Genomic DNA, 72,089 nt, shown 5'->3' on the forward strand with positions numbered 1-72,089 from the left:
ATAAGGAGATTTGGAATACTCTTAAACCTGTTAATTTAGCGGAAGAGGCGAGTTCAAAGAAATTTCTTGTTTTAAGTTATATGGAGTTCAAAATAGTTGATGAAAAGTCAATCATTGAACAAGTATAAACGTTTCAACTTATAGCTAATAAAATCGTTATATCTGGAATTGCTCTTGATGAAAATTTTCATATTGCTGCTATTGTCTCAAAACTTCCTCCATCTTGGAAGGAGTATAGAAGAAAACTCTTACACAAGAAGGAAGATTTGACTCTTGAACAATTATTGTAACACTTGCAAATTGAACAAGAGACACGATACCATGACAATAACCTCTTCAAGGAATCCATCATAAAGCTCATGTTGTTGAAGAAAAGATCAAGAAGAAACCTACCAATAATAAATTTTTGAAGGCAAAGAAGACTAAAAAATTAAAGCGTACTAATTCCAATTCTAAGTCGAATGAACATTATCATTCTCATAAAATTGGTCACTATGCACGTGATTGTAAAAGTCTTAATGCTGAAAAGAAGAAAGAAAAGGCAAATAACAATACAAAAAATGAACTGGTGGCAATGGTCACAGAAGCATTTGTAGCGGGAGATCAAGTGGAATGGTAGATAGACATTGGCAACTCGTCATATATCAGGTAATCGAAATTCTTTCACGACCTGTGAATTAGTGGGCGGCGATAAAGTTTTGCATATGGAAAACTCATACTCTTCTAAGCTTGTGGGGAAAAGGAACTGTTGAACTGAAATTCACTTCCATAAAGATGGTCACATTGATAGACGTATTACATATTCCTAAGATTCGAAAGAACTTGGTGTCAAGTATTCTTCTTTCGAAGCATGATTTTAAAATGATTTTTGAGGTAGATAAATGTATCTTTATAAACAAGACATATCTTTTGGAAAAGGTTATGCTACAAATGGAATGTTTAAACTCAATATTGAAAATGAAAGTATTTTTGCTTATGTTATGGAGTCTTTAGATTTATGGCATGAACGTCTCGGTCATGTGAATTTTAGATTCATTCAACTTATGGTGAAAAATACATTAATTAAAGATTGTGGAAAGGATCATGTTGCTAAGTGTATTACTTTAGTGAATGTAAAATAACAAAGAAACCTTTTAAGTGTGTTGAAAGGATATCCACACTTTTGAAGTTAATCCACGCTGATATTTGTGAGATGGATTATTCATCACATCATGGAAAGAGATATTTTATCACTTTCATTCACGATTACTCCATGTATACATATGTCTTTCCATTAAAAATAAAAGTTGAGGCATTTGAGACTTTTAAAACATATAAAGCAAAAGTTGAAAATAAGTTAAGTTTGAAAATTAGATCAATTAGATCTGACAGAGGCAGAGAATATTTTAAGTCAGACTTTATTAATTTTGTGAAAAATAAGGCATTGAGAAACAATTTGACTATGTCTTATACACCAAAATAAAATGGTGGAACAGAAAGAAAGAGTAGAACATTCATCATAATGGTTAACTCTATGCTTTATGGATCTGGTATCACTGAAAATTTGTGGACTCAAGCCTTATTTTCTGCATATCATATTTTGATTCGAATTCATTCCAAGATACATGATTCATCTCTGTATGAAATTTGAAGAATCAAAAGCCAAATATAAATTATTTTAAAGTATGGGGTTGTTTGGCTCATGTTAGAATATCATATCGACATTTGACTAAGATTGGATATAGAGGAGTAGATTGTGTATTTATTTGTTATTCACAAGCCAGTAAGACTTATAGATTTTTGAATCTTGAGACTCCAAACCCTCACACAAATAGCGAGTCATTGCATGCTAACTTTTTTTAGTATATATTTTCTAAGAAAAGAATCTTTGGAATAAGATACAAGTTCCTCTATATCTCCTCTTAAATGAAAAATAGTTGGGCCTCTGGAAGAAAGTCAACCAAGATGTAGTGCAAGATCAATCAAACCAAGACACTTTGGACCTATTTTTCAAGTCTATTTAGTTGAAAAGGATCCTAAAAGTTTTGTTGAAGCAATGACTTCACATGATGCTCCTTTCTGGCGTAAAGCTATTGATGATGGAATACATTCTATCATGTCAAACAGTACATGGATTTTATAAGATCTCCCTCCTGGATGTAAGTATGTTAGTTGTAAATGGATCTTTAGAAAGAAATTAAAATTTGATGGTACCTTAGATAAGTACAATGCTTGTTGGGTAGAAAAAGGTTTTACTCAATTGAAAGATATTGGTTATTTTGATACCTTTACACCTCTAGCTCGAATGATTTCTATTCGACTCTTGATTGCTTAAGACGCAATTCATAGTCTTTTAATACATCAAATGGATGTGAAGATTGCATTTCTAAATGATGATCTAGATGAAGAATTTTACATGAAACAACCAGAAAGATTTTTCATACCTGTTTAAGAACACAAAGTTTGTAAGCTTCTTAAATATCTTTATGGATTAAAACAAGCTCCAAAACAGTAGAATGAGAAATTTAAAAGAATAACGATTTCTAATGGCTAATCAATCAATGGTGATGATATTTGCATATTTAGAAAATTTCAAGAAAAATCTGGTGTTATAATATGTCTCTATGGAGATGATATGTTGATCTTTGGAACTTATATTGAAAGAGTCAAATAAACAAAATCATTTCTAGCTTCTCAATTTGAAATGAAAGATCTTGGAGAAGCTGATGTAATTTTGGGCATTAAAATCATGAGATCAGCTAATGGCTTGACTATTACTCAATCAAGTTATATTGAGAAAGTTTTGTAGTCACTTTGATGACAAATCTGCTCCTACACCATTTGATCCTAGCATCCAACTAATGTGGAACTCTAGTGATGTTTTCGATCAGCTAACATGTTCTCGGATTGTTGGGATTCTTAGGTATGTCATGCACTGTACCTGGCAGGATATTGGTCACGCGGTAGGAACTTTGAGCAAGTTTACTAGTAATTTCGGAGTTGAACATTGGAATGCCTTAATTCGTGTTTTAAGATACATGAAGGGTACAATTAATGTTGGTCTGGATTATTCTACATTTCCAGCTGTTCTTGAAGGCCATAGCAGTGCTACTTGAAATTCTGATCCGAATGACTGTAAATCTATTACTGCTTGGATTTTCACTTTGGCTGGAGTAGTGATCTCTTGGAAATCAAAGAAACAGACATGTATTACTCACTCAACCATGGAGTCAAAATTTATAGTTATGTCTTCTTCTAGAGAAGAAGTTGAGTGGTTGTGATCTATGCTGATAGATATTTCTTTATGGAGTAAGCTAATACCACATTTAACTATCTATTGTGATAATCAGGCTTTTATATTTCGGGCTTCCAGTGATTGCTACAATGTCAAGTCGAGACAAGTTCGTCTTAAACATAATCACGTGAGGAGATTATTCGAGGAAGGCGTGATATTGCTTTAATATGTGAAGTCTAGATTTAATTTAGTGGATTCTTTATCTAAAGGGTTAAGTAAAGAGTAAGTGGTAGAAACTTGTAATGGGATGAATAAAGCCCATTGTAAATTAATTATACTTTATGGTAACCCTACCTAATGATGTGATCTTGGGTTCAAAGGGAAAAACAAGTAAAGTTGAAATTGTGAAGCACATCAATAATATTCCATTTTCAAGTAAAATGAAACAAGATGTGCATGATTGAGATTCTTTTCTCTTAATAAATTTATAAGATCGATATCGATTGTAGTTAGTAAGAAAATTCTTGATATTTTTTTCAATATTTCTAATAAAGAGAAGGATGAGATTATATTCTCTTAATAATTCTATTAATCGATTTTGATTGGAGTGTGTAGGAACAATCTTGATAGATTTACCGATAATTTGCTGTAAATGAGGATGAGATTAATTTCTCATAATGAAGTTTATAGATTACTTGGTCGGTGTATGCAAAGTTACTCTTCATGAGTTCACCACACTAAGTGCGAAGCAGAGGCTGCTTCAATAAGATTTTAACAAGGAAATCTTAAAGCTCTTGGCTAAAAGGATTCAGGACACATGGTCGTAAGGTGTCAAAGGATTTTGATTTTTACCGGAACATAGTGTTATACGTGGAGTATTTTTGTATCTTCAATCAATGAACCACTTAGTTCAAGATTTGTTCACTAAGTAGTCAATGATTTAGAAATCCTTCACTAGCTAATGGTTCAAGTCCAAAAGACACCATTTTTGATGCATGTTGCTAGATTAAATGTCTCAAAATATTTTTTTGGATCTTTCAAAGATAAAAGAGAAATTCTTGAAACAAGTGGTGGAATGTAAGAGTTAGTGTTTCGATTAATTTTGAAACAAATTCATCCGTTAAAAGTTTTGAAAGAACAAAATATATGAATGTGAGTTGTAACAATCTTTTTTTTAGTTCTACATTATAAGATTTTGAAAGAGGCTTTTGAGTTCTAGGTTATGGAATTTTGAAATGTATGTTTTGTTTCATTTCATTAACCTATAATAAATTATATTTAATTAAAAGTCTTTTTCTTGCAAAACCTTTGTACTATAATTAAATTGAGTTTCTTTTAGTTGAAAAGATATTCACTCAAAAACTACTTTTCCTTTGAAAAATACTTGTGAGATATTAATCAAAAGATGAAATCGCCAATTCAAAAATAGAAGAGCAACATTCTTGAATGCTACTTGTTTGTGGCTTAGTTGAATCGTGAAGACAGAGTTGTAATTTATTCTTCCGATTGCTCATGGGAGAGACCACTCCAACTATCTTCAAGAAACATATTAACGTGTCTCTAAGCCAAGCAAGTTTTGTTTTGAATTCCTTGTAATTTTATAATTCTTGTTCATTTGTTCTAACACATACAATTTAGCCTCCTCAGATCTCATTTAATGGGACTACACTAGTTTATGTTGGTTACACCATTACGTATCTCTTCTTTGTATTTTATCAGCTATATTAGATTTGACCTAATTTTTTTTTGTTCTAACAGCCTAATCTCACATTATGATGATGATCTATCAATCGCAATCATGAGTTAGAAACTTTAACATCGGAGACTGATCGAGCACATTGACTGTATTTGCTGATATCTTTGGTTCCTCCAAGATTTTCACTTTGCATATATATTGTACAGTCACATACTTTAATTACTTATCGATTTCCAATGCCTCGAAAAACTGGCCGAGATAGATGAAAGCGCCTTTTTTGTTTTGCCTCTTCCTTATCTATAGAACAATGCATATACATCTATATACATTGTTGATGTGATAAAGTGTGCATTGTAAACTGATTATTTTCAATCCCAACCAACTCAAATCTCCTCTAATCAATCTTAATTTAGACATGAGCTTCTCTCAATGTTTTGTATCTTTTTAATATATTAACTTAAAATGATTCACGCAAGGCACGCCACTTAAATGATGAAAAAACAGTGAACCGGATAAGGCAAGGCCAGTCCAAGTCTTAATGGGTCAAAACATGCCATAGCCCTGGCCCAATTGTCTAAATTGGTGAAACTTGAAAGCAAATCATTAAATAGACGGTACTAACATTTAATATTATTTACAATTTGCATAAATAACTGTGGTTCATAACAATAAATAAAGTTTAGAATTCAACATATTAAACTATATACATATACACAATAATTCATAAATTTTTATGATGTTATTTAATTGTTTACATACACAACAATATGTTCCCAACCTAGTCTGGGTACCATTATACTTTCCTTAAGAGGCCGAATGCAATGAAGTTTGCTTCCTTGATGCTTGCTCTTTATCTACTGCAGGCTCACAAGCATGAAGAATAGCACATACGTCATTTTGTTCCAGAAACTGTTCAGCATTTACGAGAATCACTGGCGCAAATTCAAACACCAGTTTCTTGCACTGTAAAAACACAATCGCACACAGACAAAAATGTGAGAGTGAGACAGTAAAAACATCAGCATAGATAAACAGGTTATGCAATCTCTTTTCTGCATCGGAAAAAAAAGGGGGCATAGACTTGACTCGGCACACCCTAACGATACATCCTATACCAATGACAGTTCAAACAGGGCTTTTAAGAATTTTCAACTGAATTTCATAGGATACCAGTGAACGGATACAGGAATTCAGTGGCCTATGCAAAACTTTACGCAAAAGGTGTCGATATTTAAAGATATGATAAATGAAAAAATCACTGAACCAGATAACCCTGAAAATTCAATTAATAATAAAAGTATCACACAATTCAAAAAATTACTACAACTCATGTCAATGAGTTTTCATTTCGTAAGAAAGTATTCATAATACTTTCATTATACTAAATAGTACGCTTTTCTGCACAAGACAACGACAAGAGGTATGGTCTAGGGGGACATTGACAAGAGCTTTATCTTAGTGGGTTGATCGGTTCTTTTCATAGAGGTCAGAGTTCGACATTCAACGATATGTCACCAAAGTGCAAGACCAATGAACTAAGAAGTGAAATTTTCAGAGAATGTTGTTTTGGTATAGGTTTTTCAGTGTTGCATCGTTATTTATACTCTATGGGGTCGTTTGATTGGGAACTAGTTATACCCCTATTAGTAATATTTTTAATGCCTAGATGTATCGGCCGCTGCAGGGTTGCAAAATCATTTCATAGACACAAAATGTTCAAGAAAAACACCAAGTATGACACTATTCATATCTACTAGGAATTCAAAAAATTGATTGAAGAGGAAATCTGGAAATTATGAGCACACGTGCCGATTTAACTATGATCAAACAGTTACATTTCAGATGTTTCTAACCTTCTTAGTATAAGGTTCGATAGCTCCACATGCCTTCAAGAGCAGCTCAAGTATCTCAAACTGAAAGGATGACAAAATAAAAATGAGTTTTAACCAAACATATTCCAAGTGAGTATATTACCTACGTGTCCAATTACATAAGCATGATATTATTTCAAGCCGGCAAGACACACAAAGAAATTAACAGTTCCTTTACTTAATACATCGTTCATGATATCATGTACGAGGACTAGCGCTGCAAGTGTACAAGAAATCATACATGGAGTTCTCATTTCACATATGCACAGTCGAGTAAACTTTATTAATATATCTATATTACAGATATAAAGCAAAACATAATGTACCTGTGTGTCAGGATCTTTCAACTTTGATTCGACATCTGTAACTAGTTTGTGGCATAAATTGCAGTTCTTTCCAGAAAGCGCCTGAGAAATAATAACCACTTGTTCACAAAGGCCAAACTGTTGGCAAAAGTTTTCAGGTTTCATTTTGTTGATCTGTAAGAAGAAGAGAGGAGCATAATAATCCACGAGTATGGCGCACTGCAACCAAGAAAATCAAAGAGATCAAATCAGAAACCTCGCTATGAAAACCATTCAAAGTCTCATATTACGCAATCCAAATTAATGATCTGACAGCACAATGTGATGAAAACAATTGCTCAAAAAATAAGCAATTTCAAGGTAGATTACAAGTACCTCCTTCTTGTAAAATCGCATCTTCGAACAAGATTTGTGAAGACGGTCAATGATCTCTGTTTGGGTCTTGTTATTAGCCATGTAATTAAGTGCCTTGGCGGTATATTCTTCACACAATGTGCACAACTGTTCACTTCCATTAACTTCTTCCAGAGGTTGAACTTGTCTCAGTTCTTTTAGGTTATTAATCTGCAATACTGGTGCAATAAAGCCAAGATACATATTTTTTTAACATTAGCATCTAACTAACACAATAATGAAACTATACAAAATGACTAATACATCAACCAGTTCAAATCATTTTCTACTAAACATTTTGGTAAGAGAGTACACTAGGCTAGCAAGTAGGATTGACATAATTTACAAGAAAGATGCCTCGCGTGGAAAAAACCACTTGTGTATTAATTAATGAAGTCCAATAAATGTATATTAGAATTGATCATAAAAAGATACAAAGATTGCAAGTTTGAAAAAAAACTAGGAATCCCTAGCCAAGTAGATATTGTGCTCGAATCAACTATTGACATGAACATCTTTAGCCATTGTTTGATCCTTAGCCCTTTCCAAGTTGAAAGGAAAACGATATGAAAATTTGTTTATTTGACAAGATAGAAAGACTTGAGGAAGTGTACTAGGAAGGATCAATGGAAGGTATGGTTTATTTGGTGAAGAAGGAAAAAGGTTTTCTGATTAGAGAAAGGTTGGAGTTATAGTACACAAGGCAGGATAGAAGTTGTTATTAGAAGAGTTTTTGAGGAGCTGTCGAGTTAGTACTTAGTCCTCTAAAAATCTATAGGACATATATTTTTTTCTTTTTTTGAGACATTACAAAATGTTCGATGCACTTCAAAAAATTTATGAATTTTCATATTCAATTAACTATGTGAAATTATAATACTTAATGTTTTATTTCATCAATCATATTATTGTGCACATATTTTCTTCCACAACTAACAATATGTCAAATTAACATACTTAACTCTCTGGCTAGTCGAATTCCGTCACATGAAATAGGATTGAGGAAGTAAATATATAAACTACAAGCAGCAGTATAGCAGAAAAGCACAAACTTCCAATAAGAGACTGACTACCAAGGAAGTTCCTGTTAATGAAAGGAAAGCCAACCATTGGAGACACCAAATTTGTAAGTCCGAAAATAAGGTTTATAGGGTTTTTGTTCATTTTGTTTCTCAACTAGCACACATTACAACTGTCCCATGACTTCATATACAGAGATTTACAATTGTAACCACTATTAAAATGAAAAAAGAGAAAGTACCTGAAACATCTTCAGTTTCTGTTATCAGGACAGCTAATTCTCTAGCAGCACAGACCCAGCTAGAACCAATTATGAAAAGACACAGGCAGAGCCTCAAATCCATGCTGCCAGGAGAAAACAACCAGTCAGTCTAGATTGAGGAAATAGTAAATTGAAGCACAGAGAAAGAATTCTACCAATAGAAATACTAATAGCATATGAAGAATGACAGTAGAGAGAACAGAAGGCTGTTCGTTGTCCTATACTGGATTAAGAAGATCTTTTGTCCCACAAATGATTATCTTTCAAGAATAATAACAAGAAAATACACAAATGAAGCATATGCTTCTCAATAGACTTCCTTTAAGGAAACAGGAATATACGATCACACAGAACTATTCATTTCATCATGAAAAATACATTCAAAAACCTTTAACACAAGGATCCCAAGAACTTTATGTTGCACTGCACTAACAAAAGTGTTTTCTCATTATTAAGTATCAGAATCATGCCTTTGGAACTTCAGCCAAACAAAATGAACAAAAGCAAATCAGAGAAGATCTCAATTCAACTTAGCTTGGCCAAATTCAGGCTCGTCACTTAACCGTAAATTTCCAATCAAGTCACTCTTGACTGTAGTACACATGGTTGGTCAGGAAACTAAGACTAGTCATATTATCTGCCTCAAATTCCTCCTTATTTTTGCTCAACATCCGGCAGTCCTGACTTCTGTTTTAACCATGGTGTCTAAGTCAAGCTAGTGCGCACCCAACTAATTCATGGGGTACCTGCTATCTACCACCAGCACAGTTAACAAGCAACTTTATCCACCAAAGTTTGGACAGATAGGAAATAATTTATACTTAATGTTAGAAAAAGAAACAGCAAAATTAGAAGATAGTTTAACAGCTATGATAAGAATAACAAAAGAAAATGAAGAAATAGACAAATCAAAAGAAATTGAAAAAATAAAAATACAAGTAAAACAAGAAGTACAAAATTTAGAAGAAATAAAAAATACAAGAATAAGTGAATTAGAAAAGGAATTAGTTAGGTTAAAATTATTATATGAAAATAAGCAAAAACAAAAGGAAAAAGATAAAGAGCTTGAATTAACTAATGAAATAAAAGAAATGGAACAAAAATTAAATGAAGATATTGAGATAAATGAAGTAAATGAAATAGATGAAAATGAAAATGACCAAAAATCAGAAATAAGTGACATAAGTGAAACATATACAGAAATCTTAGAACAGACAAATAAAATAAAAAAATTGGAAATAAACACAGGAGATATGAATAGACCCAGTACGTCAAGAGTCAAAACCCCAGATACTAGTCCCAGAAATAGTCCTAGAGCTAGTCCTAGATGGACACCACCAACTTACTATACAGAAAGTTATCAACAATCAGATAGAAATAATGCAATATGGAACAGTAGATTGAATAAAAATTGGATACCAAAACCAATAAGTGAACAATATAATTTCTTAGATTTAGATTGTGTCACAGACATAAATAAAGCAATATTACTATGGACAGGAAATATATCTAAACAGTTAATAGATAACAAAATAGAAACAACAAAAACACCAAGATACATAGAAAGAACATTCGTAGGAACAACAAAATTATGGATAGAAAATCTACCCTCAGAAAGTTTAGAAGTACTTAGGAATGATAAGAAAATGGATAGATCCCATCAGCAACAAATATAGATATACTAGACAAATATGAATCAGCAATAAGAAGTGAATTTGGAGGTATGACCACGGATATAAGAGAACAAAATAGAGAAAAAATAATAAATAGACAACTTATGACAAAGTTAGCTATATGTAAAATGTGTTATATAGAAGAATATACTTGTGCATTCAAAGAATATTATTACAAAGCTAAATACAATTTAGATGAAGCAAAAGAAATAAGAAAACAATATTTTACAAAATTACCAGAAACATTTAGCACAAAAATTATAAAGGATTGGAATAATGAAGGAATGGTAGATACTTTAGGAGCTAGAATAAAATTTCTATCTCAATGGTTTACACAATTATGTGAGAACCAAAAAGAAAAATTAAAAATGGAAAAAGTACTAAATAAAAATTTATCATGTTGTAAAAATAAAATGGCACCACAGTTTGGGTGTACAAATAAAAAACAAGAATCCAAAAGATATAAAAATTATAGAAAAAATAAAACTAAGTATAAATATAAACAACCAAGACGAAGGTATTATGAAAAAAACTATAAAATGAAAAGACCATATAGACCTAAAAGAAAAATATCCCAATGTACATGTTATAATTGCGGAAAGATAGGACACATAGCTAGAGACTGTAAATTACCTAAAAATCCAAAAAGAAAACAAATTGCAGAAATAGTTATAGATGATGACGAATATATGCAAATAGAATACATAGACTATGAATTAAGTGAAAACGATAGTATATATGAAGTATCAGATATAGAAACTGAAAATGGAGAAGAAAATTTAGATAATGAAATAGAAGAAGAAGAAATATAATGTCTGAAAACGAAATAATATCTAAAGAGAATTATGAAGATGAAGAATCATCACACCAAAAAATTATATTTGATAATACACTTTTTGAATAAATAAAAGGAAAAGGATTAGATTTAAGTGTTGAAAAATACTTGACATACCTATACTAAAAAACTGGTTTAAAAGGGAGAAAGAAGAATACTATGTAGTTAGTAAAAAAGAACACATCATAGACGGTAAATATACAAGCGGAAAAGCATATATACCTATAATAAGCAAACGAATAATAAATAAAGAAATACAAAACATAAAAAATAAAGAAGCTATAAAATATGTACATTTAGGAGGAACGGAAATACTAATAAAAGCTTGTTTCAGAGAAGGAATAGATACACCCATTGAAATATATTTAGCAGATGATAGAATAAAACATCCTATAGAAAAAAGTATAATAAGTGCAGTTAAAGGAAATTTAATATATCAAAAATTTAAATTTATAATAAGTGCTAATTATACAGTAGCATTAACAGATACAAATATAGATAAATCATTAGTATTATATTGGAAAATGTCAGGAATAGAGTTAGCACCAGGAAGTAAGGTATTCACAGCAAGATGTAAAAATCTATATATATTAACAACAAAACATAAAATAACAGCAAGAAATAAAATAGATAAAATAAAAATAGAAAATCCTTTTGAAAAAATAATTACGGTAATAGATAATAATGACTATAGTTATAAAGAAATGGATACAGAAAGAAGAATTGGAGATAGTAAAAGAAAGATTGAGTACCTCAAGTACACCAAATACAAACACATTAAATATGATGACTAGAGCTTCCTCATCAAGAATGAGTTCATCTAAAAGAAAATATGAAATATCACAAGATTTAGAAGAAATAAATTTATAACAGGAATAATGGACCAAAGAAAATATAAAATATTGATAAACACAGGACAAAAAGAAAATCATATAACAAGAGAACTAGTATTAGAAGAAGAAATTATGAAAACAGGATATTAAACCAGATATTACACACCTATGATAGACACAGGAGCAGAAGCGAATATATGTAAATATAATTGTTTACCAGAAGATAAATGGGAAAAATTAAAAACACCTATGGTAGTAACAGGATTTAATAATGAAGGAAGCATGATCAAATATAAAGCAAAAAACATAAAAATACAAATATGGGATAAAATACTGTAACGACCTGTTTAGTCGTTTTGAGCAGCAGATTTTATTTCTGGAAAAACAGGCTGAGGCGACGGACCCCACGACGGACCGTCATGGGCACGACGGACCGTCGCAGGGTCTCGTTTCAAAACACTTAGAAAATTTAAAATTGGGTACTGAAAATCGACTCTCTGAACTTCGTAACGGAATGGCAGGACGGACCGTCACAGGTGTGACGGATCGTCACAGACTCTTCAGAGAAATTGAGTCTCTGAAGTCTGTGACGGAGCAGCAGGACGGACCGTCGCAGGCGCAACGGGCCGTCGCAGGCTGCGTAATCCCAGTCTGGGTCAGATTTCTTTATACGTTTTAAGGGACGTTTTTGACTATTCCTGCTTTAATTATAAAGTTAGTGGGTTAATGTTAATAAATTTAATTACTTGGGGGTTAAAAGAGGTAACCTTAAGTTAATTAGTGGTTATTATTGCCATCTTTTATTCTTAATTATATGCTAATTAGGGTAAAAGAAAGAGGGTTGAATAAAGAAAATAGAAAGAACAAAGCGAAGGAAAGAGAAACGATAGAGAGAGGATCGAACGAGAGGAAAAACACAAAGCTTGGGAAATTGCTTGCTTGATCACGAATCTTCGGTGGAGGTAGGTTATGGGTTTTTTTTATGCTATTCGTAGTAAACTCTTAATAGCAAATGATATGTATGGGTAGTATTGTAAACCCTTCTATATCTTAATTGTATGTTTGCATAAATGTGATTATATGATTGTGATAAAATAAGCATGATGAAGCTATTGAATCCTAAATCTTGAAAGATAACCCTAATCTACTTTATTAATGATGATGCCTTGGTATAAAAGAAGGCTTGATGAACGAAAGTAGTGAGATTAGGGGATCGGGTGCCCCGTTCCGGTACCAAGATAGTATATGAGGATCGGAGTGTCACGAATCTTCGATGGAGGTAGGTTATGGGTTTTTTTTATGCTATTCGTAGTAAACTCTTAATAGCGAATGATATGTATTGGGTAGTGTTGAAAACCCTTCTATATGCTTAATTGTGTGTTTGCATGTTGTGGTTATATAATTGTGATGAAATAAGCATGATGAAGCTATTAAATCTTAAATCTTGAAAAAGAAACCCTAATCTACTTTGTTAATGATGATGCCTTAGTGTAAAAGAAGGTTTGATGAACGAAAGTAGTGAGATTAGGGGATCGGGTGCACGTTCCAGTACCAGGATAGTATATGAGGATCGGAGTGTCACGTTCCGACACCAGGATAGTATATGGATCGGGTGCCACGTTCCGGTACCAGGATAGTATATGAGGATCGGAGTGTCACGTTCCGACACCAGGATAGAATATGGATCGGGTGCCACGTTTCGGTACCAGTATAGTATATGGATCGGGTGCCACGTTCCGGTACCAGGATAGTATATGAGGATCGGAGTGTCACGTTCCGACACCAGGACAGAATATGGATCGGGTGCCACGTTTCGGTACCAGTATAGTATATGGATCGGGTGCCACGTTCCGGTACCAGGATAGAATATGGATCGGGTGTCACGTTCCGACACCAGAATAGAATGAGGATCGAAGTGTCACGTTCCGACACCATGATAATATATTGAGGAGCGGAGTGTCACGTACCGACACGAGGGGAATAAAGATAATGAATCTTGAAAGATGTTAATATATTCAATCTAATGAACCGAATTCCCAAATGAGTATGATAAGGAGGCGTGAGTCCTCATTGATGTGTTTGGTGTTGTAACCAAGGGTTATGGTAACTGTAAATGCTGCATGCTAAGGATATTAGTTGATTTTATGATATTGCTTAATATATACTGTTTTCTATTTTGAGTTGGCCGATGATACCTACTCAGTACCCGTGTTTGTACTGACCCCCTACTTTTATGTTTTCTTCTTTGTTATTTGTGGAGTGCAGCAAACGTGCCGTCGTCTTCAACTCAACAGTAATTCTAGCCAGTCTTCGTCACACCGGATCTTCAGGGTGAGCTAACGCTTCTAGCTTGGACTGGATCTTCTTCCTCATGTCTTGATGCCTTGAAGTTCCGGCATGGACTAGCTTTTATTTGTTTTAGCTTCTTAGAATACTCTTAGTTTAGTAATTTGATCATAGATGTTCTTGTGGTGATGACTTCCAGATTTTGGGGATAATAATAGTTATTGATTTTGTTAATGAGTTAAGTCTTCCGCATTACTTTATGTTGATATTACATTGAAATGTTAAGGTTTAGATTGGTTGGTTCGCTCACATAGGAGGGTAAGTGTGGGTGCCAGTCGCGGCCCGAATTTGGGTCGTGACAAATACTAACAATAGAAGAAATGTATAATTTCGAATTTACCACGAAACATATGTTATTAGGAATGCCATTTTTAGATAGATTTTACCCACATATAATAACAAAAACACACTGATGGCTTACTACGCCATGTGGCCATAAAATAGGAGCAAAAAGAGTAAAAAATAAACAACGAAAATCTATAGAATAGATTAAAGGTAGTGAAAAAATAAACCAGGAGATGGAAAATATAAGTGAAAAACAAATATCACAACTATAAATCATTATATTTGCAATAGACAAAGTTAAAATAATCAATAAACAACTAGAACAATTATATAATGAAGACCCATTACAAGGATGGGAAAAACATAAAACAAAAGTAAAAATTGAACTAATAGATGAAAATAGTATAATAACACAAAAACCGTTAAAATATAACTTTGATGATTTACAAGAATTTAAAATAAATATAAATGAATTACTAGAAAAAAATTATATACAAAAAAGTAATAGTAAACATACAAGCCCAGCATTTATAGTAATAAAACACAGTGAACAAAAAAGAGGCAAAAGTAGAATGGTTATAGACTACAGAAATTTAAATGCCAAAACTAAAACATATAACTATCCAATACCTAATAAAATACTTAAAATAAGACATATACAAGGATACAACTATTTTAGTAAATTTGACTGTAAATCAGGATTTTACCATCTAAAACTAGAAGAAGAATCTAAAAAATTAACAGCATTCACAGTACCGCAAGGATTCTATGAATGGAATGTATTACCATTTGGATATAAAAATGCACCAGGTAGATATCAACATTTTATGGATAACTGTTTTAACCAGCTAGAAAATTGTGTTATATATATAGATGATATATTATTATATTCTAAAACACAAGATGAACATATAAATTATTAGAAAAATTTATACATATAATCAAACACTCGGGTATAAGTTTAAGTAAAAGTAAAGCAGAAATTATGAAACCACAGATAGAATTTCTAGGAATACAAATAGATAAAAATGGAATAAAAATGCAAACTCATATAGTACAAAAAATAATTACTATTGATGAAAATATAGATACAAAAAAGAAATTACAATCATTCTTAGGATTAGTAAATCAAGTAAGGGAATATATACCAAAATTAGCAGAACATTTAAAACCATTATACAAAAAACTCAAAAAAGATGTTGAATATCATTTTGACAACAAAGATAAAGAACACATAAAAATATTAAAAAATTATGCAAAAAATTACCAAAATTATATTTTCCTGATGAAAGTAGAACATTCACATATATAATTGAAACAGATTCAAGTGACCACAGTTAAGGAGGAGTACTAAAATATAAATATGACAAAGAAAAGGTAGAACACCATTGCAGGTATTGCTCAGGATCATATACTGAGGCACAAGCAAAATGGGAAATAAATAGACAGGAATTATTTGCATTATATAAATGTTTGTTAGCATTTGAACCATATATAGTTTACAATAAATTTCTTGTAAGAACAGATAACACACAAGTAAAATGGTGGATAACAAAAAAGTTAGATGATTCAGTTACAACGAAGGAAATAAGGAGATTAGTATTGAATATATTAAATTTTACATTCACAATTGAAATTATAAAAACTGATGAAAATCTTGTTGCAGACTACCTATCGAGAAAAAGGAACTCAAACTGAACCAGATACAATAGAAGAAGTACTCAAAGCCATTACTACACTTTCTACGAAGGTGGACAGTATGGGAAAAGAGTTACAAAATCTAAAAGCTAATAGTCAGCAGCATGACTATAAATATGCGGAGCTACGCCAACATGCAGAGTTACGTCGATCGGAAGACGCAAAAATTTCAGAACTAGAAGGAGACGTTGGGAAACTCCTTAAAACCCATAACATTAACATTGCTAATGTTGCAGGTACAAGTATAGCAGCTATGGAAAAAACCACATCAAAAAATATAAACCTAAACAGCTTATTTACAAAACCATTTATTCCAAAGGCACACATAGTAGAAACCCCAACACCACAAACATCTACATATGCAAGCTAGTCTACACAAGGAAAAGAAAATATATAACCATATATCCCAAACTTACATTGAAAACCTATACAAAATTCAGACTTTTTTAAATCTCAAACCTAAATCTAGCACAACTACAGAAAAAACCCAGGATTATTTAACCCAAAAATTTCAAGGCTATAACAAGTTAATTGCACAACCTAAAACCAACCCAAACTTAGTTAAAACCTGTTACAGCTATGGATTACTTAATACTGTATATACATATGATGGTACAGAGATAAGTGGAATCCCGGAGATCCACAAAGCCTTTTTAATATACAAAAGAATTACAAAAGGAAATTTATTTTTTATAAAATTTTATACGGCACCAGCTGAGATACTTTATGACGAGATAAAACCAATGATCCAGATAGTAAAAATTGGATTAACACGAGAAATGATAATACCGGAAGACATAGGGCAACAACCAGAGATACCAAAAGTTGAGATACCCAGTTTTTATGCAAATAAAAGAATAATTGGATTATCAACTATTATACAAGAATTAGCTAACAATTATCTACAAGGAAATGCTATATGGAGCTACTATTCAAGAGATCATTTAATGATATATGTCAATTCACGAGAGATAAGACAAACAGATATGGAGGAAGTCCAATAATGGATTTTATCCTTATTAAAACCAGAAACTACTCCAACAACTAGAGCGATAAAACAAGGATTCATCTCCGAAGAACTAATGACAAGATATTGCAAGCTAATTGGTCACAAATATCCAGACCATATATGTTCCAAGTGCTACCAAGGTGATGACATAATTCCAGACGTACAACTGGAGTAAGCTGAGAAGAAGAAGATAAGGAAAAATAGACATAAAAATATATGTACAAAATTAGTCATAGTCATTATCGGCCATTTGGCCAAAGTTTATTTTATCTTCTTGTAAAAAGTCGTAAAGTAAATAGTGTCAAGAGTGTCAGTAGGTCCTAATCATAAATAGTAAGAGTCAAGTTACTGTGTAAATAGTAAAGGTCAAGTAACTGTGTAAATAGTAAAGGCCAATTGTATTTTAGTAAAGATGAAAGGTCATTATGTATGTGTATAAATAGAGGGTTTCCCCTCATAAATAAAATCATCAATCTTCCAATCAATCCTCTACTATCCTCTTCTCTCTACAATATTTCCTCTTTTCCGCTTCCACCCAAAAATTGGTATCAGAGCTAGCTAGCTAACTAATTAAGCTAATAACCTTCATTGACCACATCCTTGTATGCTCCAACTATTTTTACTTCAGGACTAAAGTTTTAGCCTTGAACTAATTTCAGCCACTCTAGAGTCAAACTAATCCAAGTACAAAACAGATTTGGTACCTCTTACTGCAAAATCATCAGAATCTATTGGTCAGGAATAGTCAGGATACTGTAGTACACATGACTGGTCAGGAAACTAAGATGGGCCATATTATCTGCCTCAAATCCCTCCTAATTTTAGCTTGAAATCCGGCAGTCCTGACTGACTTCTGTTTTTATAACCATGGTGTCTAAGTCAAGGTAGTTCACACCCGACTAATTCCACGGCTACCTGCTACTTACCACCAGCACACATAACGGATAAGTTTATCCACCAAAATTTGGACAGATAGTAAGAAATCACCTATTATTGTTGTGTCTATTCGAACTTTAGCCTCCAGCTAATTTCAACCACTCTAGTATCAAACAATCCAAGTAAAAAAGACTTGATAATAATACAATCATATTCTCCAATATGGTTAAGATGGTCCAAAACAGGAAAAGGTCTTTTTTTTCCGCTTTTAACTTACAGACTAGAACAGAACATGACCAGATAAAAACAACACAATTTTGACTTGTGAATCAAACAGTAACAAAACTACTGTAACCACAAGAATACAAATACATAAAATTATAACTACAACTCCCGCCTCCTATTAGGTCACCTAAATATGCTTAAGAAACCCAAAAATTAGAACAAATCATCCTTTTCCCCCTTCAACTTACAAACTAGATTGAAACTAGACCCCTTAATTTTACCAGTATTCAAGTCAACTTACTTGCACTACCTACAAGATCTAGAGTCTAATTTGGATCAACACCATACCCGGTATGCAAGAGAATCTATAGAAATTGAATCAAAGCCAGAAAAAAAAACTAAGTTCGAAAGTTTAGTTGATAAGTTATAGCGAAAGAGAGATGAAACAACGTTTACCTGAAAAAGATGAAGAGTTTTTTTTATTGGAGTCAGACAAGGCAACGACAGAATAAGCTGTTCCTTCAAGCAATGCCAATGCCTCTTTTTTTAGGAATTATAATTCCATTTTCGTTTTGCATTATTTATATTGAAATCAAATTAAATTTAAATTTATTAAAAATAATAATAATTTTTAATGAAAAAGATTTTGTATTTTAAAGATTTGAATCTCAAACATATAATCAACGGTGAAAAAGTACTTAGCCTCTCACCTAACTTTATTGGTTTGTTGTGTCTTCTACCGCTTTATTTATTTCCTAATTGGACAGCATTCCCTACCTTCTTTATTGTTTTCTTATCAAGAAGATAAAATGAAAAGAAAAAAGTCAAATGAGATTACAAGAAAATTTGACATTTACATGAATTTCTTTGAATATAACTTTGTACCTTAAGGATGGCTTGGTAGCTAGTTAGAAGAGTTATCTGGGTATTAATATGTCTATCTTTTTTTTTAGTTCGTTATATAAAGAATAATTTCTTTCTTTTTTTCATTAACACTTTAATTTTAATTTTCACGTGACATGTTTAAGATGACAAGATTAAAGGACATTTTGATATATTTGATATAATTTTAATTTAGAACCACACGATTTAGAGTATGTTTCAATGGGCTTAAAAGCTGATCAAATTGGCTTAAAAGTCAGTTTTTGACTTATTAAAGTGTTTGACAATTATTAAAGTGACTTATTTTAAGCCAAAAGCTAAAAACTAGGCGAGAGGTGCTTTTTTCAACTTAAAATTCGTTTTATGTTGATTAAATATAGGGAAAAGGGTCTGATATACCCCTCAACTTTGTCATTTGGAGCTGATATAGCCCTCGTTATCAAAGTGGCTCATATATGCCCTTACCGTTATACAAACGGCTCACATATACCCCTGTCATTACAAAATGGCTCACATATACCCTTCATTTAACGGAAGTTAACAAATTAGTTTAAAATTTATATTTATTACTTCTAATTTTTTTAAAAAAATTATTAAGGGGTATATATGATTCTTCTATCAAAGTTCAAGGTATATTTTAATTTTTTTCATACATAAATTATTTTATGACTTCTTTTATTATAATTATTTGAGTTTCTTATTCTTATTTTGTTTTTTTCTTTCATTCCTTAGTTTAAAGAGAAAAAAATTTAAACTATTTTTTTGTGTGTATTGTAATTTAATTTCGTATTCGAAGAAAAACTTTGGTCATCTACAATAAGTTTTACAAGAATATTAGTGAAACATAAATAAATTTGATTATCAAAATAATAATTATAAATTAGTCATTGAAACCAAAAAAAGTCAAAAAAAAATATGTTTGACGAGGATTAAATTTACTCATATAGGATTTTATTTTTTGGAAAAAAATAATAAAAATTTGGATTAAAATTATTTTTTTCATATCCGTTAGAGAAAAAGGGTATATGTGAGTCATTTATTTACAAGTAGGGGTATATATGAGCTACTTTCATAACAAGGGGTATATCAGCTCTAAATGACAAAGTTGAGGGGTATATCAAACCCTTTTCCCTTAAATATATTATCATTTTGCCCTTAATTTATTTATTTATTAATTATTATTATTATTATTATTATTATTATTATTATTATTATTATTATTACTACTACTACTACTACTATTGTTATTATTATTATTATTACTATTATTATAAAAAAAATTGTGATGATAAAGAAATATTATTACTTATGGATGTAAAACATAAATTGATTTTGTTTAAATTTTTTTTAAGTATGAAAATCTTAAGTTAATCAACTTTTTATTATGTTAACAATTTTAAGGGTATTTGAGACATCTTGATAAAAAAAAAAGTTTATCAACACTTATTTGTCAAACACATTAACAATTTTTTTTTTCAATTGAAGCATTTTTATCCAAACACATAACTATTTATTTTAAAAATAAGTTTCAGCACTTTCGAAAGTACCTTTTAAAAGTTGTTTTTTAAGCTCATCCAAACGGGCTCTAAAAAGTCTTTTTTTCTCTTGTTAAACTCTGTTTCAAATTAAACTAGGTCATTCTTTTTGAAACAGATGGAGTATTATTTATGTAATAGTTATTTATTTATGATTTAGTTATTCTGCTATTTTATCATGCATAAAAAATAATTTTTTTAATAATTTATATATGTATCACTTATGGGGATTTCTAAATTATTAAACAAATGTTGTATTAACTTAATATATCAATAAGTTGTTTTCCATCTACTTACAAAACATCATATAAGTTATATGAAAACTTATATATGATAATTTATTTCTAATCCACGTATCAAGCAATTCATTATGGTATTACTTTCTTTGTTTTGAAAAGAATAATCTATTTTTAAAAAATTATGACCTTTTTTTGATAAAATTATAATTTCAACTTTTCACTTATGTGTAAATCTATATACTAATTTTTTAACATAAAAAAACCATATAATGTCGAATTTAGTCCCTTTTTTTTGTTTTAACCGATTGAAGTGTATCCCCCAAAGGATCAGTTCAAAATGCAAGGAAAAATGGGCGAAAAATGTCTTACAAGTTTTCAATTAAAAAATAGGACAAGTGGAGTCCTTTTATTTTTTTATTTTTTTTTAGTATTAATAAAAGGATTAAACTACTTTCGTAGTTGTCTCGATAACTATTGAAGTTGTCTGGACAACTTCTAAAGTCACTTCGACAACTATTGAAGTTGTCGAACGAGTACAGAAGTTATCCCGACAACTACGACAATAATTGTTGGACTAAATATAAAAGTTAAAAGTTTGGAAGTATTGTGAAAACATCTTTTAACCTAATATATATTATTTGTCACTTCTACCTAATTTTTAAAACTTAAAGGACTCCTACCTAATTAACAAACTATTTTGTCCATTTTGATAGACCTTACCGAAGAGCAGTATCACTGTGCTAGTATTAGTACGCGTTTGGATGTTAAAATTTAAGTTTAAAATGAAAATTACATTTATACATACATTTTCCTCGAAATAAGTGAAAAGAGTTTTGTAAATGAAAACATAATTACACTTAGAGTTAAAAAATTATCTTCAAATATTAGACAAAATATTATTTTAATATATATAATAATAAAACAATGCTTTAGAAATGTTCTTTTAGAAAAATAAATTATGCTCAAACGAATCATTCTTCTTTCACTTTATATACTAGTTTTCCACAATAATATGTCCTTCCCTATTATTAAAATCGTCTTTAAAAAGTCAACATTTTGTGTCTCTTATGAATAATGGTTCTTTATTTTAATGTCTCATTATTATTAAATAATTAGAATAGACGTCTTTATTTTTTATCCTAATATTTTGTTTTTTGGGGTGCATTGTATCCTACTCTTACCTAATCATACAAAATAATGAAGGAAAATTACAAACAAGTGAGTTATCCGAATAATATTATAGTTTGATGCCTTTGAGTGATTTAAAATATAAAAATAATATATATATATATATATATATATATATATATAGAGAGAGAGAGAGAGAGAGATCAAAACAAAGAAATTTAACCAAACTACACATTTGTTGTTTAGTTACCAAGGATGGGATAATTTGTTCCAAGATTAACAAATAGTTCTAGATAATTTTGAGGTGGAATAATATTCTGGGATTATGTAGGTAAAAATATCCCCCTCGAGGACCCACCATCCCCATCCCCCGTCCTCGAGGAGCCGTGCCCCGAGGATTCGCCCCCCCCCTCCACCCTCCACCCCTGTCCTCGAGGACCGCCCCACCCACCCCCCTTCCTCAAGGCGCCACATCCAGAGCCCCCCACCACCACCACCCCACCCTGTCCTCGAGGCATCGTGCCCCGAGGACTCCTTCTCCCCACCCCTCTAGGCTTCGTGCCGTAAGGACCACCCCTACCCCCTCTAGGCATTGTGCTCCGAGGACCCCTCCAGTCCCCTCTAAGTGTCGTGCTCCGTGGACCCCACCCCTAGTCCTCGGGGCGCCATGCCCCAAGGACTCAACCTCTACCCCTTGTCCTCAAGGCGTCATGCCCACTGTTGGAATATGTGCGTCCACTTCCAGTCAACGGACCAGGTCCTTTGACACAACAAGAACAGTGCGAAAGATTAAACAATATGAAAAACACAACACAAGCAGTTTACGTGGAAACCTTCTTGCTCAAGGGAGTAAAACCACGACCTTTTGCACAGGATTTAATACCGTCTTCACTAATCTTCTCAATCAAAAGTGAAACCCAGTTACAATCAATGTGAGAAAAAGTTATTAATGTCACGATCAAGTAATCTACCTATTACTTGAAGAGCCTAAGCGGATACAACACCGCCCACTGAGCTATCACGTCTAGATAACTTAGAATTTGTTAAGCGGATATCACACCGCCCACTAAACCACCTAACTCTAGATGACTTAGAATTTGACTAAGCAACAAAACAATGTTGCCAACTAAATCATTAACCTTAACTAATTTAGACTTTTACAAACACCAAAACAAATATCTGAATCCTTTATAGATTAGGAACAGATTTACAATGTAAGTACATAGACACAAAGCTCTAAATACAACAAAGATTCTTCTTTACTCTATCAGGTCCTTTTGTTGAGTTGAGCAATGTTCTTCCTTGAAGATGACCTTCTCTTCAAGCTTGTGAATTTTCAGAGAAAATCCAAGTTTAATTTGCCAAGTCTTGAATTTGTGTTTATTGGAAAGAGATAATATAATTTCCCACAAATTCGTTGAAGTCATCCCATTGGCTGAAGGCCTGCTGTTGGAAAAGCTATGCACCTACCGCATCAGAGATGACAACTGTCTTTTCGTCCTTTTCACATGGCAGTCTTGCGGGGACCAAGTCCGTTGCTTGTGTGGACCAGATCCCTTGCAAACTTTTTTGTGAGTTCTTGAAAAGGCTAGCTGACTGACTTCCTTCTTTGGATGAATGAATATAATATGGTATTTGTCATGCTAAAAATATCAAACATAAAGGTTTAATCTCCGTTGGACAAACACCCTCCTTCATTCTTATTGGTGTAGTACACTGACGCCTCACCAACCTCTGACGTGACAGCTTTACAACTGTAACCAATTATGTATCTGATGGAGGAAACTCTGCGTGGGACCAGGTCCCTGCATTTGTGAGATACTGAAACATACAATCTCGTCCGCTCTTTTTATTGGTGTAGGACACTGCATTTTTCACCTACCACCTGATATGACAACTTTTACGACTGTACCCCATTTGTATCTGGACGAGATCACTCTGCCAGGGACCAGGTCCCTGCATTAGTGAGGATCATCAAACCACCTAGAATATAACATTTTCCCCCCTTTTTGATGATAGAACACAAATATACCTCACACTGAGTTTATCATTCATCTCATTGTCAGCAGTTCCAATAACAAGGATTTGGTTCCTTGTTAGATCGATAAGTTTGTTAAATAATCAAAACTTCATATCAAGTTCGAGCTATCATCTTAACTCAGCTTCGAACTAAACATTTTCCCCCTTTTTGATGATAACATATTTATTCATCAGTTTCCCCTATCAAAAAGAATTGTTAGGGTAACTGGAGTTTCATCATCTCGAAGTTTGTCAACTCATCAAAATATCAACATAGCATTTTTCTCCTTTTTGATGATGACATACTTATTCATCAGTTCCCCCTATCAAAAAGAATTCTTGGGGTAATAGGAGTTTAATCATCCCTAAAGTTTGTCAAATCATCAAAACATCAACATATCATCTTCCCCCCCCTTTTGATGATGACAAACATCTTCTACGCCTTATCGACAGGACCAAGTCCTCATCAGGTAGCAAGCAACATGCATTTATTCCCCCTATCAGTATGACCTATCTCTTCAAGTAGCTACCATTGATTCCTCCTATCGATGTGACCATGTCTTCTTCAAGCAGTTACAACACTATTGATCTCATACCTTACCTTAACAACTTTCCCCCTTTTGACATCATAAAAAAGGGTTAAAGCGGTAAACCAAGTTGACAGAAATACAGTTCTTGCAAATTCATGGACACTTGGGCAACACTGAGCATGAGTAAAAGGCATAAAGTAATGAGACAAGTCAGTAGAAACAAGACATTTAACATCCATAAACAAAAGATCAGTAATCAAAGCATTGCAAGTATAATTATAAATGAAAACCAGAACAATGCCCAAAGAGAGAAATGAGGACTGACATAGAGAGGTAGGAAGAGAAGGGATGATTTAGAGGCAAGGGATTGAAAGAATAGAATTAGTAGAGCATATTCCTTAGCATGAGATTTTCAGAATCTTCTCTTAACGTTCAACATGTTGTGCAGCCCAACCTGTATGTTTAATCTTCATGGCTGCCAATTTTTCCTTTTTTTTAATTATTTTTTTTTGTTGGCACCTAGTCCCTCTAATAGTGTTATTTCAGAAGCTGGACTTTTAGACAACCCATTTCAGTATTCCAGTCAACACGAGCAACCGTCATAGCTTCCAACACCAGCCTGAGTTTCTCATAACAGAAAGATTGGTAACACAAACAACTCAAGGCCTCCGAGATGAATAGATCAACAATTGAGGAACCAAGAAAATTTTCCCTTTTTTTTACACCTTTCTCTTCAGAAAACTTTGATTTCTCAGAATATCAACTTCTCCCTTTTTGAGCGTCATCTTTTTCACTTCTTCATTTTTCATGGAGGACCAGATCCCTCTTCACAGTTAAAACATTTTCATCAGAGAATTCTCTAGCAAGAATAAAGGGGTTAACAATTTGAAGTGTGTTTGAAGAGAAGAGAAAAGAAAATTTCGAAGCACCTTGATATTTGGAAGGCAACTCGATTTTTCTAGGGAAATAGAAAGAAATATGAAATATAAAGAAAGAGAAAATAAGGTATCATTTTGGAACTAAAAAGATGAGACAACAGTCAGATTCCTAAAGGAAAGACATGTGGCAATTTCAATGGTTCTCATGCATAATTCAAACTGCAATGTTAAGATTGATAACCTTTCGAGAAAGGATCAAGTCCCTCTATGTAGTTTGAATGTTATTGCCTAGATCTAACTTGACCTCCCTTTTTCTTCATCCCCTTTTCCATGTGTGTATACCTACAAAAGGTATGAAACTGAATTTGCTAAAACATACATAACCGAAAAGCAAGGATACCTGCTCACTTTTCATAGTCATGAAAGAGTTGATTGCTTCAGGTAGGATCCATTCAAGAAGGTTTTAGCATTTTCATAATTACCTTGATTAATTCAGCCAAATTTTTATGAGCTTCAAGATGTTTTCTGATCCACAAGAGTTGAACCCATCAAGCTGCACTTGCTACATTTATTGCTTTAGTTGATGAAAGAGTAATTGAATCTTGCCTTTTAATTCCACATGAGTGAAAGATAAGCTCATAACATAATCCACTCTTGAGGTACTCAATCTATCAGCTTGATACTTAGCATAATCAACAACACCATGTACTACGAATCAAAAAGTCGCCCCATGGACAGAATAGGACCAGGTCCTCTATCTTCTTCAGATGACTTAACATTTTCTCAGCAACCTTCAAAATATTTTCCTTTGTACATGAGTAGAGTCTTTGAACCCGATTGATCAGCATCCAGCTTCTAGTTAGTGCCCAAGAAAGTATGAATTGTCTATACACCCAAAATATGAAACCCTTTCAGCAGCTTCTTGAACTGGTACCAGGTTCTTTCTTTGATCAGACATTAATGACCCCTGAATGTTGTTCTATCTTTTTCTCTGTAGCTAAGCTCCTATGAAAGCATTTGACTGGTCCGTGCTTGGAGCTTCAGTGAAGATGTCATCCACTTGATCTTCCTTCTTACAAAGCTTCATGATGACATTTTCCCTCTTTATCATTATCTTAACTTCAAATATTTTATGCCATTTGAATAGATCATTAATGTGCTTTTCTGGACAAACGAGGGTACTTTTCAAGGTGTGCTAAATCTATAGCTCTAAGAAGAAATTTAATTCTTCCATTATGCTTATTTCAACACTCACTTTCAATGAGTGAAATAGAAATAAGTCAAAGATTGTCTCAAAGATGACATCATCAATATGTACCTTAATGATCAGCAGTTCCTTGCATATTGAATTCAAAGAAAAGAGTTTTGACAATTTTACCTCTCTTGAAGACATTGTTGAGGAGAAACTTGGACAACCGATCAGCTTGTTGGGGAACCGACTATCAGAGTTTGCTTCTTTCAAACTGAGCTTGATTAGCTTCTTCATTCTCACCTTGAAAATTCACATTATCAGTTTGAAATGCATCATCTTTGTTCAGCACTGTCTAGAGGACCAGGTCCCTCATCAGGTTCATCATCTGCATCATCTTCTTTGAGATTGTTGGATTCATGAAGAGGATGTTCTTCAGCAAACTCACTATTTAAACCATCTCTCTAATTCTGAAGCAACTCTTCTATCTCAGAAACTTTTTTCCTTCCAACTTCTAAATTCTTCTAGACTCATCAATAAACACATGACCATTTTTAGTATACCCCTGATAAGCCTTGCTGGAGGAAGAATGGACCACAATTATTCTTTTATCAAAGTTGAGATCAAACTTCTCATTATCATCATTTTGGTCACAAACATGTATCGTTTATCATTTCAGTCGAAAGTTTCGTGAAAGATTCAAAGTCTGCACATTTCACCTAAAGGAGGTCTGATCTGCTTCTCCTTAACATTATCATCACAACCTTTGTCATTTGCAAATATCATTTTATGCAGACTGGGACCAGGTCCCCTGACACAGGTTTGTGCAGTAAAGCAACACTCATGATCACGTCTCCTTAATCTTACCTCAGCATTCATACCTTGAGCATTAAGTTCAGTGAGACTATCATAATGATCAGTAAACAAATCAACAATATATATGTTCTTGCATCTCTTTTCTATCAAAATCATCGCCCGAGAGAGAAAGTTAGTGACAAAACAGTTATCTGATAAGAGTTTAGCTTCATTTCATTCATCACAAATCTACACCAATAATGTAGCGTTTCTTACCATTCGCCAAAAGAGACACCTCCACCTTGAACTGTCTTAAGAGAGAGGAAGTTTTGTAACCTTCTTAGTCATGTGTTTTGAACATCTACTATTTATAAACCAACACTGACTGCTTCCTCTCTTCTGCACCAGAATTACTTGTTAGACTTAGGAACCCACTTCAAACAGAGTTCCCAATAAATGTCAAAAGGCTTAACACGAAACCTTCTTGTCCAAGGGGGCAAAGTGTTCTTGCTAAAACGATAGTGAGGACCAGGTCCTTGCGCTCCGTTTCCACATCACTATCGGATCTGACAAATTTAGCATGAAGATCAGGTCCCCTTTATTTCTTTTCTTGATTATTTTCAGATCGGACAAACTTCACATGCCTTTCTTTATCTCTTTTCCGCTGTTTGGAATAATTTGACGAACTTCCTTCAAATTTTTCAAAAATTGGACAATCTTTCTTAAGATTTCCATCTCGACCACAATTCTCAGACAACAGATTGTCAGCATCAGGAACATTTTTGCTTCGAGGATTGGAGGAGAATTTTATCTTGTCCTAGCCTAACCCTCTTCTACTGTTATTGTCTTGACCGATCAAATTTTTAAGAATCTTAGAGGAATTGGTCCATTTGAGAGATTTTTCCAGTTCCTCTTTTACACGGACCAGGTCCCTCTCTAACTCAATATTTCTTTCTAATGCAATTTTGGTCTTCATTTCGGCAGTGTGCAGCTTATTCTCAAGCTCCAGCTGCAATCTGCTAACCTCATTCTTTTCATTACAAATTTAGTAGTCGCCCCTTTTATCTTTTCCTTCAGTTTTAGATTTTTTGCTTCTAGAACAACCATTTGACTTTCAATATCAGATATTTGGGCAACTAAAGCAAATTTTCCATCTTGAAAGATGTCTAGACTGTTGTTTATGAGATCCTTCTCATCTGTCATCTCACTTATCAGATCAAGTAATACAACAACCAGCTTTCTCAACTTACTAGTAGAAAAGGTATTCAAGTTTTGCTTGAAATAAGATAGAGTTACCTTTTCATCAGAATCTTCCTCGTCTGACTTTGCCATGAAACCATTATCTGTGTTTTCAGAATCATTTGAATCACTTCAGGATTTTTCCCATGCAACCATTTCTCTTTTAAAAGCCCCAAAGAAGACTTCTCTTCTGCTTATCTTGGGACGGACCTGGTCCCCCTCTTTGTCTTTATCTTCTCCAACTGTGACAAATTGCATATGGTCAACTTTGTGCACAAAAAACTTTCCAATGGAGTGATCAAACAGATAACTCATGCCATACACTTCACTTGAGTTGGTAGTGTTGTCATGATTTTCTTTCTTAGGATCGGCCTCATCAACCAGATCAGTCTTCTTGTCTTTGACCTTGAGAAAGAGCCCCTCATTTTTTTGTGCATCTCATGAACTTGAAGATGCTCAAATAGTGTATGCATCATCATCACATCAGGTTCTCTTGTCTCATTTCCAGTTATAAAATCATTTGTCCAAGATCTAGGAAGAATTTTCAGTATCCTAGAGACTTGCTTGACAATAGGAACAGGTACTTCAAGAAACATGAGCTCATCTGTGATGATGGAGAATCTAGTGCGCACTTCATGAATGAGTTCACCATCATTCATGGTGAAATCTTCAAACTGAGTAGAAAAGAGATCTAGCTTACATTTTCTTATTTCCTCAGTGCCCTCATAAGTTGTTTTTAACAGATCCCAAATTTCCTTGGCGGATTCACAAGATGAAATCAGATCGTATTCATTTATACTAAGGCCACACTTCAATAACTTCCTTGCTTTATGATTTTTCTGGACTAATAGTCTATCAGAATCATTATATTGTTTTCTGGTTTTGGGAATGACTCTTGTGACCTCTCCATCTTTAACCTCCATAGTTGGCACATAAGGACCTTTACATATGACGTCCCATACTTCAATGTCCTCAGCCATGAGATAGTCTCTCATCCGAATCTTCCAATATTTATAGAGCTTACTATCAAACAAAGGAGGTTTTATGGGAGACTGATTTCTTTGCTTATTCAGTAGTGACGTCGTTTCTCGTAGGAACTTCTCTCTTGGTGTTAACCAGATAGAGAGCATCTGCTCTGATACCACTTGTTGGAATATATGCGTCCACTACTAGTCAACGGACCAGGTCCTTTGACACAACAAGAACAGTGCGAAAGATTAAACAATATGATGAACATAACACAAGCAATTTACGTGGAAACCTCCTTGCTCAAGGGAGTAAAACCATGACCCGTTGCACAGGATTTACAACCTTCTTCACTAATATTCTCAATCAAAAATGAAACTCAATTACAATCAATATGAGAAAAAGTTATTAATCTCACGATCAAGTAATCTACTCATTACTTGAAGAGCCTAAGCGGATACAACACGACCCACTAAGCTATCACCCCTAGATAACATAGAATTTGCTAAGCGGATACCACACCGCCCACTAAATCACCTAACTCTAGATGACTTAGAATTTGACTAAGCAACAAAACAATGTTGCCCACTAAATCAGTTAACCTTTACTGATTTAGACTTTTACAAACACCAAAACAAATATCTGAATCCTTTATAGATTAGGAACAAATTTACAATGTAAGTACATAGACACAAAGCTCAACAAAGATTCTTCTTTATTCTATCAGGTCCTTTTGTTGAGTTGAGCAATGTTCTTCCTTGAAGATGGCCTTCTCTTGAATCTTGTGAATTTTTAGAGAAAATCCAAGTTTAATTTGCCAAGTCTTGAATTTGTGTTTATTGGAAAGAGATAATATAATTTCCCACACATTCGTTGAAGCCATTCTATTGGCTGAAGGCCTGCTGTTGGAAAATCTATGCACCTACCGCATCAGAGATAGAAGCTTTTCTGACAGCTGTCTTTTCGTCCTTTTCACGTGGCAGTCTTGCGGGGACCAAGTCCCTTGCAAACTTTTTTGTGAGTTCTTGAAAAGGCTTGCTGTCTGACTTCCTTCTTTGGATGAATGAATATAATATGATATTTATCATGCTAAAATATCAAACATAAAAGGGTTATTCCCTGCTGGACAAACACCCTCCTTCATTCTGATTGGTGTAGTCCACTGACGCCTCACCAACCTCTGACGTGACAGCTTTACAGTTGTAACCAATTATGTACCTGATGGAGAAAACTCTACCTGGAACCAGGTCCCTGCATTTGTGAAATACTAAAACATACAATCTCGTCCGCTCTTTTTATTGGTGTAGGACACTGCACTTTTCACCTACCACCTGATATGATAGCTTTTACGACTGTACCCCATTTGTATTTGGACGAGAGCACTCTGCCAGGGACCAGGTTCCTGCATTTGTGAGGATCACCAAAACACCTAGAATATAACACCCACCCCACCTCTCCTCAAGGCGTCATGCCCACCCCCACCTCTCCTCAAGGCGTCGTACACTGAAGACCCCAACCCCTTCCGCCCCCTCCTCATAACTTGACAAATTTTAAACTTGACCTAGTTTATTTTTTACTTAATTCCGACAACTAAATTCATAAACAAAATCACATTATTTTATTTAACTTATTTAAACAACTTAACAACTTGACCTAGTTTAGTTTTGACTTAATACCAACAACTTAATACACCAACTAAATCATATTTTTTATTTTAACTTATTTAAACAACTAAACAATTTTTTAACTTTAGTTACTTTAATTATGACTTTTTAAAGTCAAGTGTCAACACTAGATGAACATAAATAGATCTTGCAAGAAAATCAATTTTGTCATCAATAGGATCAACTCGTGTTGGTACTTATGCTTAACAAATATATTATTTCTAAATTTAAAGCTTAGTGTCAACGCTAAATAGATACAAATCGATCTTGCAAGAAAATCAATTTTGTCATCAAAATATGATCAACTAGTGTTGGTACTTATGCTACACACACATTATTCCTAAATTAAAGCTTAATGTCAACACTAGATGAACACAAATCGATCTTGCAAGGAAATCAATTTTGTCATCAATAGGTTCAAGTAGTGTTGTTACTTATGCTTAACAAATATATTATTTATAACTTTAAAGCTAAGTGTCAACACTAGATGGATACAAACCGATCTTGCAAGAAAATCAATTTTGTCATCAATAGGATCAACTAGTGTTGGTATTAATGCTAAACAAACACGTTATTCATTAATTAAAGCTTAATATCAACACTAGATGGACACAAATCGATCTTGCAAGAAAATCAATTTTGTCATCAATATACTCTAGTGTTGGTACTTATACTTAACAAACATTCGATGGACACAAAAAATTATTACAAAATTTAAAGCCAAGTATGAATACTAGATGTACACGAACATACTATTGAAAACAATTGTACTTGAACTATAGAAATTTAGATGCACCAGTTTTATCTCCGACTTTGATGAAAGAAGAAACTAGGAGTGTACATGATCAGATTGGTTCGGGTTTTTCAAATATCAAATCAAACCATTTGTGTCGGATTTTTGAATTTACAAACCAAAGCAAACCAATAAAACTCTGGTTTTTCAAATTCGGGTTTGTTCGGGTTTTTTTTCAGATTTTCATGTTTTTTTCGGTAAAGTATTCATACAAACATATAATTTATTTGTACTTCAAATATTTTTTTACTCCTATCAAAATGCAACTATCTATGTTATTTCTCATGAAAATAACACAAAATATGATAATATTCGTGACACTAAAATATTTAACAAAAAAATAAAATAAAATCGCGTAAATTAAATATTGAAAATTATAAGTCATTATGAAATTGATAATAATTTAAAGTACTAAATCATGCTAAAATAAGTTTAGTAAGTATAGTTACATGACTAAATATTAAAAGAAAGTAAAATTAGATCATATATTATAATTGTCTAAATCTATGTAAAACAAAAAAATTAATATACAATATTATTGTCATTCTTAGTGTTGAACTGATTTTCGTTTTGCATTAGTATTAATTTAATTTTTATTTAAACTTTATTATAATTACCAACATATATGGACTATAATCTTTATTAGAACATTAAGAATTTTAACTTCCAAACATGAAATAAATATATTAAAAGATAAAAACTATGAAAAATATAAGAGATATTTAAAAATTATATCAAAGTAAGTATTTTTACGTATAAAATAAAACTTTAAAATTATATATATAATGTCGGGTTGGTTTGGTCTCGGGATGGTTCTATTTAGCTGAAATTAAACCAACTCAAATATAGTCATATTTTTTTCCAACACCAAACCACTAATTTTTTTTCCGGTTTGACTTAGTTTGCGGTTTGGTTCATTTTTCGGTTCGATTTTGTACACCCCTAGAAGAAACAATATAGTCTTGTATCAACTTTTTTAGATGTTGAGCTCCCTGAGTTTCCTAGTTCGAAAAGTTCTAAGATTTGTTAAATATAAACTTCAAATCCAAGAATATTAGTTATACATAGATACATACATACATATATATAAATATATACATATATATATATATGTGTGTGTGTGTATGTGTGTGTATATATATATATATATATATATATATATATATATATATTAAAGTTCATAACTAATTGCTAAACTTAATTGATACATATTCAAGCTAATTGTTCCAAGTTCAAGTTCTAATTTCAAATTCAATTCTCAGTTCAACTTTAAATTTTAAGTTCAAGTTCTAAGTTCAACTTCAAGTTCTAATTCCAAATTCAAGTTCTAAGTTCAACTTCAAATTCTAAGTTTAAGTTCAAGTTCTAATTTCAAGTTCAAAATCTAATTTCAATTTCAAGTCTAAGTTCAACTTCAAATTCTAAGTTCAATTTCTAGGTTCAAGTTCAAGGTCTAATTTCAAGTTCAAGATCTAAATTCAAGTTCAAGTTCAAATTCGAATTTCAAGTTTAAAGTTCAATTCTAAGTTCAAGTTTAAGTTCAAATTTTAATTTCAAGTTCAAGTTCAAATTCTAAGTTTAAGTTCTAATTTCAAGTTCAAGTCTAAGTTCAACTTCAAATTCTACGTTTAAGTTCTAAGTTCAAGTTCTAATTCCACGTTCTACTTCTAAGTTCAAGTTCAAATTCTAATTTCAAGTTCTAATTCTAATTTTATGTTCAAGTTCTAATTCCAAGTTCAAGTCTAAGTTCAACTTCAAATTCTAAGTTCAAGTTCAAGTTCTAAGTTTGAGTTCAAATTCTAAGTTCAAGTTTAAATCTATGTTCAACTTCAAATTCCAAGTTCAAGTTTAAATCTATGTTCAACTTCAAATTCCAAGTTCAAGTTCTAATTTCAAGTTCAAGTTCAAATTCTAAGTTCAAGTTCAAGTTCAAGTTCGTCATCTCCTCATAACACTTTCATGAATTACTAATTTCTAACTTCAAATTAAGACTTCACTAACTAACGATCAATCAAATTCAATAAATCTAAACTCAACCTCAAATAACATATTCTCAAGTTTAAACTAGTCCTAAAATAAAAAAAATCCTTATTCTTCACTAACTAAGAATGCCCAATTCAAAATTGTCCTTTTTTTAAAGAAAAAAACCTCTAAAATAACCAACAATAATCAAATCAAATTAACAATTGAATTATATAACCCAACAAACAAAAACAATATTATACTAACAAAAAAATCAATTATAATAACTAGAATTGAAAAAAAATATGAACACTTACCTTGGCAAATTAGAAGAGGCAGCAGCTAGCACTCACGAGCAGCGACGGTGAAGGGGAAGAGACACACTGCAGTGACGGCGATAGGGAAGGGCGCGATGTGCAGGGAGATCGATAGAGAGAAGGGAGAGAATAAGGGTTGAGAGAGAGGTAAATAAGAAAAACCCGATCTATCTCTCAGATATTTTATAAAAGGCGATAGGAAACGTCTCTAAGTCCATCGCTTTTTAAAATATAGAGACCAACATTTTGATAAAAAAACGACGGATTTGGAGACATTGTTTGTCCTTTCTTAAAATATTTGACCATATATTTTGACTAAGAAGCCACTGACATAAAGGTGTCGCATGTTGCTATGATAAAAAAAATAATGAATAAAATTAAACAAATTAAAAGTGCCGGACTGTGTCCTTAATTTTTAATGGAAAAATTACATAAACAAAGACCTTTTATTTTATAATTACCAATTTTAAGTACACTTTTTATTTATTACTATTTTTATCAACTTTTAGCTATATTAACTTAAAACAATTTAAAACCCATTTATTCCTTTTTTATACAAATTTTAAACAAAGTAAAACATATTATCGTTCATATCCTTTCTCGCTCTTTTTTTTTCTTTCTCCTTCTCCTCGTCAAAAATTAGGGTTTCTGTTTGCTTTTTTTCTCCATTTTTCTGTACGAATCTTAATGGAAGAAGGTCTTAGAAGAAGTCCGCGTCTAGTGACGGCTTCGAATCGAAAAGTTTATCGAAGAAATCGAAAGAAGCTTCAAGTTTCGTCTTCTAATTCTATGGATGAAATTCCAAGTTTTAGTTTGGGTATATCACAAATTTCGAGAGAGAAGAACAATGAGGAGAAGAACAATGAGGAAGAAAACAAGAAGCAAAAGAAAGGTAAAAAACGAGTTAAAGAGGTTAAAACAATGAAGAAATCAAAAAAAATATGTGTTACTTTGGCATCTACATCGAAGAAAATCGTTGACAGTGATGATGATTTTGAGGATTTACCTCCTCAATTTCAGTCAAAAAGTTTGAAAAATAAAGATGGATTGCAGAAGAAAAGGCCGGTGAATGATGGAAAAACACGAAATCGTTTACCCAAAAGTGTCATTCTACCAGAGAGTAGATATCCGGTATGTGCTAGTACTTCTTAGTTATTTGTTGTTTAGCAATGGGTTGTATGTTGATTGCTGCTTGTTTTTTAGATGTAGTATGTGAAATTATCTTTAATTCAACTTTCATTCAACTTTAATTCATATTTAATTCAACTTTAGTTGAACTTTAATTCAACTTTAATTCATTTTTTATTCATCTTTAGTATGTAGTAACACATTTTTAATTCATGTTTAATGCATATGCAGGATCGTAAATTCTGGAAACATCCTGATGTTGTGTATATTTCGAGTAGGTGGTCATGTTACACTAATCATAGTGTCATTGAACAAATCAAACTATCTTTATCTGATAAACAACTTGAGATGTTTAGGAATACATGTTTTGGGTACTTTCTTGACCTTCCAAATACTTCTTAGTTATTTGTTGTTTAGCAATGGGTTGTATGTTGATTGCTGCTTGTTTTTTAGATGTAGTATGTGAAATTATCTTTAATTCAACTTTCATTCAACTTTAATTCATATTTAATTCAACTTTAGTTGAACTTTAATTCAACTTTAATTCAACTTTAATTCATTTTTTATTCATCTTTAGTATGTAGTAACACATTTTTAATTCATGTTTAATGCATATGCAGGATCGTAAAAACATCCTGATGTTGTGTATATTTCGAGTAGGTGGTCATGTTACACTAATCATAGTGTCATTGAACAAATCAAACTATCTTTATCTGATAAACAACTTGAGATGTTTAGGAATACATGTTTTGGGTACTTTCTTGACCTTCCAAAATCAAGCACACAACTACAACTTATTCATTGTCTTATAAATAGAGAGTTAAAACACACACCGGATGATGTGTTTGCTATTGAAATAAATAACAAAAAGTTATTTTTTGGTCTTAGAGAATTTGGGATAGTTACAGGCTTAAATTGTGTTGGTGATGGCACATCTATCAATGTTCCCAATTCTAGATGTAGTTTGATGAGTAGTTATTTTCCGGAAAAAATCACAGTTCCAAAGAGTCATCTACGTGCACTGTTTTTAGCTAAAAAATTCATAGATGATGACTCGGCTGTTTCATTGGCTGTTCTATACTTCATTAATGATTTTTTATTTTCATATGAGGACAACGAATACCAAATTAGCAATAGAGATTTTTACGTTGTGGAAAGTGGAAAATTCAATTCATATCCGTGGGGTTTAGATATCTACAAAAAGTTGTCTGATTCTGTGAGGCATGAGCTTAAGTCAACACATAAGTACTATAGAATTGGTGGCTTGCCTCTTGCTCTTCAAATTTGGATATTTGAGTGTTGTTCAAAGGTTGATGAAGATATAGCTATTCGTGTTGCTGATTCTATTCCAAGAATCTTGAATTGGAAGACAATTGCAAAAAGTCCATGGTTAAAATATATTGAGAAATGTCTCTTCATGCCTACAAAAAACAAGGTATTTGTACAAAGTTAATACATTTTATTACATTGTTTATTTGAACTCAAGTTACTATATCTAATGTTATTTTGTGTATTTGGTTTTTCAGTTTGAGAACATAGTGGCCAGTGAAGATGAAGTATCCAAATTCAGGCTTCCTGAAACTCGTGATTACCATGCTGAAATTTTGAAATTGGAGCCTAAAGGATCAAATCATGGTCTAGACATTTTGACCAATGAAGTCATAGAATTGAGAAAAGAGCTTGTAAAAGTATACACAAACTAAACTTTAGGCTTTTTATTTTAAAACTGTTATTTTTTAATATTTTCGTTATGATTTAATATCTATTAGGTGAATGAAAATAACAAAGCGCTTGAAGAGAAGATTGATTTAGGATTCAATCAAATCAAAGAATTTGTGGTGAACTCAAACAAACAATTATTGGAGGATATTTCTTTGCTGTTTGCTAAGAGTGGTGGTAGCAGCTCTGTTATTCGAGAAGTTAAGGAACCATCTAAGAAGCATGCTGACGAGACATTTTCAGGTGGATTAGATTTTAATGGAGGTTCGTTTATATTTTCAGTAAATTTCTGTTATATTCATAATATAATTTTAATATATAGTTTAGTATTTTCTTCCAGTTAATCTATAAATGACACGAATTCGATATTTCATTTTTCAGTTAACTTTGATATGTTTTTTTTAATAATATGTTAATTACATATACAGCATTTTCTCCCCGTGTTAATGCATCTGTAAATGAATCGAGAGGGAACGATGCTCATGTTATGGGATCAAATCAAAATGAAGAATCTCAAGTGCTTAAAGCTACAGTTAGATTTGCTGATGTTGAAAATCTTGAAAGAGTATCAAGTAAAATAGGTAATGAAGGATTTTATACAAATATATTACATATTTCATATATTTTAATTCAATTCTGTTTTTTTAAATGTTCTTGTTATGTACAGATGAAGATGTTGCAGGAATTGTTATTGAAAAAGTTCTGTCAGAGGTTGTTGCTGATATAAATGGTATTCATTTTCTTAACTTCAACTAAACTTCTTTCGATTTATTTTGATAACATTATTAAAATATTTATTTTGCTTACAGTCCAAGAGGCTGCTGATGTGAATACAGTTGGGGCGAAACCTGATGGTAATATAGTAAAAAAAACCAACATAAATAAGTGTTGCATCTGTTGATTGTAAATTAATCAATATATCTATTATATGCAGATGCAACAGAGGATTATCAAAAACCTTTGCATACTTTAGATGACTTTATTTTACTTGATAAAGATCTTTCTCAGATCAATAGGACTGAAGAATCTTATCTAAAAAAAAGAGCCCAAGTTGATCAAAACAAAAAGAAAGTGTCACCGAAGAAACGTGGCAGAAAGAAAAATCCAGGAAAGTTAATAACATCTCCCTTCACACAACATTTTGAATCTGGAGGAACTTTATGTGTTACACGTCAGGTTTTTGAGACAAAACATCCTTTTTTATATGCAAGCGGAGGAGATGATGAATCTGATTTGATCGATTCATTCACTAAGTGGCTTTATATGGGTACAAAAAAGAGGTAATTTATTTTGATGTTTTTGGGATAATTTTCCTAATTCATAATATATACAAGCTTAATTCAACTTGTGGAACGCTCTGTACCTCTTTTTTAGTTTCGTATTTGCCTCTTTTTTAGTTGTTCCTGTCTCGGTTTTGAGTATTTGTTTATTTTTGTTCTGTTTTGATAGGGGAAAGAAACCTTATACAGATGCTCTTAATGTTATCAATCCAGCATTTGAATTGGGTGTCTGTACAGTAGATGAAAGACTCTGGTTTTTCAAATTGGCACATTCTGGACAACAATGGTGTGATGAGGTTTGTTATATAAATTTTAGTTGGACGTTAATATTTCTTTGATTCGTTCTGTTTCTTAATCTTGAGTTTGTCTTTGTCTCAACTAAAATTCTTTCTATTTAGTTGTGTAGATAGATTGTATTTTTCATCTATTGAAGCTCTTTAGTTGTGTGACATTGTAATTCTATAGCTTGCAAGTCATTTTTCTTTCTGTTCTTGTTCCCTTTGTCTCTGTCTTTCAAGAGGGACAAAAGCTCAGGATATTGCGAAAAGAATGAAACTTGTAATCATGTTCTTGTCATTTTAGCTTCAATTCTTTTCTTTTGAGGTTCATTGTATCATTAAGAATCCACATATATGCATATACATGAGCTAGAATATTATATAAAATATGTCAGCTTCAGTAAGTTACTGTTGTCTCTAAGTTTTTTCTGGGTAGAAATTGAACATCTTCATAAGTTCTATCACTGTTGTGTTTCACTAATATGTGATGAATGAGCCACACTTGGGGCGAAAACAGAATTTTACCTTAACTTTGAGTTGAAATTTCTGCACTGTTCTGTCACTATTCTGTTTCATAAGTTTTTTTTTTGCAGCATATTGATGTCATTTTCTATTACCTAAGAAAGAAAGGAAAATATGAAACCAACAGTAATGTTCGTTTTACGACGACTGATTGTGTTTTCAAGACAAAGATTACCAATTCTTTCTTTAAACTTTGTGATGCTCATGAGGATAAGAAAAATTTTAAAGTTTTAGATTCTGATGATATTGCCCGGTATATCAGTGGATGTCGTTTGTTGGCAAGTACCTCGTGGGATAAAGTGAATTTTGTTCTTATTCCACTAAACATTAAAGTGAATCGTCACTGGATTTTTGTGGTGTTTGATATTGGGCAAAGGTCATTGGAGGTGTATGATTCATTTCCGGCTAGGGGTGGGGTGAATTTAGAGGTAAAAAATATTGTTGAGATGCTTTCGGTTGTTTTACCATATTATCTAAGTGTGGTTAAGTTCTATGATAAGCGTCCTGAATTGAAGTCAACACCAAAATACAGTGAGATAAATGAGTTCGAGAAAATTGAGTTTCATTTCATAACTAAAGATGTTCCCAGACAAAATGAGGATTCACTGTAAGTATTATCAAATATGTATTTTTTTTAGTTATTAAATTGATTTTTTGATAATAATTTTATATTGAATTTTGTAGGGATTGTGGAGTTTTCGTTGCTGCATTTGCGGAGTTTGTAAGTAATGGCCAACATATTCAAAATCAACAAGTAAAGGCAGACATTGTCCGAAAGAGATTTGGAGCTATATTATGGGAATATGCAAGAAGGAAGCAAGCGAGTGACCTTCAAAGTGAAGACGAAAGACCAGTTAGATAAAGGAATATAGTTATATTAGTTAGTATGACTATGAAAACTATATAATGTAAAACAATTTGTAGTTACTATGGCTATGAAAAATTGTATTGGTCTATTTTGTAAGTCTTGATATTATATACCTAACTGTGTTGTTTATATGTAAGTCTTCTATTTGAAGTTGTTTCTTCTTTGTGTCCTTATTGATCCTTTCTGTTTGTACTTCCTCTAAGGAATTTTGTCTTTGCAGTTGGAATGCTACATATGTTAGTTTGTTTGGGAGCAACAAGCTGCTGCCCATGTCTATCCAGCTTGCTGGAAGTATGCATGATTGAGTTTAAAAAAGTCAATGCTCCTCATACTTCTGTTTGAATGACACTATGAATGCTTATGTAAAACTGGCAGGAAATGGTAGTAAAAAATTGTAATTAGGTTGATTTAAAGTTATAGTTTTATTTGAATACGTAATTTGAGTAGTAAAAAATTGTAATTTTCGAGGTGAACATGAAACCTCAATAAGTTGTGAAAACTATAAAAAAATCATGTATTTTTTTTTGGTTGCAAATATATGAACTTCTGTGTTACGAATCGATACTATTTATTTTTTTGAAATCCTATTTTTCTTTATAGAATTAGAACAAGACATTAATCTTAAAATTTCCACAAGTGAATTAAACCTGAATTAAACTTGAATTAAATCTATATTATGGTAACAATTGAATTAAACCTGAATTAAACTTGAATTAAATCTATATTACACAAATGGTAACAATTGAATTAAACCTGAATTAAACCTAAGCTAAAGTTGTATTACACAAATACTAACAAGTGAATTAAACTTTGAATTAAAGCTATATTACAAAAATACTAACAAACCAAAAACATACCAAGCATCACCCAAATTCCCCAACCTGACAATTATACTCAGCAAGACATTTCCAAGCCTCAAGCTCAACTGAGTTATTCCAGTAAACTATATCATTTCATCTATATATCATATAAAATGTAACTATACATATAGAAACATTCCAGTAAACTGAATAACATGAGATTGCACAACTAAGAAAGCATTCTATTAAACTGAATAACACGAGATTGCGGAACTAAAAATATAAACCATATAACCGAACATGATCCAAATTCGTAGAGTCAATGAGCTTCTAAAACAAACTACTAAACAAATTATTTTTTTATTCTTGATCATAAGGCCTGACATTTTTGCAAGTCTTCCTGTTGTGATCATGTTGTCCACAATTGCTGCATGTAATTTTCGCCTTCTTGAATCCATCTTCTCTCAGTTGAGTATGTCTTTTATTTTTTGGCCTTCCCGGAGGTCTCTTTCCATGAGGTGGAAGTACAATATCTTCAAGAACATGTGTTGGTGTGTTCCATGTACTTTCATTTGGCAGGGGATCCATTTGAAATTGATATGTCAACAATAAATTTTTTCTTGTATAGTAAACCGAACAATATTTCTCATAACCAGTGTGTTTTATTGTTAAAACGGCCAAAGCATGTGGACATGGTAACTCATCCAATTGAAATCTCCCACATGTGCATGTACGTTGGTGAAGACATACTGTGAATTGTGTAATACCATCAAGTACGGTATACACATATTTATTTGTCTCTACAACCTATGAAAAAAATATATTCAAGAGAGATGTTAGATATGAATTTGAAGAAAAAATACTAGCAAACAGATTAGGCATACCTTTAATTTCTCTGATGCAGTTTTATTGCGCCGCAATATATTTTCATACTTTTTTCCAAGGTGAAAACCTGAAAATGTCGCCTTTGATCTGTTATTGTTATTCCATTTCTGTACAAGTTGTCTCATGAATTCCAAGAGTTGCAAGACTGTAAGAACTTTGGCATGTCTTGTTCGTGAATTGACTGATTCTGTTATATTTGATGTCATCATCCAAGTTCTGTTTACTTCAGCATGCACACGCGACCATTTGTTGTATCCAATGTTCAACAAGTAATCTTTGATCCTCTTATCTATCTTCTCAACCATTGTCATACATTGATTAAATTCTGTCATGGTGTATGTTTTTGCCATAGAGTAGAACAACTCAGTGACCCTTTGTTGACTTCTTCTGAAATTTTTCATTATGTTTTGCAGTAAGTGCCACATACATGCAAAATGAGGTACTTCATCATAAACTGTTGAAACTGTCTTAATAATGCTTGCATGCCTATCGGAAACGATACACATCTCTGGTCTTTGACCAAATGCATCTGTGAATTGCTCAAAAAACCACCCCCAAGATGAATCATTCTCTGAATCGACAATAGCATAAGCAAGTGGCAATATACTCCCTGCACCATGTACACTTTTTTTAATACAAGTTTAATACATTTTTACTGCAATCATAATTCAATTTTAATACATAGTTTAAAAATTCAATATAAAAAACAGTATCATATTCGAAAGTCTGACCTGCTGCATCTAAGGTATTAGCGGTTAACAGTGTCCCTTTGTATGCTCATTTTAAGAAAGTTCCATCAACAACTACAATTGGTCTACAATATTCCCATCCTTTTATCGAGGTGAACAAAGCTACAAACGCATATAAAAAACGGTCATCCTCTGATTTGTGAAATCTTATATGAGAACCAGGGTAAGTCGCCTCTAGTATGTGAAAGTAGCTTGGCAACTTTGCATATGATTGAATTGGATCACCCCGGATTAATTCAAGAGCTGCTTCTTTAGCTCTCCAAGCTTGCATATATGTGAGTCGCACACCATATTCAGCTAACATGTCACGTTGTATGTCTTTTGGTGTGTAATTAGCATCTGGTTCAGCATATTTACCCACAATAATACTCCCAACAACACTCTTAGTTGCTAGCCTTTCCGATAATGAATTATGTAGCAACAAACAAGTGTGTTCGCTTTCAAATTCTCTAATCTTGAACATTTCAGATTTGTTCAAGCTTGAAGCTCGTAAACTCCAACTGCAGCTTTCTCCTAGGCACTGTATCGAATAGCTGTAGAAAAAATATTAATACACAATTAATAATTTAAAGTGACTTGAATTTAGGTCTTACCTTATTGCGCTTGATCTTGTTGTCTTGAATTGAAAATGATTAAGAATGGAATGTCTTTTTAGTGCACTAGTGAGGACATATTTATTCTTATACACCTGATCTTTTTCAAATAAAGAGTGATTGGGATTAATAATGATGCCTGGTGCTAATTCTTCTAGCTCATCAACTTCCTCACATGATCCGAATCCAATTAACCCTATTGCTTCATCAATACCATTAAATGTATTAGAGAAGTATGAATTGTGTATAACCCTCATATCTCCTGAAGTGTCTGAACACAAAAGTGGAATGAGTGCAGCATTAGTCTCCAAGTTGACTGGTTCAGTTGTTGTGACACATAAAGGGTATCTTGTCATATCTCGATGTTCCTTTTTAGTTTCAAGATATACCTTTACCCCCATATCATTATGAATTTGAATTGGAGGAGACCTTTCATCAATTTTATATCTGATTTCAACTTTACTTGTTGATGTGTCTATTGACAATTGAGTAGCAATTACAGAAACGAGGGTGGCAAACGTCGACTCTGTGTGTATCAACACACCATCTGCCAAGTAGTTAATATATTTGTTGCTAGGATCCCATCGTCCATTGAAGTAAAGCATCACCGCTATATTAGTCATATTTTTTCTGCACATCATTAAAGAGTGTATTACTATTATTAAAAGACTAGAGAGAGACATATAGATTAATCTGCTAGAAGAGCATCACTTTGCTAACAACTGAATTAAATCTTAATAAAATCTAAATTAAAAATTTATCACACAAATCCTAACAAGTGAATCAAACATGAAAATAAGTTGTATTACACAGATGCTAACAAGTGAATTAAAACTGAATTGAAGTTGAATTACACATATGCAAACAAGTGAATTAAACCTGAATTAAAGTTGTATTACACAGATGCTAACAAGTGAATTAAAACTGAATTGAAGTTGAATTACACATATGCTAACAAGTGAATTAAACTTGAATTAAAGTTGTATTACACAAATGTTAACAAGTGAATTAAATCAGAATTAAAGTTGTATTACACGGATGCTAACAAGTGAACCAAAACTGAATTGAAGTTGTATTATACAAATGCTAACAAGTGAATTAAACATGAATTAAATGTGTATTACACAAATGCTAACAAGTGAATTAAACATGAATTAAAATTGTATTACACAATGCTAACAAGTGAACTAAAACTGAATTGAAGTTGTATTACGCAGATGCTAACAAGTGAACTAAACCTGAATTAAAGTTGTATTACACGGATGCTAACAAGTGAACTAAAATTGAATTGAAGTTGTATTACACAAATGCTAACAAGTGAATTAAACATGAATTAAAGCTGTATTACAAATGCTAACAAGTGAATTAAACTTGAATTAAAATTGTATTAGACAGATGCTAACAAGTGAACTAAAACTGAATTGAAGTTGAATTACACATATGCTAACAAGTGAATTAAACCTGAATTAAAGTTGTATTACACAGATGCTAACAAGTGAACTAAAACTGAATTGAAGTTGTATTACACAGATGTTAACAAGTGAATTAAACCGAAATTAAAGTTGTGTTACACGGATGCTAACAAGTGAATTAAACATGAATTAAAGCTGTATTACACAGATGTTAACAAGTGAATTAAACTTGAATTAAAATTGTATTACAGATGCTAACAAGTGAACTAAAACTGAATTGAAGTATTACACAAATGCTAAAAAGTGAATTAAACCTGAATTAAAGTTGTATTACACAGATGCTAACAAGTAAAATAAAACTGAATTGAAGTTGTATTACACAAATGCTAAAAAGTGAATTAAACATGGATATACAGATGCTAACAAGAGATCATACTTATTAGAGAAGATAACTGAATACCAGACACTCACAGGAACTTGAATCAAACAAAATCTCAACATAAATCATCAAACAAAAAGGCACACAAGTAACGTAAACATAAATCAAACAAAAAGGCACACAAGTAACGTAAACATAAATCAAACAAAATCTCAACATAAATCCACACAAAAAGAAGAAAGGCGTAACGATCTGGGCACTGTCAAGACCACAATTGCAAGCTCATATTAAAGGATCAGTTAAGTGCAAAGTAGACCAACAAAAATCGCAGAATGCAGTGCAAGTAACCTAAATTAACAGATCTTACTCAACACTAACCTTTAAATTGCAATGGCGAGAGAAAATTGAAGTCGCCGGAAAAAAATTGCAGTTGCGAGAGAGAGAAAAAATTGCAGTCGTGAGAGAGAAGAAAAAATTGCAGTCGCGAGAGAGAAGAAAAAATTGCAATTGCGGGCGTGGGAAAATTTTGAGGCGAGAGAAAAAATATGAAGTTGAATATTCAATTAAATTGACATTTATGGTTAAAAAAATAATACTGACAAATATGGTAATTATTTTTTAAAAAGTAGACACACAAGTTATTTTCCCATTTTTAATCTATATACATAATTATTTTTAATAAAAGCATGAATGGCGTCACCATTTATATAAATAAATAATTAGTAATTATTTATATATTTGACGCTAAAATCTGCGAAAAATACGACGGACTAAGAGATGCCGTTCGTCGCTTTTTGTAAAATAATTTAGAAAGAATTATTTGTATTAAAATGCGACGGACAACGTGAAAAATGACGTCGCTTTTTAGAGCGACATAGTTCGTCGCTTTTGTGTCTATCATTTTTAGCAGTTTTTTAATAGTGATTTCATATACTAAACATATCTATATTGTTTATATAGATTTAACATATTTTAACTTCAATTGCTACTTTTCAATAATTTTATTATATACATATAATTTTTTTGAATGACTTGAAACAAACGCGCAAAAAGCACATACAAAATTCTCAATTACAATTTGTAGATGATGATTTTAACCTCAATGAAAATTTTGGCTGTAAACGGAGAAAACGAATAACTTCATTGAACTTATGGAAGTTGGCATGCCAAGTGTTCTTGGCGTGCTGTTGGGCTTCTTCTGCTGAGTTGAGCAGTGTTCCGCGATCACCGCACTGCAATAATACGTTTATCATTTCCATCATATTTGAGGTGATTTATAGCTTGGTTTTGCGAGGCATTTGACCGCGGGAATTTTTACTTTTTTTTCCAATTATTTTTCCGGTTAATTTAATAAAAATATCCAAATCTTATTTATGATAGTTAGAGCTGACATTGGTCGTTTATACAAGGGACCATGAGGCTGATGTAAACAGCTCATAACTGCCTTGTGAAGAACATGGAAATAAATATGATTTTGATGCTAGGAAGCAGCCAAGGGGTAGGTGAGGTGAATCAAGTTTAACACAGAAATAAGTTTAGTCTCATTGTTCCTTGTGAAATGAGTAGCGCATAGGTTCTGGTAAAAAATGAAAATAGAGAGATGGGATAAAATCAACTGAATCAGATCATAAGATAACAGGTTGTGCAAATCAAGCTAACACAATCAAGTTTAAATATTGCACAAGAAAGTCCTTGACCTAATCAATAACAGGGTACAAATCAAGTAGGTAATAATTCAATAAGCTGATCTACACAATCAACTGAAATCATACATTAATCAAAGCGAACATAGGTTACAAATCAGGCTAACACAATCAAGATTGGATAAATCCCAAGATAGTAGTCCTTGCCTAAGTTATTCACATTGTTTAAACCGAGTTGGAAATAATAATTTACTCAGCTGATGTACACCTCAAACTTGCATTATGCTGGCAGTGCTGCTTTTTTTTCTTAGAATGTTGAGTCACAAGATGAGAGATCTTAGCAAAACCAAACTTCTTCCTTTTTTTAGGGAGATGATGCTTAAGTCCGTTCTCTTTCTCATCCTTCCGACTTGATTGCAACTCACCAGTGGGTTTCCCAAGCATTTGGGCCAGCGATACTGTACGCTTTCCAGCTTTTTTTCCAGCCCGAAATCCATTCTCAAACTCTTCTGTCAAAAGCAACTTCTTGTTCAATATTTGCCCAATTGATAGAGTTGTCTTTAAAACTGGTTTTAACTCATCATTGACAAGAGTCAGGCCATTGACATCAACCAGGACAGAGTCTTTCCTATGCTGAGACGAAGATGGATTTTTGAACTTGGATGAATTCTGTACTGAACGTCTTCTCTTTCCATTTTCAGACCTCCATTTGCGCAAAGCTTCCTCTACTGCTAATTTTCCTTCATTTGCAGCCTCCACTCGGCTCAGTGCTTCTTCTAATGCCTTCTTACTAACTTTAACTTCTTCCGTAGCTTCTTCTACCTTCTTCAAGATTTCTGTTTTTGACACAACAGCTTCATCCACTAGCATCATTGCATCTACTTCTCTTTGCTTGCTAGCTTCCTCTGCATCTTGAGCTTTGGACAATAGAGATGAGTACTCCTCAAAGGTAAGAGTTACCCCTTCCTCAGGCTCTCGTCGTAAAGTTACAAACGAGTTCTCACTGCTTGATATGGCCTTGATTTCAGCAAGAGCAACAGCTTCAGCAGCTCTAGCAGCTGCTTTCATCTTCTTGGCTGCAACCAATCTAATCTCTGCTATTTTGATCCTTGTCTTTGTATGTTCAATCTCAGGCATAGCCCTCAATACTTCTGATTTTGCAGCTTCTCCTACTTTCTTAAACTGCTTGGTCTCAGCAGTCAGTCTCTGCAGCTCCCTCGTCAAATCGACAGGATCACAAGGACCACCACCTTCAGCATGATTCACCAGCTTTAGTTTTTCTTTTGTTTTATTTAACTCCTCTTCAAGAGATGAAATCTGTGTGGAACTTGAAGATAATCTTTGGCGGGTTTTCTCAAGCAAGATTCTTTCCTTTTCAATTTTCTTATTATATGATTCAACAATAGTTCGAATATCAGCAAGATCACTAGTCGTCCTGGTCAAGTTTAGTTTAGCCTGTTTTAATTCCAATAATATTAAACCTGGAGCTGAAGAGGGACATAGATCTAAACCACTGTTTTTGTCCTGATTATTGCTTAAGACTTTTTCACTGTTTTCCTTATCTGCTGATTCATGAGCAAGATGTACATCCTTAGCTTCGGCATCAGCACCTAGTAAAGCATTGCCCTCATATGCTTCCTTCTGCAACTTTGATTTCAGCTCTTCTATCAGAACTTTAGTGCTTTCAAGTTCTTTTAAGACCTCAAGTGTTTCCCTCTCTTTCACAATGAGATCTTTTTCCAACTGCACCGCCTGTTCTTCCACTTTTGCAATGTCAACCTTCTCTTCAGCAACCTACATCCAAGAAAGTAAAATCTTTAATTGAACATAAGGCACAAAACAAGCAAGTTAGGGACACCGCATCAGGATTTTGATCGGGAATCAAGGAACTTGAAAGGTTCATTCAATTGTCTACGAATAAAGACCATCGTGAATACAGTTAGGACTGACATGTTTGACATTTGGAGCACATTTAGTAAAGAAACAGCACCACAATTATGCAATCGTGATACTATAACAAGTAGATGCTCTCAGGTTTCAATGAAAATGGCATCATCTAAAGACATTCTCCTGAATCATCCCAAAACATGGTCTTATGCAAACTTTGTCGCATTTTAGTTAGAAAACTACTAAACAATATGCAAAACTACTCCTTCATTGGCTTTTGCAAATTAAAAGCAACCAAAAACTTCAAACTCCATATAGTCAAAATAAAATGAAGTAATTCAAGAAGAAGCCAAGGGGTGTGAATATGTATACATAAGAAAATGTTTTTACCTAGCTAAACATCATAATTTCCAAAGACATGTCACTCCGCCACGGTCTACAAGGGAGATGCAAACTAGTGTAACACGATGAGCCGTAATTTACTTGCTTTCACACAATTAACAATGTAATAACCAATTGAGGTGCCCTTAATATGATTATATCCTTATATTCACTCAGACAATAAAAAGCTTGTGCCTGTTAGAGCCAAAACGTACTACACACAGCTGTACTTGCTCATGAAACAAACAAACAACAACAACAACAATCATATGCCCCGTGGTATACAAACCTTACCTCTTAGCGCTACCTCAAGGGAAGCTAAACCGTCATCGATAGACCCTTGACTCAAGCAAACACCCAAAAATAATTGGGCAAAATTCATCATAAATAATCTACATTTTCTATTTGAAGTTTACACAAATTTTGTAAGGCAAAATAATCACAAATTTATGCGAAGTCCATCCAAAAAAAACTCAAACCTGAGAAGAATCCCCAAAAGACTTGTGAAGAGTGGGTTTCCAAAACCCAATTCCACCAAAGCGAGTTGCAGCTTCCTTAACAGACTCGAATGGAGCAGAAGTATCAATCTCCGCCTTAACACAAGCATTTTCCTTCTTCTCTACCAAAATAACAGAGTCCATTTCAGTAGCATCCATTAAAGAGAAAAAGCCACAAAGGTAAAAACAACGGGTATGAGGAGAGAGAAAGAGAGTAGAAGAATGGAAAGAAAAAAGAGGAAGTGGGTGAAGATATCAAAAAAAAGTGTGTACTGAAAACTTAGGAGTGGAGCAGTATAACGTTGAACAATGTTGGATCAAATAACGACAACCAACGTATACATTCCCTTTTTCTTTACTTGAAGAGGGAACCAATTTTAATTTTTACCCTTTCTACTAATACATATATATATACATATATATATATACTTTTTTATTTGTAATCCAAACATAAAGTTTTTTTTTCTACTCCTCTATTATACTTTTTTTAAAAAGTTGTCCGGTTATTTTTTCAAAGTTAGTTTGATTATTTTTTAAAATTAGGAATTTATTTTGATTAATTTAAAAATAGTTTTTTTAAGTTAAAAATAAAAAAATTAATACAGAGCCCGTTTAGATTTATTTTGATAAAAATTAGATTTTAAATTAAAAATAAAAAGTCACACTAAAATGATTTTAAAAAAATAAAAAGTACGGAAAAACTTACTTTTTTTTGACTTATTTTAAGTTATTTTTTTATTTGTCAAAAAGCCAAAAACTGATTCAAAAAATAGATTTAATTAACTTTTAAGTCAATTCGAAAACACTCCAACTTAGATTTTATTAATTTAATATTTTAACATAAAATCTAGAAATTTAAAAACTCTATAAAAAGTATTATAGAGTGCAAGTCTTTCGTATCGATATAATGAAAAATGTATCTTATAATATTAATTAAAATTCATATAATTTGACTAAAAAGAGAAACTAGGATAAGTATAAAAGGAAGAGGATAGTATATTTGTATTAAAAAGCACAGATATAATTAAGAATGTTGATCAAACCTTGTCTTGAGTAAAACACTTTAAAATAGATTAAATTGTCATTTACTGATTTTTTTTTCTTCAAATAGTTGTCATTTGATTTAACTGTAGGATTTTACAATCAATTCAGGTTATAAGTTATAACTATTATACTTTTACATATTTTTATTTAGATGAGGTAAGAATACTCCTAATAGTCAGCAGAAGACTTAGCTTCAATAAGTTTTAAAAACTATTTGTTATAATTGAGATTGATGTATAGGATTAAAAGAGATGTTATTTGTGTGTGTCTAATTAATTTATCTATATAATAGATGCTTGACAACACACAAATCTCCGAAAAAATTGAATCATATGTGTCTAATAAGCTATAAGTCTTTATGTACTCAGTTAAAACAAATCATTATTCCTCAAATTAAATGAAATTTACTAACAATTTAACTAGGCTATTCAAAGTCATTTTAGCTTTTGAAAGTATTTGACAAAGTTAAAAATAATCTAAAATAAAATTTAAAATAACTTTAAAATATTAAAAGTTAAAAATAGGATATTTCCCTCCTTTTCATTTCAACTTCAAAGTTGGTTCCTCCGTTTCTTTTTATGTCATAATTTTTTTACAAATAATTGATTCATAATATTTGTTATTTCAAAAATCAATGCATGAATTATCATATTGTTCCTTTTTTACCCTTGTGATTTATTAGTCTTGAAAATATATATATTTGACTAATGAAAAACAAAGTACATGATTCATGTTTATTGGTTAAATTAATTAAAATAAATTAATATATATTCATTAATCGAAAATTTAAGTTCCAACAAAATTAAATAAAAGTAGAAGAGTAAAATTACATGATTTCTCAAAACAAATGTAAAATAAAAAAGTGATATATAAATCGGAAGGAAAAAAAGTAATAAACTTGATGATAAATTTAAATATGGAACAAACTTTTTGAGATCTTAAAGCGTAAAGCCACAAATTTCCAGGTGTTAGTTTTGACGACATTATGATATAGAGAAATGTATAACGAATTATCAACATAACCGTTGCACTTGAATATATTATAAGAGCAAATCTCCATTCAAATACGGTCTCACTCCATTCTTAATTCTAACGTAAATTTGGTTGGATTCCAAAAAATATTAGTTACAATGATTGAATTAATTTTGGTTTACTAACAACTTTGATTAATCGATTTTTTTAGAGGAAAAAGAAAAACCTCTTTTAGTAGAGGTGTTAGTGAACCAACTATCTGATTCACAATTCACAAACTAAAATTATTCACATTAATTACGAGAGTTGAATCTCGACTTTATTTACATATATTCCAATTAATCTAGTAAACTAAACGACTTCTAATAGTGTAATTAACATATGAAGGGGAAAAGTAGTCTCCCTCCATTTCAAGTTAATTGAATTGTTGAGGTGTTTCACACCCTTTAACAAAAGAAGATGAAGACATATATTAGGTACAACTTTCCATTTTTACCCTTATTAATTATTATCAAATTTATGATTAAAACAACTAAACCTTAATTAATAACTTATTCCGATGCGAACTAATGAAGGGTAAAATTTGAAAAACATTCTAAAAAATACTCTAGGAAATTAAACAATTAAGTTAATTTAAAAAATAAAAATATCTCAACAATTCAATTGCTGTAATGATGTAAAACATGTCTAAATACTCGGATAAAGGAAACCTAGCCTACATAAGTGCCAAACATCAGCTGATGAACCTTGCACATGAAGGCTCCACGAGAGAAAATCATGATGCACAAACACTGAAATATCTCAGGTTTTCATCTTCCTTACACGATAAATCATTCCCTTAATCCCTCCCTCGCCCGAGAGCCTTTTTAGGATTTCTACGGTAGTTTTCATCTATTTTTACATCTCAAGCCTACACCCTAAATGTGGTTGACACTCGGAACCATTGTTGATCACAAGTGAATCCATATTCCTGGATGGCTACTAATGAAAAAGCTATACATACACAGGAAAGCCTTATAAAATGAATATATAAAATAAATAAAAAATATCTTATGCAAAATTCTGAAACAAATCTGAATATAAATAATGTTAATAATAATAAAAACTGTTTAAACTTGTGAATACTTCAAATCGAACTGATTCACTTACATTGCCTATCTATGATTTCTCTACTAACTGAAGATATATAGGTGACAGGATAGGACCCACAACTACCTGACTATTCTACTAACATAGACTAAAAATCAAATAAACTGAACTAACTATATTGAAGCCCTCTAGAAGCTAGCAGGTCTCACTAAAGAGTGACGAAAGGAAACCTTATTAAACATATGCTATCGTGGGTACCTGAAAATGCATCATAATATGATGCAACACTAAATGTCGTTAATACATGAATGTTCGATATGTAATAAAACAGAATGAAACAAGCAAATGAATTGCATGAAAGACTGAAAATAACTCATATGAAGTAAATTATAAATATGAAATGATATCATTAAAAGCTTTAAGAACATGTACGCAATGATAGTAAATACTTAAATAAAATACTTTATTTCTTGAGGAGTTCCTCTAACTAATAACTACCACTATAAGCCTCGAGATAATACAACATCTTGACCACGTTTCCAGAACCTCCCTATACCTTTCCAAGGTACATAACACAACTTAATTCAAGGATCCATATAAAAATCCTTCTTGAGGCTGGCGAATCGTCGCGAATTGGGTACAATCCTATCTACATTGGCGGCGCAGGTTATAAGATTTCAGTTTTCATAAATTTTATTCAAATTGATGCTAAATGCTACTCCCAAAATTTATATATTAATGCTCATATAATAATATTCATTGGGTTGAGTTAGTACTAAAAATAACCCTCTTTAAGGATAACTCATCTTTACTTTTCTGATTAAAAATGCTTTTGAAAAATATTTATGCTCTTCTTAAAATAGTACTGCTTTTCTCATTGCAAAATAACATATGTGGAACCATTAGCGTCTTCTTAAGATTCCTCTCAAATGATGCTGAAAAATATATTTGTTTGACTAGAAATTTCATTGTCAACACATGGAAGTAATTGAACAAAAGCTTTCAATAAAAATCCCATTAACTAGGGCTGATGTTATAATATATGCATGAATAACAACTCAAGAATCGAAATACATAGAATAATCATAGTCTCAATAGTTAACAAATAAACACTTAGAAAAAGAAACACAATTCAAATTCAGAATTCATGGAACATTAGGTAGAACCTTAAATTTATCTCTTTACTAATTAAATTTAGATGTCCAACACTATGAATAACCTTACGTACCTGATGTTAGAGCTACTAATGAAAACTTTGGTGGAGACTACATATTTCTTGAGCATGAGGAAGAACACTAGCTTTCTTATCTTGGAGTCATGGTGCTTGATCTTGAGAAAGACATTTTTATGGAGTTTGTAGAGTGGAAGAACTTAAGAAAACTTGCATTTAAGACTTCTCTTTGTATCTTGAATTTTTGAGATGAAAGTTTTAGAATTCTTGATTGATAAGAAGAACCCTTGGTGGGTTTTGAGAGAATATCTGGAGTTTTGAATGTATAGATTGATGATTATGAGAGGAAAACTAGTTAGTTGAATGATATACTCCTTTAAAATACCCAAAAGATTTAGAATAGGGATATAAAGCTTTGGAAAGGACAACAATAAGCCTAGAACAAGTGCATGAAGTTTCTGGAAAAATATCGCAGAAAGCCTTCACAGAAGGCTCCAAATTTCATGGAAAATTATACCATCCCTAATGTTGGTCGAGAAACAATGACTACCTGATAGGGCTTCATTGAAATAGGAAGAATATTTACTTCAAAGACCAAGTAATGCAAACTAAGTGGCGTTGGAAAGAAGACCCATAGACCTTTATTTGCATAGGTTATGGGCCACCTAAATTTTTATATTCTAAGAGATATGATCGTTTGAAGTTGACCCGAAAGAGTTATATCATAACTCAATCGGTAAGAAAACTTTCAACTCAACTCTGTGCTAGGCATACTGTGACCTTAATTCATCTCCAAATCTGTTTTCACACTAAATAATTGACCTTAACACTTTAGAAAAATTTAATAATCATCCTATATGACCTTATATGCAAATGAAGAATGATTAGGGTCTTATCATAGAAATTTCTGAGATATTAAAATTGTCTCTTTTAAAAATTAAGAAGAAAATAGAAGATAACGTATTAATTAAAGCCCGTTATAGTGCCCGCAGATTGCTATAGTGGGCTGACATTAGCCTGGCCCAAAATTCTATTTGGGAAAAAATTGTTACGTGCTCAAATTTTAAAAATCATTCACCGTACTTCCTCGATGTCTGGACTCCGGACGAGGTGCCTTTTAGTAATGATGGATCAAATCGTTATTATAGATATAAATTTACCTATCGTTCTTTTCTTAATGACTGCCTAGATAGAAAAAGATTGACAAGTTATTGAGGTTTACCACATGATTTTATGTCCACCCCCGAGGCTAATCTCTGGATGCGGACATAGGACATACGATCACGAGCAGTTCCAATCTAACCCTGTTGGAAAATCATAAACAAATTGAATCAGTAAATATTGTGCGAAAGCTAAATCATGTAAATAATATGAAATGGTTGGAAATATCCATATACTAAATATGAATATATGAAAACTGTGAGTTTGAACACAAATGAAGAGTCAAACTCTAACACTATAGCTGAATCTAAATATGTCTGAAATAAACCTCTAAATTGACTAGAAGTGCTGGGACATGCCCCAACTAAGTCTAGCAAAAACTGAAACTATGACTAAAATGGAAAGATAACATGTCAACTGTCCTCGAAGAGTGAGGCTCAACATTAATCATGCTAAACTGAAGATCGGGAATTAATTTATGCTTGATTTGACTGCTGAGGACTTGGACCTACACCATGAGAAGATATAGCGCAGAGTATGCGTCATCACTTGAAAGGTACTAAACATGTTGGATAGAATAAACTGAATGCAATGACCAAGTTTATAACATATTGAGACTGAATATTGTACTGTACTAATAACATGGTCAATGCAATATGATGAACTGAAATGTGAGAACTACTAATAACCGACCTAAAACCGCATGAGCTAAAACCCTATGAGCTAAATGTGAAATATGATGTATACGCCCCATCTATAGCACCCAATATACTCTGCTAAAGGTATAAAACAATGCTGGCATAAACACTAAAATGTAATGCCCAACAGAGAGGACTTAACCTACGGGGCACTTAATTTTGGGAATTGAGGTTGACATACCCTGTTCCACTTGGTATTAAGTGTCTTCTATTTGACTAGATAGATTAAAATACTAGAATGCAATTGAGATGCAACATTAATATACTAGCAATGAAACATTAAAAAACCAAGGCATGTATGTCTAGATTTTATAAAACTGACGTAGTTGTGTAATTCATGAATTCAAAAAACTACATAGCTGAAGTTATGAATTCATGAAGAATCTATACAAATGATACTAAATTCATGACAATCTGATTTGCATTCTAACATATAAAACCCAATAATTTTTAACATTCAAGAAACCCTAGGTCTAGATAATATTAAGGAATAAAATATCTGACTGAATTCTAGGGACCTAATGAGGGAAAGGAACCCACTATGAAATCCCACGTACATAGTGATGAAATTCATGGAGAAATCTTTTGATTTAGGGGCTAGAATAGAAGGAAATTTACTACGTTCTTGGGAAGGGTTTGGTCGCCTATTTCTGCTCTTTGCATTCTAAGTCTTAAGTTCCTGATGAATGATCTGACTTGGGTAAGTTATAATTATGTTTCTAGGCTAAAATTGAACAAAAATATGTAGTTTAGGGGTTAAATAATGTAGTTTAGGGATCCAAACATAGGAAAAAAACTAAAAAGACCCTGACTTAAAAGCTTTTGGGGTTATCGAGAAACAAGACCGACTAACCATCGCTCGACTGATGGTCCATTTTGGTCAACCATCAATTGTGACTAAGAGCTGAAATTGGGGTCTGATCTCAAACATGGACTGTGGTCTGTGGGTTCAACCGTAGGTCGACACTTAGGATAATTCTTTTTGGAACTTCTGGGGAGGGTCACAGGTGGTGCATCACGAACTTGTAGTATGGATCATGGGTCCTCCTACGATTCGTGGATGGTGCCAGCGGGTGCCACCTGCAAATCTTTAATCTGCAATCTTCTTTGTTCTAGCATAGGATTTGTTACATTATGTTCCCTTTGGAAAGATTCGTCCTTAAATGAAAAATAATCTAGCTGAAATGGGGGAAGAGAGATGAAATCCCCACCACTAAACACTAGAAACTTATTTCTGACTAAACGAAGTTCCAAGAACATCCAAATATGCTGAAAATGCAAATTCAAACAAAGGAACATGATTCTAAGACCAACATTGTGCATGAATGGATGAAAAACTATAGAGGAACTATTATATCAAGGAATGGAATCGGAAGGATAGAGGTGAGGATACTTGACCTTCATGGCTCCTTATGCTTCCCAAGTAGCTCCCTCCACAAACTGACTCCTCCACTAAACCTTAAAAAAGTGAATTCTTTGTTTCTCAACCTTCGAACCTGAAAATCAAGAATCTCAAATGGTACCTCTTCATAAGTGAGACTATCCTTCACAATCACACTTTCTAAAGGAACAATAGACGGTGGGTCACCCACACACTTCATCAACAATGAAATGTGTCAAATTGGATACACTACTGCTAGTTCTATTGGAAAGTATAACTCGTAATCAACATTACCAAGCCTTTTTAAAATCCTGTAAGGGCCTACATATCCAGGACTGAGCCGCTCTTTCTTGACAAATCTCATCACCCGTTTCATAGGTGAAACTTTAAGGAAAACCCAATCATCAACTTGGAACTCTAGTTCCCTTCTTCTTACATTAGTTCTGGTGACTCTGGTTTGTCTTAAGGCTATCTATAATGAGTTGAACTTTCTCCGTAGCATCATGAACTAACTCTGGACCTATTAAGGTTGCTTCATGTACTTCAAACCAACTAACTAGATACATACATCTATTCCCGTATAATGCCTTATAAGGGTCCATCTGAATGTTGGAATGATATGTATTATTGTAGGCGAACTCTATAAGAGAAAGGTGATAATCCCAAATACCCTTGAAGTCTATCACACAAGATCTCAACATGTCTTCTAAGATATGAATGGTACGCTCGGCCTGCCCATATGTCTGTAAGTGAAATGTTGTGCTAAGATTAAATTGAGTACCAAGACCTTTCTGAAATGACTTCTAAAATGAGAATAAACTGAGGACCTCTATCTCAAATGATAAACAAAGGAACTCAATGCAAACTGACTATCTCATTAGTGTAATGTTTGGCGTAGTCCTACCCCAAATCTGTAGTCTTGACAGCCAAAAAGCGTGCAGACTTAGTAACTCTATCAACAATCACACAAATGGAGTCATGATGTCCACGAATATGAGGTAAAACTGTGATAATTGTAATGTTTATCACTTCCCACTTCCACTTAGGAATGTTGATATCTTGAGTCATACCTCTTGGTTTCTGATATTCTACATTCACTTGTTGATAATTAGGGAACTAAACCACAAAATCTGCTATATCACTTTTTATACCATTCCAGCAAAAGACTTCTCATAAATTACAACACATTTTAGTGGTTTGTAGATGAAGAGAATATCTGGAGTTATGGGCTTATGCAAGAATTTATTGTCTCAACTGACCCACCATAAGAACATATAATAGACCCTGATAGCGAAGCACACCATCTCCACCATGGGAGAAAACCTCAATTCTCTATTGATGGACTACACCCTTTAGTTGAAGTAATATCAGATTATTATATTGCTTTTTCTTATGCTCCACTACCAATGAAGAGTCTGAACCTTCTGAACTGTTATACCACTATCTGATATACTCATAAGATGAACTCTTAAGTGAGCAAGCCTGTGAACATTATTAGCTAGTTCCTTTCTTTCTTTTTCTACATATGTCATACTACCCATCGATAGTATGCTAAGAGCATCTGCTACTACATTAGCCTTACCGAGATGGTAATGGAACTCAAGTCACCTCCTCTAGCGAATATTCAACTCTTTTTGGGTGAACACATACTAAAGGCATTTATGGTATGTGAACACCATACAAGTAATATCTTCAAATATTAAGTGTAAGCGCCACTACTACTAGCTCTAGGTCATGAGTTAGGTATTTCTTCTCATGCAACTTAAGCTTTCTAGAAGAATATGCTATAACCTTACCTCACTGCATCAGCACATAACCTAGAAGAATATACAATATAACTGTCTGACCCCTCTGGTAGAGTCAAAACAAGAGTTATAGTCAACCTAGCTTTCAATTATGTGAATATTTTCTCACAATAATCTGACAACTGAAACTTAACCTTTTATCAGTCAACTTAGTCAATGGAGAGGCTATGGATGAAAATCAATCCACGAACCTTATGTAATATTTCACTAGACCTAAGAAACTTCTAATTTCTTTAGGAGAGGTCGGTCTGAGCCATTATTTTAATGCTTCTATTTTCTAAGAATCCATTAGAATCCCTTTGCTATATACAAAATGCCAAAAGAAAGCAACTAATTGCAACCAAAACTCGCACTTGCTAAAATTAGCAAATAACTTGAAATCTTTGAGAGTCTGTAGGACAACCCTCAAATAATTTGCATGTTCTTCCTCATTCATAGAGTAAATCCGTATATCATCAATAAAGATGATAATGAACAAGTCCAAATACTTTTTGAACACTCTTTTCATCAAATCCATAAAAGCTGTAGGAGCATTGGTTAGTCCAGAATACATAACTACAAATTCACAGTGACTATATGAGTTTTGAAGGCTATTTTTGGGATGTCACTGTCTTTGCCTCTGAGCTGATAATAATCAGATCTGAGGTCTATCTTTGAGAAATAACTAGCACCTTGAAGTTGATCAAACAAGTCATCAATTTTGGGGACGGGGTACTTATTCTTGATTGTGACTTTGTTCAACTGTCTATAATAAATACATATTCGGAGAGAAACATCATTCTTCTTCACTAACAACAATGGTGCACCCATGGGGAAATACTAGGAGTGTAAACCCATATTTAGAAGGTCTTTCAACTGATCTTTCAATTTCTTAAGTGCAGGTGGAGCCATTTGGTAAGAAAGAATAGATTTAGGTTGGGTATCTAGAAGGAGATCAATTCCAAAGTCAATTTCCCATTTCAGGAGAAACTCCAGATCGATCTTATGGGAACACTTGTAGGGACTTGTTGACTACTTGAATTAACTCAATAGTTGGGTTTTTAGATCTTGAATCCTTAAACCAAAATAGATGATAGACATACGCCTTATAAATCATGTTTCTAGCCTTAAGGTAAGAAATAAATCGACCCATAGGCGCTAAGCTACTAACCTTCAATTATGAGATTGGTTTATTTGGAAACAAAAATGAACAATCTTAGTTCTACAATCAGCTGAGGCATAATAAAATTTAACCAATTCATGCATAGAATGATATCGAAGTCTACCATTTCTATTTCTAAAAGATATGTTGAGGTTGATTTATGGAAGACTGTGATATGGAAATTTTTGTATACCCATTTTGATATGATTGGGTCACCGACTGGAGTTGAGACTAAGAAGAGTTTTGAGAGTATTTCTGGACTAAGAGTGAAGTTGACTACTATATACAAAGTTACCAAGAAAAAAATAACCCCTAGATCGAAGAATGCATAAACATCTAAGTCAAAGACTCGTAATGTAGCAGTCACTAAATCAGGAGAATCTTCCTGATCTTGGTGAGACTGGAGAGCTACAACTTGTTTTTGCGCTGAACTCCACCTGTACCAGATGAATTACCTTACTGAGTCAGGTGACCTACTGGTGCTGCTGAATTTGTGGACTGAACTTTACCATTTTTTCCTCTTTGACCCTATTTAGAAGGACAATCTTTGAACTTATGACTAGACTGACCATACCCATAACATTTTTCATTTCCTGCAAGACACTCACCTGATGATTCTTACCACACTTTGGACAAGTTGGGTTGGTTCTGGTGTCAGAAACACCCCCGGATACTCAAAGCCTGATGTCTAAAATTTTCGATCATTTACTTGGAGGATGAAATAATAACTGATTAAGGTGCTGGAGCTGAAGACTTTTGCTAGAATTGCGAGCGATTTCCACCACTTCATTTCTATTGAGAATTGTCATAGTTACCTGTCCTAGCCTTCATATTCTCCTTTGATTGTTCCTTAATATTATCACCCTTAATATGAGCATTAGTCATGAGTCTATAGCGGTTCATATATTCAAGAAACATAACATTCCTACGCTCTACTTCACTAGATTTGATACTCCACACATAAACTTATTCATTTGAGCCTTGGAATCAGCAACCATGTAAGGAGTATACTTACAGAGTTGGGTAAACTTGACTCCATACTCTTAGACTCTCGTGCCTCAAATTCATAAACTTCTGAGCTTTTTCCTCCCTCAACTCTCTTGGGAAGAACTTGTCTAAAAAGGTCTTACTTAAGCATTCTCAAGTGATAGGAGTTGCATGTGTACCTGATACGCTCAAACTTACTTCTCAAATAAGAAGTAAAACGGTCGTATCAAGTAAGAAACCAACCAATGAGGTTGGGATCGTTCCCACGAGAAAAATACTCCAGACTTAACTTTAATCTATTATTACTATTATTTAGTCAATTATTTCCTTAGAAAAAAAAAGACAATAAAATGGTTTTTTTATTTCTAAATTAAAGAAATTAACTATCTAAATTAAAGTAAACAACTAACAGATTCAAATCTTGGAGTTTAATCAATTAATAAAAGTAACTAGGGTTTAAGTGTTCCCCATAGGTTCCTAACTTGATAATTCTAACTATAACATTTCTTTCCTAGTATCTTGCATGTAAAGTGATAAGTTATTTATTTCTAAATTCTTAGTCCAACATCTACAAAATTTCACTCCGCACCTTGATCTTGTTACGTGTGTTGCTATACTAACCCTTACCTTTACCTCATATTAAGCATTGTATTCGATATTTGACTAAGTTATTACCACGTACCAATCAATAATAGCCTATTAGATAGTATACACTAAATCTATGTTGATAATATTTTTCCTATTATATACCTCTTTGGTCCGGCAAGTAGCATTAAAGCGAGTTCTAACGTTGGCCATCTGTTAAAAAGACTTCTAAATGAAAGAATTATCAATACGTGCAAGACACTATTCTAGAATTGTTATTTTTAGTTAGATTTTACCTCATTATTGACCCATGGTTCCCACAACCCTAGTTATGGAGTTAAGTTACCCATAGTCATAATCACAATATTCATATATGTAATATAAAAATTCATGCACTTACTTCAATGAGAAAGAATAAAATCCAGAAGTTCACTTGATTAATCAACAAATACACCAACACTCAATTCCAGAAAAAGTGTATCAATTACTGAAATTAATCGAGGACTAAAGATTCTCCAAAATTATAACAATCACAAAGTCTATATCCAAAAGTCTACTAACAAAGAGTCTAATTATAAGAGAGTCTAACCCCAAAAATGAGGTTTTTCGAACTATTTATAAAAAAATGAAAACCTAATAAAAGAAGGACTCTAATTGCTGAAAATATGTCAAAACGCGGCTGGATAGACGGATCTCGTGACGGGCCCTCATGGCCTCCGTCATTCTATACTTTACAAATCTTTTTTTGCTTTCTTTATTACCCTGACGAACAGGTATGACAAACCGTTTCAAGCACGACGGTCCGTCGAGGGTCTCCGTTCCATAACACTTAAACTTCTTGGAATTTGGGTACTGGGACTACTTCTCTAATCATCACGACGAATCAGCAGGACGGACTGCCGTGGCTATAACGGTCCGTCATGAACTTTGTAATCCCACACTTAGGTCAGACTTCCCTATCTTCCATCAGCAGCTTAACTACGATGTCACCTACGGGCCGTCACAAGCTCGACGGACAGTCACAGGCCCCGTTGGTGGTAACTTTTCTGCATTTCTTGCTCAAAAACTTCCGCGTTCATCTTTAGACAAATTTCCTGCAAATAAAGAGAAACTTATATAAAAATCAATACAAAAGGCTTTTGGACACACACTAAACTTAAGGAAAAAGCATTAAAAATACTGTGAAACCACGGTATATCAACATCCTCAACTTAAATTCGATGTTTGTCCTCAAGCGACACACTATGACTCACTACAAAATCTTTGTACAATTGTATCTATGTTTTAGCTTTCGCAATCATTTGGCTATCAATTCCCATCAGTCTTATCATGTTTATGTATGTTGTCACTATTAGGCTTGAATTATGTGGAATCAGACCATGAAACAAACTTACCACGCAGTGACACCTATCCTATTCAATTTCTCACCGAGGTGCTAATATTTCTGGTATTGCAACTAGTGTCCTCACTTCAAAACAACATCCTCATTTTTCACACAATGAATTTCAGTTTGAGTATAATGATACTTTTCAACACTCACTCTCAGAACAAATTCACAACTCATTCATACATATTGCCATAAGCTTGCCGTTATTTTCACTACTTTAAGTTCGCTATACAACTCTTAGGATGACAATAGGACTTTCTTGGCTTGTAACATAGGCTCAAGGTGAGGTAAGGTATATTTAGTGACTTTTTGCCCTCCTTGACATATCGGCTAAACATACCACTTTTTATCATATTATTTCGCCCAATTTCTCATATTCTTTTACCTTGCTATTTTCCTTTTTTTCTTCAGTTGTCTAAGTAACTCTCTTTTTTTCTTACTTGTATTTATTGTATTTTTTTATTTCACTTTTATTTTAATTGTTTCTTGAGTCACTTTACTTTTGTTCTTTCTCTCTCTTTGTTCTTTCAACCCCACTTTCGAGAGCATTCCTGATAATAGCCACCCTCAACTCATGGCTTTGCCATGAGTCAAAGTACACAATACCCAAAGTTGGTTCAGGGCCATGAAAGGTTGTTTACTACATTAGCCACCCTCAACTTATGCTTTTGGCATAAGCTGAGGTACACATGTCCAAGGAGGGACCAGAGCCAACACATTATTCCCAGAAAAGATCAGTTAGGGTGAAAAAGAAAGGTCTATTTTAAGATCAAATCATTTGGATCAAAGAGGGATTAATTTCATTCAGTTTTTTGTATTTCTAGGCTTAAAATTAGCTATATTGAACAAGGGCCTATGATTCTTTCCTAATTGTCTATTACAACTTACTTTTAGCAGGACTAACTAGGTAAAATCTAGCTCAGTACAAATAGTGGCCTATTCAAATCTTCCTCACTCTCATTTGACATCTCATTACTCTGCCAGATTATCAGACACCTAGTTCTAATTTTAGACTTAGGGTCATGCAGTGAGGTATCTCTATGTCATGCTTAGAGCCACACATTTATCAATTACTATGCCTAGTCATGCATCATTTTCATTTCATTTGGATATCATTTTAGCCATCATGCTTCAGAGTTAAACTATGTAAACAAGATATAGGCATACCGATTCAACAATAAAAATAATCAATCTCTTGGGGAAAAAAAACATAGGCAAGAAACCCCAAAAGAGGATAGTGAATTGGGCTACTTAGAATTCACCCTAGCACTCACTTAGAATTTACCCCACCCCCAACAAAAAGATATGCAATTGTCCTCAATGTATAAAAAAATTGAAATACGAGAGTGGTAGGTAAAGCAAACGTGGGGCGCAAAGCACCGACGATCAGCAAGCTGGTGGGAACGGTTCCCCGAAACCCACTACCTCTGTAGTCTGGACACCCTGAGTAGTGTCCTCATCAGCAACAACACTATCAGCAGTGCGTCCCGCTATCGCCACATCTCTGGAGCTAGATGCCCCAGTAGCTGACTCTATAGCCCTGATCCGACGCATCTCCTCATCAACAAACGAGGCTCTCCTTGCAGCCTCCATCTCACGGCGCTCCTTCTTACGTTATCTAGCCTCATCCTCCTCTCGACACATCCACCTGATGGGCTGTCCGAGCTAGCACCCGCAACTCAAAAGTGTCCAAGCTCTGATGAACCTCAATAATCTTCCGCTCTGTTTGCTGGACCATTTTACGCTCCAAGTGCTTTTCTGCCTCAACAATCAACCTCTGCATCCAAGGCTAGACGTGATGCAGAAGTGTAGCCATTTGTGACTCTAGTTTTTGGACCCTAGCAAGCGCGACCAGAGCGGGGAAAGGGGTTGAGCGAGGGGAGCTCGGGGCAGTGCTACTACCAGGGATAGACTCGACCGGGGTAATGTCAGTGGTTTCAGAAGCAGCCTGCGTAGCCGTGCGAGTATGTGCTACCGTATCCGCGTGATTGTTACCAAGTGGAGGCAAATCGCGACGAGGCCCTCTGCATGGATCCAACTCATTGGCCTCATCCCTGATGAGGCCGATATCAACAGTGCCAGCGGAGTCTTGAGCTGATTAATGTACCAGATGGGCACACCTGCGGACCTGCATAAGAAAAATATCATGCACGGAAAAGGGTAAGTAGTTGTGACCTTAAAAGCCCTCTCGTGCATGACCGCCTGCAGAAGCCAAACGAAGTCCACTTCAAACCCGGCTATCATCGCCGCCATCAGAAGTGCACAATCCCATGTGACTATATTATCAATAACATTGGGGGAAAGGCAGTAGCAGATAATCAACCATAAGAACTTAGACGTGAAGGTCAAGTTATTCTTCTTGATGGATTCCTTCGGCTCCGTTACCTAGTCGGCACCCTGTCCATCTACAGATAAGTGCAGGGACATCCACCTCTTAGTGGTCTCTCTCCGCGATGGCTCACGCAAGAATTGGCCATCTTTTACAATTTGCCACCGATAGTCAAACTCGGCGGTGAGAGGGGTCCTGTTGGCATCAACATCCTTTCTGTATAGATATTGGCGGATGGAGGGCAAAGAGATATCGACCTGAATGCCATGTACTCGAACATGCTCAAATGGGGATTGTTTGGAGGGGGCAACCCACCTATCTATCTGTGATCTGAGAGTAGCCACTAAGAGGCGTAGAACTCTCGGACCAACTCCTCACTATAACGGACCAAAGAACAAGATGTCCACTCCAGCCGTTGTACGGTGAAGATATTGTGGATCTCTGGCATGGTGGGGAGACGCCTCTCCAGTGTAAGCGTCTGTGTCATGACGCCTTTATCATTTATAAACTTGATGTCGAAATACACTTGATATTGCCCATTGACACACCATCAGTTGGGCTGGTCGGCAACTGGGGTGAGAGCACCAGTCGGTGAGCCTGGAGGGGAGTTAGGACTCTCAGCCTCATCAGACAAGGCAGGCTGTGTAGATGTGGCGGGGGCAGGGACTTCTGCGGACCCGGAGGCTTCTTCCGACCACTAAACTCCTAAGGAGTTAGACACTCCTTCTTCATGTGTATTTGACCCAAAAGGTGCACCAGTTAGTGTGCGCTTCTCATCAGACTGGGAGGCAGTGACTACGCCAGACGCAAACTTTTTTGGGTGTAGCTCTTGTAGCACATGCAGCTCGTGACGGAGTGGTAGTTCCTGGGGGCATGTACTCGGGGTCATGCTCATCATCAAAGCCTATAACTAGTCGGGTAGACGGGGCGAGAGACTTTGAACACCCACGTGCGTAAACTCGATTTTTTTTGGTGACATTAGAGATAGTACATGTAAAGAATCAATATTAGTACGAGAAGGAGAAAACAAGAAAAGCAAAAACGACACAAATAAATATAAATCTAAGCTGTAATGACTTTTCTACAGTAACAGTGAAACAAGACGGACCAGGTGACGGCTCGTCGTGAGTACGACGGACCGTCATGGGGTTCGTCATGTCTTACTTCAACTATGTTGATGTGAAGACCCTTGAAGGAAAGTCTCTGACAAGTATGATGGTTAAGCAGGATGGACCGTCGTGACAATGACGGTTCATTGTCGATGACCGTTGTGGGGTACTTAAAAAAAGTATGGAGACCTTTAGGAGAGGGATCTTTGACCGTCACGACGGTTGTGCAGGACGGACCGTCGAGGGTATGAAGGTCCGTCGTAGATGTCCATCAGAGGACACTTGGAAAAAAATGGAGACCCTTAGGACAAGGGTCTCTAACCGTCATGACGGTTGTGCAGTACGGACCGTCGAGAGTGTGATGTCCGTCGTAGATGTCCTTCAGAGGGCACTTAGAAAAAGTATAGAGACCCTTAGGATATGGGTCTCTGACCATCATGACAATTGTGCAGGACGGATCGTCGAGGGTATGATGGTCCATCGTAGATGTCGGTAAGAGGACACTTGGAAAAAGTTGGAGACCCTTAAGAATAGGGTCTCTGACAACCAGAACGGTTGTGCAGCATGAACCGTTGCTGGTATGATGGTCCATCATAGATGTCCGTAAGAGGACACTTAGAAAAAGGTGGGAGACCCTTAGGAATATGGTCTGTGCCAACCAGAACGGTTGTGCAGGATGGACCGTCGTGGGAACGATGGTCCGTTGTATGTGTCCGTTGGGGGACGCTTGGAGAAAATTGGACAGCGAGGTGTTGGGGTGTTGGAACGGACCTATGACGGTCTTCGTGGGTATGGCGGTTCGTCTTCGAGGTCGCATTCTGTTATTTAGTGACAGAAATGAGGATGCCACATTCATCCTCTGTGACTCACATGGAATACTTAGTGATAACCTATATGTTTCTAACCCAAATACCTAGCAAACTAGCAATGCTAAAGCACCTATTTCTAGAGTTTTAACAAGGAAATTTGAGGATTCTCAACCTACGTTAGACAAAATTGGATCAAAGAATGAAGACCCATCAATAAGAAATAGGCTCATGCGAATTGATAAACAAAAATGCAACGTAAATGGGTAGAAATCAGATACATATACATGAGAACATGAGAAAAACAAGCAAGGGAGGTACTTGATGATCAAGAGCAGAACCACAACAACTGACTTCGACCAGTAGAAAGGAGATATCCAAAATTGGGGAATTTTGGGAAGCGATAGGTTGATAGAGAAGATAGGTAGGGAGTTGGAAGTTGAAAAGGGAGGGAAATGTGATAAAGAGGGAAGTAAATGGGTGAAATGAAGGAGTGGGGTTTTTAAATGTTACCAATTTTTCAAATTACCCCCAACCGGGTTGGGTCTGGTACGCTCATTAATGACGCAATGATTCCCCGACAACGGTACGTTGCAGATGCGATAGTCTGTCATTGGTTCCATCACGTGTGCCCTAGTTTTGAAAAAATAAAAAAGATGTACCTGGCACGATGGACTCATTCGACGATTCGTCGCGTGCGTGGCGGTCCGTCGATGTGTCCGTTATTGACTGTTGCAGTGTAATTTTCTGCAGAATTTTCTGGTGATGTGCCTGCAAATTTAAAACCCTTTAGTAGAAAATGCTACCATTACTAGAAATAAAACTATAAGTATTGGGTTGCCTCCCAACAAGCGCCTAATTTAACGTCGCGGCACGACTGAAGACACTAGATTACTCAGACTTCATCAAGATGGTATGCCTCGATTACTTCATCTGCTGATTCAGCATGCCCCAAATAGATTTTTATGCATTGTCCATTCACCTTGAACCGCACACCCTCCTTAGTTTCCAAGTGAACTGCTCCATGAGGGAAGAGTTGGATAACCAAGTAAAGACCAGTCTATTTGGATTTGAGCTTGCCCGGAAACAAGCGCAACCTAGAATTGAATAAAAGCACCAAGTCCCCAAACATAAACTCTCATTTTTCAATTTTTAGGTCATGGTACTTCTTCATCTTTTCTTTGTAGAGGGATGAGCTTTCATAAGATTTCAGGTGAAATTCATCGAGTTCATTCAACCTAGTTAACCGTTGTTCTGCAGCTTCGTTCCAGTCCTTTCAACTTCTTCACAGGCCACATGGATTTATTCTCTAATTCAAACAAAATATGACAAGCTTTCCCATATACAAGTTGGTATGGGGACATACCTCTTATATGCTGTCCGGTAGTCCCAAAGAGCATCATCAAGCCTCCTTGACTAATCCGTTCTACTAGCTTTTACTGTTTTTTTTCAATATCTGTTTGATCTCCCTATTTGACACTTCAACTTGTCCACTAGTTTGAGGATGGTGAGGAGTGGCCACATTATGGCGAACCCCATATTTCTCCAATAATCCCTAGAACAATCTATTACAAAAGTGGGAGCCCCCATCACTAATAATTGCCCTTGGGGTGCCAAAACGAGAGAACATATTCTTTTTTAAGAACGCAGTGACACTCTTTCCTTCATTGTTTACGAGGGCGACAAATTCCACCTATTTAGATACATAATCAACCAAAAATAAAGTATACTTCATTCCATGAGAACTCACAAAAGGACCCATTAAGTCAATACCCCAAACACCAAATAACTCAATCACAAAAATGGGGTTTAGAGGGAGCTCTTGCTTTCTTGAAATGCCTCCATCTCTTTGGCATCTATCACATGGTTTGGCAAACTCATGAGCATCTTGATGAAGAGTTGTCCAATAGTAACCACATTGTAATATCTTATGAGCGGTTCGGATACCATTATGATGTCCACCAATGGGTGAGGAATGACATGCCTATAAAACACTCAACATCTCAAATTCTAGCACACAACGCCGAATAAGCCTGTCGGCACAACTCTTATATAATTATGATTCATCCCAAAAGAACTTCTTCATATCGTAGATGAACTTTTTTCTTTGATGAAAGGACAAGTCCGATGAAATAATATCACTAGCCAGATAGTTCATGAAATCTGCAAACTATTGAAATCAAGTCTTGTGAGGCATCCAATACATGCTCATCGGGGAAAGTATCATCAATATCAGTCTTATCCCCTAACTCTCTGATAGCTTCATCTTCTAGTCGAGATAAGTGATCAGCAACCTGATTTTCGGTCCCTTTTCTATCCTTTACTTCAAAGTCAAATTCTTGTAGCAGTAATACCCAACGAATCAACCTTGGTTTAGATTCCTTCATTGCCATCAAATATCTCAATGCTGAATGGTCAGTATGCACTATAACTCTAGTACCTAGCAAATAGGAGCAACATTTTTCAAAAACAAAGACTACTGCAAGGATTTCTTGCTCAGTCACTGTGTAGTTATTCTAAGTTTCATTTAGGGCTTTACTAGCATTGTAAATGGGGTGAAGGATTTGTTTTCTTTCATTTTCCCAATACTACACCAAGAGCAACCCCACTAGCATCGCACATCACCTCAAATGGACTGTTCCAATCCGGACACCAAATTTTCTTTTAGCTCGCTGAATGCTTTAAGACAGGATTTATCAAAATAAAATTAAAATCTTTCTCTAGCAGTTTTTACAACGGATGTGCAATTTTTGAAAAAACTTTGATGAATCTCTAGTAAAAACCTGCATGCCCAAGAAAGCTTCTCACACCTTTTACATAGATAGGTGGGGAAAGTCTCTCTATTACCTCAACTTTATCTCAATCAACCTCTATGCCCTTTTCTGAAATGCGATGACCCAAAACAATACCTTCTTTCACCATGAACTGGCATTTTTCCCAATTTAGTACTAAATAGCAGTCATCACATCTCTTAAGGACCTCAGATAAGTTGTTCAAACACCGCTCGAATGATTCACCAACCACAGAAAAATCATCCATAAAAACATCTTTAGTATCTTCCACCATGTCAGAGAATATCGGCATCATATGGCGGGTGCATAACACAACCCAAATGGCATTCTCTGGAATGCAAAGGTCCCATTTGGAAAAGTAAAGGTGGTTTTCTCTTGATCTTCTGGTGTAATATAAATCTAATTATAGCCCGAATATCCATCAAAAAAATAGTACCACCCTTTTACGGTAGTCTATCCAACATCTAATCCATGAAGGGATAGGAAAATTGTCTTTTTCAGTCCATGCATTTAATTTACGGTAATCCACACACACCCTCCATCCAGTAACCGGTCTCATTGGAACAAGTTCATTTTTCTCATTGGGGACCACAGTCATTCCCCCTTTCTTAGGTACACACTGAACAGGGCATACCCAACTACTATCGGCGATCGGATAGATTACTCTGGCATCTAACCAATTAATGATCTCCTTCTTACGACCTTTTGCATAGGTGGATTTAAGCGTCTCTGGTGATCAATACTTGGCTTTTGATGGGGCATGAGTTGGATTTTATGAGAAAAAAATACCAGGAGGGATCCCAATAATGTCTGCAATAGTCCACCCAATAGCTCTTTTGAACCTTTTAGCACTTTGACCAAACTCTCAACTTGTTGTTCATTCACGTCTGATGCAATGATTACCGAAAAAGTGTCACCATTTTCTAAGAATTCATACCTGAGATGAGGTGGGAGAGCTTTTAGTTCTAACTTTGGAGCCTCCTCTATATATGGTTTCGCAGGTGGAGACTTGCGATTCTTCATGTCTAACTCATATTTCTTCGATTTAAATCGAACATCACCTCGATCAAGAGCCGCGACTAATGACTCATACTCTTCAATGCAATCGTTATCAAAATTTATTATCACTGCCGCTAATGCTTCTACACCTAGACGTTCTTCTATTTGTGTCTCGGATGACTCACCAACTTTGTAGGATATAGCAGATACCGATTGGAGCTCACCACTCTGCCTCATGGACCTACAAATGTTGAAGGTCACTTCCTCATTGTTCAACCAAAATTTCATCTGCCCCTTTTCCATACTAACTAAGGCTCTTCCAGTACCAAGGAATGACCTCCCAAGAATAATGGGCACTTCAAAATCGACTTCACAATGAAGAATAACAAAATCTGCCAGAAATATGACGGCTCCACTTTTACTAGCACATCGTGGAGTATCCCTATAGGTCTTTTTACTGTTCGATCGGCCATTAGTAGCCGCATCGCAGTGGGCTTTGGATCACCCAAACCCAACTTCTTGTAAACCGAGAGGGACATGAGATTTATGCCTTCCCCAGATCACATAATGCTTTCGCAAAATGTAATGACCCGACTGTACAAGGAATAGTGAACGCACTCGATTCTTCTTTCTTTTGTACTAGAGATCTTTTAGTAATAACACTACAATGCTGCATTATATCATCCTCGAAAGTGACCGATCTTTTCTTTGTAACCAGATCTTTCATAAACTTGACATAACCAGGCATTTGTTCTAGAGCTTTTACCAAAGGGACATTGATAGAAAGGTGTTTCAATATTGTTATAAAACGCCGATATTAACCATCCTCGGTCTTTTTCACTAATCTTTGAGAAAACGGTGGTGGTGGTCTAGGCATGGGAGTTACCTTTGTAGGTACTTCAGCATTTTTCATCGTGTTATCTTCTACTTCACCA

The 72,089-nt window shown here is 34.0% G+C and overlaps 4 protein-coding genes and 1 pseudogene across 10 annotated transcripts; 3 read left to right on the forward strand and 2 right to left on the reverse strand.

The window, feature by feature from the left end:
- Positions 1–5,528: 5,528 nt before the first annotated feature.
- LOC101253930 (uncharacterized) lies at positions 5,529–35,002 on the reverse strand. 7 transcript variants are annotated; one of them, XM_069289259.1, is made up of 7 exons: positions 18,998–19,146; positions 12,022–12,089; positions 8,741–8,844; positions 7,462–7,658; positions 7,108–7,305; positions 6,764–6,823; positions 5,529–5,873 (listed from the first exon to the last, which is right to left on the reverse strand). In XM_069289259.1, exons 2-7 carry the CDS (start codon positions 12,045–12,047, stop codon positions 5,715–5,717), a joined length of 744 nt encoding a protein of 247 aa, XP_069145360.1. In that variant the 5' UTR covers positions 12,048–12,089; positions 18,998–19,146; the 3' UTR covers positions 5,529–5,714. The 7 variants fall into 7 exon arrangements, with proteins under 7 accessions (XP_069145360.1, XP_069145361.1, XP_069145362.1 ...); XM_069289260.1 differs by lacking the exon at positions 18,998–19,146 and adding an exon at positions 18,843–18,965; XM_069289261.1 differs by lacking the exon at positions 18,998–19,146 and adding an exon at positions 18,890–18,964.
- LOC138338441 (uncharacterized) lies at positions 16,517–17,435 on the forward strand (annotated as a pseudogene).
- Positions 35,003–36,444: 1,442 nt separating the features above from the next.
- LOC138338141 (uncharacterized) lies at positions 36,445–38,838 on the forward strand. The gene is made up of 6 exons (XM_069288845.1): positions 36,445–37,240; positions 37,332–37,493; positions 37,575–37,788; positions 37,953–38,105; positions 38,192–38,254; positions 38,334–38,838. Exons 1-6 carry the CDS (start codon positions 36,536–36,538, stop codon positions 38,423–38,425), a joined length of 1,389 nt encoding a protein of 462 aa, XP_069144946.1. The 5' UTR covers positions 36,445–36,535; the 3' UTR covers positions 38,426–38,838.
- Positions 38,839–39,470: 632 nt separating this feature from the next.
- LOC112940868 (uncharacterized) lies at positions 39,471–40,605 on the forward strand. Its single transcript, XM_069289032.1, has 3 exons — positions 39,471–39,482; positions 39,676–40,211; positions 40,289–40,605. Exons 1-3 carry the CDS (start codon positions 39,471–39,473, stop codon positions 40,464–40,466), a joined length of 726 nt encoding a protein of 241 aa, XP_069145133.1. The 3' UTR covers positions 40,467–40,605.
- A 6,434-nt stretch (positions 40,606–47,039) lies between these two features.
- LOC101254232 (WEB family protein At2g38370) lies at positions 47,040–50,081 on the reverse strand. The gene is made up of 2 exons (XM_004246934.5): positions 49,681–50,081; positions 47,040–48,727 (listed from the first exon to the last, which is right to left on the reverse strand). Exons 1-2 carry the CDS (start codon positions 49,855–49,857, stop codon positions 47,183–47,185), a joined length of 1,722 nt encoding a protein of 573 aa, XP_004246982.1. The 5' UTR covers positions 49,858–50,081; the 3' UTR covers positions 47,040–47,182.
- Between the last annotated feature and the right edge of the window lie 22,008 nt (positions 50,082–72,089).

The sequence above is a fragment of the Solanum lycopersicum genome, chromosome 9 (genome assembly GCF_036512215.1).
Source record: "Solanum lycopersicum chromosome 9, SLM_r2.1".
Taxonomy (NCBI): Eukaryota; Viridiplantae; Streptophyta; class Magnoliopsida; order Solanales; family Solanaceae; genus Solanum; species Solanum lycopersicum.

Coding starts and splice junctions, on each gene's coding strand:
- LOC101253930 (XM_069289259.1), bottom strand. CDS start 12,047: ATGTGTTTGTATTTGGTGTACTTGAG. Junction 7,306..7,461: donor TGCGATTTTACAAGAAGGAG/GTACTTGTAATC, acceptor TCTTGGTTGCAG/TGCGCCATACTCGTGGATTA. Junction 5,874..6,763: donor TCGAACCTTATACTAAGAAG/GTTAGAAACATC, acceptor GTGTTTTTACAG/TGCAAGAAACTGGTGTTTGA.
- LOC138338141 (XM_069288845.1), top strand. CDS start 36,536: ATGTTTAGGAATACATGTTTTGGGTACTTTCTTGACCTTCCAAAATCA. Junction 37,494..37,574: donor TGAGAAAAGAGCTTGTAAAA/GTATACACAAAC, acceptor AATATCTATTAG/GTGAATGAAAATAACAAAGC. Junction 37,789..37,952: donor TGGATTAGATTTTAATGGAG/GTTCGTTTATAT, acceptor TTACATATACAG/CATTTTCTCCCCGTGTTAAT.
- LOC112940868 (XM_069289032.1), top strand. Junction 40,212..40,288: donor AGACAAAATGAGGATTCACT/GTAAGTATTATC, acceptor TGAATTTTGTAG/GGATTGTGGAGTTTTCGTTG.
- LOC101254232 (XM_004246934.5), bottom strand. CDS start 49,857: ATGGATGCTACTGAAATGGACTCTGTTATTTTGGTAGAGAAGAAGGAA. Junction 48,728..49,680: donor CTTTTGGGGATTCTTCTCAG/GTTTGAGTTTTT, acceptor TCTTGGATGTAG/GTTGCTGAAGAGAAGGTTGA.